Here is a 71,542-nt window from a genome sequence, read left to right as displayed (position 1 = left end):
GGGCACTGTGAGCGCACGACTCCGACGTGTGGCACTGGCCACATACGGGTCGAGCAGCTGACACAAATATGCCATGCCCTCCGCCGAGAATCTGGATCGTTCATACAGGTACTCATCAGGGAAAGCAAAGGGGTTTTGGCGGTCCCTGAATACGCGTTCTCTTCGGAGGGATCCTCTCACGATCCGCGCACCGAGCTCCACTGGATTCTCCTCGAAAGGGCATGCCATTTTCCAAGAGAGCTGATTGGTCAGTGGGCGGTGCTTTTATACCCGGCGATCTGTATCTCGAACATAACCTGCTCCGGAGCAGGTTAGCTGTTCAGCATAAGTTACCATGGCGATGTGCCCCGGTAAGAAGTGAACCACCGTCGTAGTCCTGAAAACCCAGGGTTAAACCTGAAGTTACCTCGCTAACCCCAAATCCCGCTTCGTAGTACAGGCCCCAGGTTTCCTCATCTCAGGCTTAACAAATTCAGAGTTTTCACAAAACCAGCTTCCTGGAATACCCCTCACGTGATCGCGCTGGACCAATAACAACGGCCCCTGATGTAAACACACTAAACAGACATGGCGGAAACTATGTCTGAGAACAGGAGCACGTCCAGTAGCTCGCGGAGACTGTCGAAGAAACCGAGGAAAACTATGAAAAAAGTCCTCCAAAACAGCCTTAAACAGTTAAGAAACGTTGTTATATGCATTTAAAATCTGTGAAAGGCGAAGCTGTGGCGGATTTCATCCGTCTCAGATGGATTACCTAAACAAGGACACTTGCAGCCTGGCTACCTTTGCATGGAACTGGTGTGGGTAATGAGATTGCTAAAAATTATAAACACTGCATAGATGTCGATTTTGCAGTGATTGCTGTAAGTCTGCAGACAGATTTACCATGTAGGTTGTACTTCTTCACAGGAGTTGGCAACAAAACGAGGATCATTGATGTAGCTAAAGTGTCATCAACTCTTGGCAACAGAGTGTGCTCAGCACTTATTGGAATTCATACTTTCTCTGGATGTGATTCTACTAGTGCCTTTTACGGCAAGGGTAAAAGAAAGACATTTACTCTTGCCTCTGACAAAGATGAGTACCTGACTGCCTTTGCAAATCTGGGGAGAAGCTTCAACATGGACCAGTCTACCTTTGCAGTTCTTTGCAAATATGTGTGCCACCTGTATGACCAGTCAGCAACAGCCAATGTGGATGAGGCACAATACAGAGTGTTTTGTATGGCATCATCAGCCTTGCCAGAAATGAGCCTCCCGCCCACAACAGATGCTCTCTATCAACACAGCCAAAGGGCAAATTACCAGCAATAATGAAATCTTCTCTCAAAGCCCAGATGTGTGCTCCTTCACCTGCTGGTAAGGGATGGCACCTTGAGAATGGAGACTTAACAGTGACCTGGATGACCAGGAATCCTGCCCCTGAGAGTGTACTGCAGGTAGTCCACTGCAGTTGCAAGAAAGACAAATGGAAACAAAAAGATGTTCCTGTAAGTCTGCACGGTTGTCTTGTACAGATTTATGTTGGTGCCAAAACAGTGGGAATGTTTGCAAAGAAAGAGGAAAGAATAACATGTGATGACAGCTTTCCAGATAGTGATATTGATGACTAAATACATGTGTAGTCCAAGTCTGGAAAGCTGTCATTATGGGTTATGGTGAAAATAAAATTTTACCGTTGTGCCTTTCAGTAAAATATACTGTATTTTATATTTGTGGCAGGGTGGAGGTGCAGCCACTCAGGTTGATTAGGGCACAGGTGTTCCCAATCAACCTCTCCACCCTGCCTGCCTTCATAAGGCGTGGCTGCACAGCAGCAAGAGGTCTCCCTGTGAACCTTCTGAAGGTGTTGGGGCACGTGTGTGGGTGAACTGAGAATAAAGAGTTCTGTACTGAAACCTCGTGTCCTCTCTGTCCTAGAAGAGATCATTGAAGAGATGCTCAGGGTTCTTGCTCCTTTTGACCAAGCTACAAGAGAACTGTCTGAGGAAAAAAGGGTCTCTGGGTCGAAGGTCATTCCCATGATGAGAATGCTCCACATTGAGCTTCAACGTCAGGCCACAACAGTGACAAAAACAGCTGCTCAGCAACTGGCTGAGAACCTGAGGAAGCGGCTAACTGACGCTATTTGCGGCATGGAATCTCTGTGTGATGACTCTGGCAACTCTGTTAGATCCCAGATTTAAAAAGAATGGATTTGTTAGTCAGCAAAAGGCAAGTGAAGCGACTGCAGTCAGAATGTGCTGAAGAATGAGGAGCCAAGAGCCTGACCCAAGAGAAGAGCCTAGCTCTACACATGGGTCAGAACCCAGTTCAGGTATGAAAATACATTTCTGTGGCACTTTGTGATACGATATATCATGTGATAATAAAGTAATGATTAACTATTTTTTTAGGGCACAATCTCTGGAAAACTCTAGATATGGAGGTTGCAGAGACCCAGAAGACGAGGAACGCAACAGCTGACTCCTTTATTGAAGTCCAACGCTACCTGGCAGAAATAAACACACCCAGAAACCAAGATCCTTCGCAATATTGGAAATGGAACCAGAAAATATACCCACACATTCATCAACTTGCACTTAAAACTCTCTGCTCACCATCATCGTCTGTACCATGCAAAAGAGTATTTTCCAAGGCTGGGGAGCTGGTGAAGGAGGAATCGCCTTGGAGCAAAGACACTCCAAAAACTTTTGTTTCTCAATAAAAAAAATCATGAACTAAATCACTTTTTTGTCTTTTATTTCATATGATTTAACAGTTAAGTTGACAAATGTGCACATAAGTTAAAAAATTGTAACTCTGAATTTTTACTCTAATTTGCTATATTTTACATACCAACTCAGTTTTAGCATTTACACGAACAAGGAATTTCTTTACCTGCAATGATTTTATAACTACTGCAGAGGTCACTATTGGGTGACCAACACAGTATCAATACAGTGCTGACACAGTTTGTTTAGTATGTCAATACACTCCTTGAGGTATCATCGTCCCATCACTAGCCGAGACAGAGCAGCGGCCGGAGCAGTGCTGCGTCACGGAGGAGGGGTGGTCCCGGCATCCGCACCCCGGCCGCGGATGCCGTCTGGCCCGAGGCCACCCTGGGCCCAGTCCCGAGAGCGGCCCCCTCGGCGGTCGGCCCGTCGCCGAGGGCGACCCCCCGACCGTTCCCGGTGGTCGGACAAACCAGGGGGGTATTCCAAGAAGGAGGTTTACTCGCTAAACTGGGTATGTTAACCCAGGGTAAATGGTAAACCTGGGATTTCCGTTCCAAAATGTTCAGGTTAAGTAAGTCAGGTTTTGTTCAGGTTTTGTTCAGATAACTCAGTTATGTTCCGGTATTTAAGCGCAAGTTCAGGAGCTGCTGCAACTTGTTACACATAGAAGCCCAAATCGTCCGTGTAATTCACCGTGAGAGCGTGATAAGACCACGATATGACATTTTATCTTTCCCCGATGAGTATTTGCGAGAGCGCTACCGTTTTTCAGCAGAATCCCTGATTTATTTGAGTAACCTTCTCCATCCATACACTGTAAACCCTAATAAGTTCACAGAACCCAAAATGTTTTTTGTAACTGATAACCCAAAAATATTGTAGTGATATTTTTAAATGTTTTAAGTTTATATAAAAAATTTACATAAACAAAAACACTTACAGTTGCCTTAAATTAAAAAGTAATATTCCACAACTTATAGTCTGTGGGAAATATACTCAAAATTCATTCTAAAATCAAATACTGATGCCAGCCCACTACACATATAATCAGCTAATAATATTAGAAAAAAATGAAAGCGTCACCACTGTTACAATTCAACCATTTTTAACGTTTAACGTTTGCAATGTAGGTTATACATTGCAAACGTTACCCATCGTGGGTCTGCCCTCTCTTCGCTGCAAACAATGTGCATCGCTCTCTGCTTTTTTGGATCTGGGAGTTTCTGTACAGTATTGGAGACGCTGAACACATTGGAAAAGCAACTGCCTGTCGTTCAGTGCGTAAAGTGTGCCTTGCGCTAAAGCGCTTCATGCACAACTTTATTCGTTTTCCTGGCCACAAACCTACGAGGGTCATTAACACCATGTCCTATGGACGCGAGCGTCCGACTATCGCGTCGCACTGCGTGGCATCGGACGCGCTCTGTCCACACTGAACGCGTTATCGGCCCCCCACGTTCTTTTGATTGACAGCTGAAACTCGCCTTTCAAAAGGCTGATTTATGGTTCCGCGTTACAGCAACACAGACCCTACGGCGTAGGGTACGCGGCGCACGCAGCGAAAGGTGTGCGTCACCGCGTAACTACGCCGTAGGCTACGCCGTCGATTTTACGCGGAACCATAAATCAGCCTTTTTTCACCGCACCACCCGCCCGTGCGCTCCTGAAAGAAACTCCTAAAATTACTCCTAAAAGAGTAAAGCGACAAGTAAAAGATGGGTGATTACTTGTAATCTTCCTACGTTTGTACTTTCTAAACAGAAAACAAGCTTATTATTCGGTGGAATAAGAGGGGAAAAAACCGAACAATTAATAACGGCGCGTGTGGTGACGCAATCAAACAGCGAACAGCGTGGAGTGAGGGGCGTGTGGTCTTAAATGCAGCAAACATGTCAGATCATTACTTGGATGTGGGGAATAAGCAGAGGACACGAGAAATGATCCAGGCTGAGTTGGATCTGGGAAACCGCTTGGTGATGGAGACGGTGACGGGACACAGCGCAGCAGATCGGGGAGAGAGCGCAGAGAAAAGGGCCCTCTTCTCTTTTTTCTGATTAAATGCATCCGAAATAGACAAACAAGCGATCTATGAGTAACTTCAATGAAAAATAAAACAGAGGGAATATGGATAAAAGGAGGTGTTCCAGCAGGATCTGGCACAAATTAAGCCCTAATAAGATTCTTATTATTAGGGCCTATATCTTATTATCTTATCAGAAGTTTCCAAACGTTATTGGATGGATCGATGGGACGCATGTGCCAATTACAGCACCATCCCAAAATGAGGCTGACTTTGTTAACAAGGGGGTATCCAAGAAGGAGGTTTAACAAACACTGAGTTAAAGTCTCATCTTGAGGTTATTTGAACCCATGACGACTAAACCCGCTCAGTTGGTTCCAACACACCGGTTATGAATTAACTCAACTAACCCCCGATTGGTTAACCCAGAGTTGTGCGCGTCCCCAGTGACCATATAAAGACATCTACAGAGGGTCGAAAATCGAGAAGCTGGCCCGTCGAAGAGCAACGTATTTTACTGAGCTTGAGCAGCAAGTCCTCCTCGAGGCGTACGAGGAGGAGAGGGCAGTGATAATGAAGAAAAGCAACACCAATTCATCTGCCAAAGCCCGTGATATGGCTTGGCAGAGAATTGCCGATCGCGTCAATGCGTAAGTTTAGGCCATTATGTGAATTTTATATTAAATTAAATCCTGTTTCCTAATTAATATGATGCTTTCTAATACAGACTACTTGTCACTGAATGATTTATTTATTAGATGCAACCCCGGTGGACAAAAAAGAACCTGGAAACAGGTGAAAATGAAGTACAAGAACATTGTCCAAATTGGTAAGTATTCTTTTCGGATACCATGTCTCCCATATGGGCCTTTTATTGTCATGCTCCAACAAGATGCATCTATTTTAAAGCTAATAAGAAGACTGCAGAGGAGGACGGGCGCAGGGGTAACTGAGCCCCTCACCCAGGCTGTCGAGGAGCTGGCAGTCTCTGTAAATCGGGGCCGGCTGATGATGGAGGGGATTCCTGGGGGGACGTCATCAGAGCCGGCCACCTCCCAGGAGGAGCACACCCCTCTTGTCCAATGTATTATTCCTAATTACGCTTAATAGTCAGCCCTTCATGTATCCAGTATGACATATTGCTGTTTCCTAGGCTTATTCAATATAAAATATTCAATTGGAATATTCGATTATTATCTTTTCAATTACCATATTGTATAAAAAAACCTCCTTGTGTGTTAAGTGTTGCTTTAACACGAAAATGACCAATTTGTCAACCTCTTAGTTCAAGGTGGAGTACTGCTGCTGGTGGAGCAGCTACCCATACATGCTGATACTGCTGCCGTAAGTCCTTATTTCAGTGTTTTAGGCTATTAATCAAGCCCACAGCCAGTAGCCGATTTTGTTTCCTATAGGAGGATGATGAACAAACACTGTCGGCCATAGAGGAGCCACCAACATTCTCTACAGAGGTAAAGCCTTTGCCGTGATCAATTTCAAATTATTCAACCTACAGTTCAGTCTTCACTTAAGTGAAATTAATATGTACTTCAGACTGCTAACGAGGCAGATGCTGAGGAGCCTGCTACAAGCTCCAATCAATACAGCAACGTAAGAAATAATCATAGTTTATGCATAAATGAGCCAAACTCCATCAAATGCTGAACATGGCTGCTTTGTTATCTTACATGTCGGCAAAGGAACTCTACAGGGTCCATCTGCAGCGCCAGATAGCCAAGGCTGATCTGGAGATGCAATATTTAGGACTTAAAATTGAGGTAGAGAAATGATGTGCAGAACAACCTGTCGTCAGTACGTACACATGCAGCGATTCAAGCTGGTTGCAGATCTTATCACATAATGACATGCAGAAGATTGGATCACTTGTCTGATTATACATGCTGTTCTGAGATCAGACTGAATCAGATTGAATAACCCACTGTAACCAGAGCATGGCTGACTCCGTGACGCTAGGTGGCGCTGTACCCTAGGTAACCATTTCAACAAAGAGCCACTTCCGGTTGACCTCCGCTTACCAACAACAAGAAAGAAAGATGGCGTCCGAGCACCTCGACGAGGCTACAGCAGCCTACATTTCCTGCATTATGTACCTTTTAGTGTTGATGATGAAAAGAACAACGGATCTTTTGACTGCAGTGACTGCAATGATGATAGAAGAACGACGCCGGCGGCGAGTAATACGTCAAGGGGCCATAGAGAGCGCGAACCTGTTGATGGACGCTGGAGCGTCCCTGCTTCTAAGGAGGTCTCAACGTTCATGCTGGATCCGGGTCAGGAGCAAAGATTGGTGGGAGCGAGTGGTGCTAAAGGAATTTAGAGACGAGGAGTGGAAAGAGAACTTTCGAATGACCCGCAGAACCTTCGACAAGTTATGTGGATTGATGTCACGCATTCTGAAACCCGAGGACGTGACCGTTCGGGCACCAGTGCCGCTTCAGATGAGGGTTGCGATTGTACTCTACAAGCTGGCCAGTTGTTCCGAGTACAGGGTTGTGGCAAACCAGTTCGGCGTGAGCAAGTCCACTGTGAAAAAGTTTGTGTACATTTTTTGCAAATGGATGGTGTCGTCAGTCCTCCAGAAAATTATCGTGGTTCCCACTGCAGAGGAAGCCAGCGCCATTGCACGCCGGTTCAAGCTAAAGTTCAACATCCCCCAGATAATCAGTTGTATCGACGGCACCCACATACCTGTTTTATCACCAAGTGAAGGCTACAAGGACTTTGTCAATCGAAAAGGATGGCCTTCCTATGTCCTTCCTATGTCCTTCCTATGTTCCTAAACCCCACCCGGGGGAAATTCTCGCGCATGCGCAGACTGCAATATCTATGTCCCCGTATACATGGCGTTAACAACCTGGTTGCGACTGGCTTATCTAGGTGCTCCAAACTGGTTGATGAATCCGGCTTGACCAGGTTGACTTGACCTGGTTGAGGTGTTCACATGCAGTTTAAAAGTCGGAACGATGTCTGCAACCAATCTGCAACCAGGTTGAATCGCTGCATGTGAACGTACTAGTGATTCCATTATTTTATCTTTAATACAATGTCTCTTTTTAGGAAATTAAGCAAAATGGGAAAATGAATTGAAAAAATAAAAAAGTCAACACTGTCAACTGTGTTTAACTGAAATGATTTAAACATATTTGGTCACAAACTCTATGACCATCCGCCATGTCATCTGCTCCTGAAATGGTTCCTCCGGTACCGGCTCCTCAACGACTGGAGTGAATTCATTGCGCAATGTGGCAAAATTGTGCAATATGGCACATGCGACAATGATATCACATGCCCTGTCTGGGCAGACCCTCAGCCTGCGCAAGCACTGGAACCGTTCTTTGAGAATCCCGAATGTCATCTCGATTTCTCCCCGGGTTCTGCTGTGAGCCACGTTGAACTGTGTTTGCGCTCCAGCATCCGGATCGGGGTACGGGGTAATCAGCGTGGGGAGGCGCGGATATCCTCTATCCCCCAGGAGATAGCCAGCAAATTCCCCTGCAATTGCACATAACACAAAGTTAGACACATGAATATTTGCAAAATTGATCAATATAATATTAGTAATATAACGCACTCTGTAGAAATTTGGTGCTCAAATTTGATTCCCTACATCCTGGCATCATGCACAGAGCCTGGCCATCTCGCCTCCACGTTTGATATTAGATTTCCAGCATCGCATCATCTGGCAATTGAAAAAATACGCTTTCAAACATTAAAAGAGCGCTCAAAAATAAAAGCAGCTTACGGTTCCATTATACCTACTTGGACATTGATGCTTATTTTTGTGACAAATTGACTTGAATGTTTTGTTTGAGATTTGCACAAATGTCAACCTCAGTGGAAAAGTCTGCCTGTTACTGTCTACATTGTATTAATTGCACAGTGTATTTTAATTTAATTGTTATGCAGGAAAGGGATATTTGTTTTATTTTATTCAAGAAGCATTTTTATTCTATATATATGCAGGCAGTTTATTTTTATTTCATTTGTTTTATACATGTTGATATTGTGCAGACCTCTGTTAATAAAAGGTACCTGTGTGACATTTGGCTAGAGACTTTAATTATTAAAACTTTTAAGGGTTTGCCTCAGAAAAAAATTAAGCTAACAGAGATGCTATGCTATAATGCTTTGGGGGAAACCCCAATTATGGCACAGAAAAAATATCGAGATATATCGAGTATTGCCATTTAGCTAGAAAATAGAGATATGACTTTTGTTCCATATCGCCCAGCCCTACCAGTAGGTAAACTACCTCTTTTGAAGTGAAATTGATTTATTTTTGTTATTGCACTATTCTGCACTTTTTGTTTTAGTTTACAATTTCATGTTTCTACATTTTGTGACACCAGTGCTGATAAGCTTTGTTTTGATCCAATGATGCAGTCAGTGAAAAAAAAAATATATGTCCATGTTGGAGAGAATGGACAATACATTTTTTTTTTTACTTAATTTACTTTACCTTTTTTTACTTAATTCATTGCCAAAATGTATCTGATCCGGAAAAAGTATCAGAAATGTATCGGGAGCCAAACAAAAGTGATCGGATCGGGAAAAATCGGGATCGGCAGAAACTCAAACTCAATGATCGGGAGCTAAAAAATGCTGATGGGGACAACCCTAATTATTTCACTTTAGTTTATAATTCATCTTCATTGTGGCATCATATAACACTGTTTTTAGTCATTTTTGTGCACTTTTCGGCTCATTTTATTTTTCTACATATTTAGGCAGAGAAGGTGGCATCCATATTGGATTACGTCAGGTTTGTTTACATCAGGGGCCGCTGTTATTGGTCCAGCGCGATCACGTGACGCAGCGCTCCTGTACACAGGCGCCGCTGGAAAAATAACGATTGTGAAAATACTCCCTAGAAATCCGAGTTCAACTTTTTATCCTATGCTTAACATAAATAATATATTTTTTTTTTTAAGTGAAAAGAATGTAGACCCCAGACGTGGGAGTAAGATGAAACGAAAAGGTGGGTGACCTGACGGCCTATATGTTGTTACAGAGCACAGAGAGCGTGCATGAGAAAGTCTGTAAACATTCAAAGTTCTTCTCCGTAATGCAGGTATGTGAGTTAAAGGAGCATGAGGCTCCTTTTAAGAAATTAGACTCTCTAGCGCCACCCTTCACCACGACGGCCGTCGGGGGTACTGCAGCCAACAGCGAAGCCGGTGTGAGTACCAGATTGTATCGGGCTGAAATATTTTCCCCGGAAGTGTGCATTTTTAACCCGCGATGGTATTTTTTTGCCATGTTAAGCTAGGAAGGTAGTTTTTTTCACCATGTCTTCACATTCAAAACGTCTTTTTTAGCAATTGCGGATTAATCAGTGAGCGCTTAGTTGACATTAGATTTTTTTAATTATATTTATATAATGTATTATGACTATTTTGCTTAGACATTTACAGATTCAACAATGAGAACATATAGAGACATACACTTCTGTAAAGTCAGAAGCAGCAGATCATAGTGGAGGTAAAAGGGAGAAGAAACATATACAAGGAATTATCAGAATTATCAGTGATCTTACTGACATAGGCTAAAAAAAATAGAGTTAAAATATTTATTAGGGACTATTTTCATTAGACAATTGGAGATTCATCAGTGAGCTGAGAACAATAATAGCCTACTATATACAGTATAGGGTAAACAATCTTTTGCTTGCTGCATAGCAGTAAGCAGTTAAATATTTTGATCTTAATAGACATTTTAAATTATCGATTTGCTTTATTACATTTATTAATCATCAGTTTTCAATAGACAATTGTGGATTTTTAAAAAATATTTAAATTTTTTTATATTTTTTGTATGCCTAATTGCCCTAACCAACCAACTGACTGACTGACTGACTGACTGACTAACTAACTAACCAACAGCCTCGAATGTCCAGGCTTTATCATCTAAAAATGAAAAACTACTGACAACTGACTGACTGAGTGACCGACTGACTGAGGCTAAGCTAACTAAACAAATAAAGGCTAAAGTACCCCAACCAACTAACCAATAAAATAACAATGGCTAAACTAACTAACTAACTAACTAATTAACTGAATAAAAACTCTACACTAACTAACTGACTGACTAATAACTAAATAAATGCTGCTGTAACTGCTGTTCACGACACGACCTTCTTTCAATGACTTCTCTCTCTCGGCTGCTGTAGTCACTCTGTTCCTGGTCTTTTCACGCAAACGGTCAAAAGCCAATCACAAGACGGAACGTCATCACGTACGGGAGACCTCCGATAAAAAAAAGCAGGTGGGAAAAAAAAGCACCCACACCGGCACGGGAGAACGGGGAGAACGTGCATGCAGCGCCATGTGACGTCACATCCGCAGCCCAGCGCGGGAAATTTGGGCCCGAATTGCAGCACATTTTGCAGCACACAGCCTGTTCAAGGCAACGGAGAGATACACTAGAGGGCTCATTCTTTTTGGTTTGGAACGCTTCATCTGACATTATTACTAGAAAACTTAAAACATATACAAGTTCTTTTCATAAATCCTGCCTCATGCTCCTTTAAGCTATAGTTAAAGTTATTTTGTACTTTTCTGATAGAAGTTTCTTTAAACTGATGTCAGTTGCACTTTATTTATTTTTGGTTATTTATTGGGCATAATAGCTCTTTGCTCGGTGACTTTAACCAGCAAGAGCACAGAGAGCGTGCATGAGAAAGTCTGTAAACATTCAATGTTCTTCTCCATATTGCAGCAAGGAGAATAAATTGAGCTGAGACCATTTCGGAGTGTGTCTGTTCCTACTGCAAAACAACGCAGAATTACATCCACTACACTCCCTCCAAATCTGCAAAGACAGGCTCCTGTTCCTGTTCTCATGTAGAGTCCCACAAGGATCTATTCTTGGCCCAATCCTCTTGTCATTGTATATGTTGCCACTTGGGTGAATTAGCAAGACATGATCTTTACTTTCACTGTCATGCTGATGTCCACATTTAAATGACAAAACTGAATGTATTGTGTTTGGGGATACTGTTGACGGCTGGCGTCGGCACCTTAACTTCAAAGATCAGTTCCCCCGTCAGAAATCTGGGACTGACCTTTGACAAACAAAACAATGTGGTGAGTTCTAGTTTTTTCCCACCAAAGTTTTTTTTTTTTTTTTTTTTTTTTAATTTAACCAGGAATAATCCCATTGAGATTAAAATCTCTTTTGCAAGGGCGTCCTGGCCAAGAAGGCAGCACAATAGGTCCACATCAGTTACACATTGAACAACATCAACAAAACAGACATAAAAAACAGCTAAAACAGTTTGGCAATCACACCACTACAGTATAATCACTCAATGTTCGATAAAAGAACATGTGCATTCAGTAGTCAGATAGACCTTGATCGTGGCTTTAAAATCTACCAAACTTGGGAGATGATCCAATTTAAAATGACTATGTAATTTATACCAGGACGAGGGTGCAAATGCTTTGAAGGCACTTTCCCCAAAAACAGTCCGCGTACGAGGAATAGTATACATTATCAATCTATTGTGCCTGAGACTACAGCTTTTGGTGTTGACTTTAGGAACCAAGAGAGAACACAAATACGGGGGCAAGTCACACAAGATGGCTTTATAAAGAAAACAATACCAGTGTTCCCATCTACGATTGTACAAAGAAGACCAGCCAACACTCTCATAAAGACTACAGTGATGAGTACGAAAACCTAAATCTGTTACAAATCTTAATGAACTAAATCTTAATCTTAAAGTTAAAATGTTTCCAAGTCGACATTAACACGAGAAGGCCGTCCATGCCCTAATTAGCTCACAGTTGGACTACTGCAACCCACTTTATATAGCAGTCTCTTAATTGCATTCAACTTGTGCAAAATGCTGCTGCCCGTCTCCCCAATCCAGCAGCACTTTATTTTGTCTCTGTTGACAATGCTCCCTGAAAATTAAAATAAAACCCAGAGTAACTAAAGTAGTTCTTTGTAATAAAGAAAAAAATATTATAATGACATGGGTAGTTTAAAGCAGCACACAGGAACACAACCACAACCACAGAGAAACACAACAGACTGAACAATGAACAGCAGAGAAGGGGGAGCCAGAACCAGAGCCGGAGCAGCAGATGTAGACGCAGAGGCTGACGAGACACAGGTGTCAGCAATCAGGAGATCAGAGGAAGAAACACCTGGACCAGAACACCAACAACACTTTCATATATACCAATTACTGGATTCATTACAAATCAACTGAAATATTGCAAGCCTTTTATTATTTTAATCTTGCTGATCATGGTTTACAGCTTAAGAAAACTCAAATATCCTATCTCAAAAAATATGAATATTCTGGGAATCTTAATCTTAAACTGTAAGCCATAATCAGCAATATTAAAATAATAAAAGGCTTGCAATATTTCAGTTGATTTGTAATGAATCCAGAATGTATGACATTTTTGTTTTTGTAATTGCATTACAGAAAATCACAATATTCAAATTTTCTGAGACAGTCCTGTATAGACATAAATAGTGTAACACTTGACGGAGAAAAGTATTTCCCTTCGAGGTACGATGGAGCCGCATGCGTTGATGTCTGCTATGCATGGTTGCACGTTGTGGTTTGGGCTACATAAACCGATTTTGTTTCAGCATGGTAACAAGCCTCTTCCAAATGAATGTGAACATTTGGCATGAATTCTGAACGATTGATATCTTTTATTTCGAACATAAGCATAAATTGATGATTGAGAAGATGCGTCTTGTCAGGCGTCATAGAATGTGTGACGTCAGAGAAGATGCCTCCGACGTGTCTCCGCTTTCAGTGTTGGGCAAGTCTTTTGACTTTCTAATCTTAAAACATTTTTATTTTTTGATAGTTTTTTTTCATTTTGATGTCTTTTATTTCGAAAATAAGCACACAAAAAAATAAAAACAGAAGAACAATAAATCAATAACATAAAAATTGTTTATTTTTGTACATTTAAAAGCAAAGTTAGCTGTGTGATTTAGCTGTTAGAACTCAACTCAACTTTATTCATAAAGCGCTTTAAAACAACCACAGCTGAAACAAAGTGCTGTACATAAGAGGGCAAACAAATCATCAGCAAAAGACAATGAAAACAAATAAATAAACAAGTAAAATAACAAATAAAGTTACATAAAACCACTAAAAACAGAGCGAGGTCTCATGCTGGGTTAAAAGCCAATGAGTAAAAGTGGGTTAGAAGGTTAACACGTGATTAAACGTGTCAATATGTTATACTGCGTGTCAATATGTTTTTTTTTTAAATATTTTTATCCCGATTTTTCCCCCATTATATTACCCAGTGCTCCTACCTAAGCGTCAGTCCTGGGCATTTCCATCCTCTACCAACCCCGGGAGTTCCTGCACTGAGCTCAGATCTCCTCCTTAACCTGAGGAGTGACCAGCAGCTTCTTTTCACCAGACAGGGTGGGGTTTCTCCGGCCAGGCGTAGCGCGTGGAAGGTGTGAAGTTAATCAATCTTTTGAACTAGTTTTTGTCCTTATAAACTATCACATGCTTTTGATATACTCAAGGTTTCAACTGTCCTGGGAACAGCTGAACCATTGTCAGTTGGACACATCTGTCCAAGACTTCCTGTTTTCAGGAAGGGGCCCCATTGACCCATCGACCTTTTGTGTTCTTTTAAAACTTTAAAACTTCTGCATACCAGCTAGTTCCTCTTTAGATTAGTTCCACTTTAACTGAAGATGTCTGTATCACAATCTTTGACCTCTTTAACTGAAGATGTCTGTTTCACAATGTGTGACCTTTCTAACCTCGATGTCTGGTATCTCCGTATGTATTTTCTTCCAATTGTCCATTGTCTACCCTATATGGCCATCTCCTGTCGCAGTTTCTCAATAAAAGCATTGTGCAAGGAGGAGGATCTTTGGGAAGCATTTACTGTCAGGGGCTCTGTCCCTGTCACTGTGCTGTCCCCCTCCTGCAGGAGCACATTTGAAAATCATTCTAACAGTCTCTGTGTCTTTCCTCGTTACGAATTTATGTTATGTTGATTTAGGGACTCCAACAAATGATCACGTTATTCCGGCCAGATCCCCCCCACCCCATCTGTTCCCCGGTTGGCCAGAGGGGGCATGTAGAGCCCAAGACTGCTGCATGTTTTTGCGAGGGTAGCTCACATTAGCTACCCAAGGGAACACGGGGAGAACATGCAAACTCCACACAGAAAGGCCCTTTCACCAAACCCACCCAGGGTGCTGAAGTCATGGGGGAACTTAAACAGTGTATATCCGGCTTCCGGCTTAGCTGTACATGGGGTGAGACGTGATTAGCGGAGCTCCTGCAGAGTTAATTTTAATTCAACATTTATAGGCACTTTTTGCATCACTCCCACGGCTTTGGTTTTAACTAAATTATTTTCAACGCGGTTACTTCGACAACTTACCACGGAAATGCCTCCAAAGTCCATCAAAGCGGGGAATAACCCTCCAGCTAACCCGCGGCCTGCTGCTCATGCTGTCTCCTCGCCCCGCGGTGATTCCCCTCCTCCGGAGAGCACCTGCGCTGCGCAGGTTCCAGCTGCGGAGTTCAGCCGGCTTAAAACCGAACTCCTCTCCGCTCTCCGCAATGATGTTGCAGCTATATTTCGGTCAGAGCTTCAGGCAGCACTTACCGAGAATTTAACGTCCATTAAGTCCGAGCTGCTTTCCCTTAAAGCTGATCTTTCTGGCAGTATTTCCTCCATGAAGGCGGACGTCGCGGGTCTCGCGACCACGGTCGCTGGGATGGAGCTGTCCGTCTCAAGCTGCTCAGACGACATTGTTGCTCTCCAGAAAAAAGTGGATCACTTGTCGAAAGAATATGTGAGGCTGGAGGACAGATGCGAGGATTTGGAGTCAAGGTCTCGTCGGCAGAACGTACGGATTATTGGCGTCCCGGAGGAGGATCCTGACTCTTCATCTGCAGCCGGTGTTTCCAGGCTATTGGCGGAAGCCTTCTCCCTCGACGCAGAGCCGGTGGTGGACAGAGCCCACCGCACCCTCATGCCGAGACCGAAGCCCGGGGAGCGGCCCCGCGCAATAGTGACAAGGCTCCATTATTACACCGACTGCGCTGACATCCTGAGAAAGGCGAGAGAGCGGCAGCAGATCAAAGTCCGGGGTATGAGCATCTCCGTGTTCCCGGACCACACAGCCAAGACAGCGCGGGCGCGCGCTGCCTTTAATGACGTGCGCCGTCAGCTGCGGGAGATTGAAGGAGTCCGGTATGGATTGCTGTATCCCGCCCGGCTGCGTGTAACCCATGATGGCCAGCAACGTGACTTCACGTCGCCAGATGAAGCCCTGGCATTCATCAGGAAAATAAAAAAAGTGACTACCAGCTAGTTTTCTGGGACGATTTATCCAGCTTGATGTCCGTGCGGGACTCTGGACCGGGGTGAGTGACTGAGTCAATTCAGAAAATGGGACTTTATGTCGTAATTTTTTATTTTTTATTTTTTATTTATTTATTAATTTTTTTTTCTTTTCTCTTCTAACTATCAATGGGAACAACACCGTTTTAAATTGATGGCCTAATCATTTCTCTGGTATGATGCCTTGATAAGAAAATATGCACGCACCCCTGTCTTTTCTTAAATTGTGTGCATGTGTGTGCGTGTCTGTTTGGGTGTGTGAGTGCATATATGTATATATTATTGTTCTATAGGCCAAAGATCTCCTTAATTTACGTTTGTTGTTACCCTGACAAGACAGCGATCGTCAGAATGCCTCAGATTGATGGTTTCATATGCCTCATATTTTATTTTATTTTTTTTTTAAGGTTTTAACTCTGCAGGAGCTAATTTCGTTTTTGTTTTTGTATTTAGCTTTATAGTCGAAAGCATCTCTTTTCGAGAATGGCTTCCTTTGAAGCCAGCACGGCTGTTTCCATCGTTTGGGGATGGGATCATCTAATGTGCGCTGGGTGGGTGGGCGGGGGTTATGGGATGTTGGCTTTTTGTCTCTGTAGGTATGTATATACTCCTGAGTTTTGTTTGTTTTGGTTTTCCCTTTTACCTCTTTTCCTTATATCTCCTCTGGTGGTGGGTGAGTCGGTCTTATTTTCTCTCAGAGAATGCCTATGAACGATCGTAATCTGCGCAAGCCTGATACTGGATCAAACATTACATTCACTAGCTGGAATGTGAAAGGTGTGAATAATCCAATTAAGCGATCAAAGATTTTTTCACATTTGAAACGCTTGGACACTGACATAGCTTTCCTTCAGGAAACTCATTTGCGAAATAAAGATCATTTCAGACTCAAACGAGCTTGGGTGGGTGATATTTTTCATTCAAATTTTGATTCTAGGTCTAGAGGAGTAGCAATTTTGATCAACAAAAGAGTCAATTTCTCCGTCTCCAGGACAATATCCGATAAGAATGGTAGATATCTTATTGTTGCGGGAACTCTATACTGTAACCCTGTATTGTTGGTGAATATATATGCCCCTAATTTTGATGACCCCAATTTTACGGATAGGCTGTTTGGCAACCTCCCTTTCTTAAATACGCATATTACAATACTGGGCGGTGATCTGAATTGTGTTATTAATCCTTCTTTGGACCGTTCGAATCCTCGTACTTTGACTCAATCCTCTATGTCAAAATCTATTACCGATTTTACAGTCAAGAACGGGCTTGTTGATCCGTGGAGGGTCTCACATCCTGGAGATAAGGAATTCTCTTTTTTTTCACAAGTACATCAGTCATATTCACGTATTGACTATTTTTTTGTTGATGGCTCTCTTCTCCCCAAAGTTACTTCTGTCGTATACCACCCAATTGTTATTTCGGATCACGCCCCTCTAACTTTGAATATAACATGGTCTGAGCGCCCCCGTTTTTCTTCTCCCTGGAGGTTTAATCCATTGCTTTTATCCGACGATGCATTTAATGTTTCTATATCTGCTTCAATAGATGATTTCATTGCATTAAACAAAACAGAATCTACCAGTTTTTCGCTAGTATGGGAATCACTCAAAGCATATTTGCGAGGACAGATTATCTCTTATTCAGCATACGCCAGTAAAATCCGCAGGGCTAAATTACAGGAGCTCACATCTAAAATTCAGGACACAGACAGACTAAACTCAGTTAACCCGAGTCCGAGTTTACTGAAACAACGGCTTGATTTGCAGTCAAAATTCGATCTTATAGCGACAGCCGATTCTGAACGGCTCCTATTACGCGCTCATGCCAACTATTATGAACACGGCGATAAACCAAGCAGGTTATTGGCTCACCAATTAAAAAGGCAAGCAACGTCGAGACTGATTCCCAGCATTAGAGATTCTAATGGCACACTTACCACCGATCCAATCGCCATCAACACAATTTTTAAATCATACTACTCCTCTCTCTATGAGTCAGAATCTCCACTTGACAGAGCAGAAATGACCTCCTTTCTTGATAATATCACTGTCCCTACTATTAATTTGGATGTGGCTAATGGCCTCGATGCTCCTTTCAGCTTGCAAGAAATTGCTGCCGCCATTGAAGCTACGCAAAGCAACAAGGCCCCTGGTCCCGATGGGTTCGGAGCTGAGTTTTTCAAAAAATTCAAAGACAAATTAGCCCCCCTTTTACTTTCAATGTACAATGAGTCCCTTGATCATGGCTCATTGCCTCCCTCTTTAATGCAGGCGTCTATTGCCCTCCTTTTGAAGAAGGACAAGGACCCTGAATCATGCACTTCTTATAGGCCCTTGTCTTTACTGAATGTAGATGTCAAAATTTTAGCCAAAGCACTAGCAATTCGTTTTGATAAGATCCTTCCTAGCATCATATCTGAGGAGCAGAATGGTTTCATCAAGGGACGCCAGCTCTTCTATAATGTTCGTACACTTCTTAATGTGATTCTCTCTAAAGATTCTTCTCCACTCCCTGAAGTTGTTATCGCAATTGATGCTGAGAAAGCTTTTGATCATGTCGAATTTAACTATCTTTTTGCAACACTTCATAAATTCGGATTTGGACACAGGTTTATATCGTGGATTAGACTTCTTTACACTTCCCCTCAGGCCAGCATTCACACCAATGACAGCTACTCCACTTATTTTACATTATCACGTGGCACGAGACAGGGCTGCCCTCTCTCCCCTTTGCTATTCGCTCTATCCGTCGAACCACTTTCAATTGCTTTAAGAACTCTTCCTCTATTTCGCGGAGTCTCTAGGTCCAATGTGGAACTTAAATTGTCACTTTATGCAGACGACCTCCTTTTATATTTATCTGACCCTTTAACCAGCATCGCACCAATATTATCTCTGTTGAAGAATTATGGATCCTTCTCCGGCTATAAGGTCAATCTTCACAAGTGTGAATGCTTCCCCATAAACTCCTCTGCTTTACAACTCAAACAATCTGATATCCCCTTTAAACTCAGCCCGTCAGGCTTTAGATACTTAGGGATTAATGTGACCCGCACTCTGCCCTCTCTTTTCACCGCTAATTTTTCCTCACTGGTAACTCGAGTGAAGGCGGACTTACAGAGGTGGAACTCCCTACCATTGTCACTGATAGGAAGAATTAACACAGTGAAAATGACTGTATTGCCTAAATTTCTTTTTTTGTTCCAATGCATTCCTTTATTTCTACCAAAATCTTTTTTTAAATCACTTGACCAAATTGTTTCCAACTTTTTATGGGCCGGTAAGACACCCAGAGTGAGGTATTCGCTTCTCCAAAAATTTAAATTTAATGGGGGTCTAGCACTACCAAACTTTATGCTTTACTATTGGTCAGCGCATATTCACAAACTAATTTATTGGCTTCAGTCTCCTGAGTTATTATGGTGCAGATTGGAGGCTCAGTCACTCTCTTCATCCTCTGTAACGGCCCTACTCTCCTCCTCTTTACCATTGAATCCCTCTAAGTTTACAAATAGCCCTGTGGTGCTTTCCTCCCTTAAGATTTGGTCACAGTTTAGGCGCCACTTTAAATTTGCTTCTCCATCCATATATACACCTGTTACTAATAATCATCTGTTCCCTCCATCACTAATAGACACCACTTTTATGATTTGGTACAACCGGGGCATTAAGCACTTCAGGGATCTATATAAGGATGGTATCTTTTCCACATTTTCAGATCTGAGGTCAAAGTTAAATTTGCCTGCCTCCCATTTGTTTCGCTACTTCCAGCTTCGACACTGCGCCTCTGCTCTGTTTCCATGCTTCCCTTCCCTTCCTGCTAACCAACCGTGGGATGATCTTCTAACAATGAAACTCAGTCAAAAGTCTCTGATATCTAAGATATATGCACTGTGTATGACATTTGATGATCATTCTGTAGATAAAGCTCGGGAGGGTTGGGGACGAGAGTTGGGCCTTGACTTCACAGGGGAGCTGTGGGATAAAGCTATCCGTAGCATACGATCTAGCACGCCTTGCGCTAGATTTGAACTTATTCAATTTAAGGTGCTGCATAGAGCCCACCTATCAAAATCCCGATTATCGGAAATATATCCGAATGTTGCAGACCTATGCGACAGATGCCAGGGTTCTCCATGCAATTTAAGTCATATGTTTTTCTCCTGTCCTAGGTTACAGAAATTTTGGAGTGATTATTCTGTGATCATGTCTAAAGTTCTGGGTAAAAAAGTTGTTATGGCCCCTCTCTTAGCAATATTCGGACTCACTGTTGACTCCTCACATATCAGCCCCACACAGTCAGAAGTATTGGCTTTCACATCCCTTTTAGCAAGATGTCGTATCTTACTTCTATGGAAATCCCCCAAGTCCCCGTCTATTTCTATTTGGCTTAGTGATGTTATGTTTTTTCTTAAATTGGAGAAGGTGAGATACTCTTTAAAAGGCAACGCAGCTAAATTCGTTCGCAAATGGCAATCTTTCATAGACCACTTTACCGCGTTGAAGACTCTACCCACCGACTGACCCCCCCCTCCCTTAATTTTCTTTTCATCTCCTTAATTTGTTTTTTTTTATGTTTTATTTATTTCCAGTTAATGGGATATCACTTATGGGCATCTACATTCACCACTGCATTTGTTTTTTGTATGCATTTTTGCTCATACATTACTTTCCTCCTTTGATCATTTCTTGCTCATCTGTTTATTTATTATTTAACGCTACAGAGACTCTGTTCCTTAGTTAGGTTTTGTGTGTTTTAAAAAAAAAAAAAAAAAGGAGACAATGTATAATGCGTGTGTTTGACTACAGATTTCCATGTTTTCATTGTATGTTGTTTCCTATAAAAAGATCAATAAAAAAAAAAAAAAAAAAAAACAGTGTATATCCATACATACTGTTTAATTTACCCATATCAACACTCACTGACCACTACATATAAAATACTGCTCTCCTGAGCTGGTGTGTTTTTATATTTAACTGGTAGAGTTAAGTCTGATTTCATTTACCCAAGCAAGTCTCTGTTTTACCTTTAATGGCTTTTTTTGGACTTGTTTTAAGGAAAACGTTTTTGAATGCACGCACACACACACACACACACACACACACACACACACACACACACACACACACACACACACACACACACACACACACACACACACACACACAGTGCATTACTCCGGTATTTCTGTAGCTGCAGAAATACCGGAGTAATGCACTGTTTAGTAACGGTAATTGCGATACTGAATTTAAAAAGTAATGCGTTAGAGTATTATTTCTCTCAAAACTAACTGCATTACTGTAATGCGTTACTAAATAACGCGTTAGTCCCAACACTGAAAACTACTGCATTGAAATTTGCTTTGCCTCCCTCTCGTCGAGATTTTCCATTCTATTTTAACTTTTTAACTTTTAATTTTAACCTCTGCTGGAGAAATAATGCATTACATTTGAATTGATCTGTACGGAGCCCCTCTGGTGACATTTGAAAAAAATAAAATAATACGTGGCCACGCATTAATAACTCGTGGCCACGAGATAATTAATGCGTGTCCACGAGTTATTAATACGGAGCCTGTGAAGGATCATGCAATATATTTTTAATGTTGACAGAATCGAGCGCACGTTTTATTAACTTGTTCGCGCGATTTAATAAAACGTGAGCACATTTAATTAACTTGTGTGCACGTTCTATTAACTCGTGTGCACATTTAATTAAATTGTGCTCACGAGTTATTAAATCATGAACACGATTTAATCAATCGTACACACGAGTTAATAAAACGTGTGCACATTTTTTTTACTAAATTGTGCGCACGATTTGGTTAAACAAGCTCTCGTTTTCCTTAATTGAGTCAAATTGAGTAAAATCAATGATGAGACCTAGATCATCATAATTCCGACGGCGGAGATTACTTGCTCTAAGCATTCTTTTTAAAGTGGCTAGACTGATCACTATACCATGTTGGGAGGCTGCCAGCATTTCTTTTTGCGCCATGCAACCCATGGTAAATTCTTAGGAGATCCATGTTTAAAGGATCTCAATGCCCTTATGGCTGATAAGGGAAGGATTACAGCACGATTGAATATAACATGCGCACGTTTATAAAATTTTGATCAAGGGTAAGTAAATCGTACTCATGATTTTATGATATATTGTGCGCACAATTTTCCAAAATTAGTCCTGGTCCAGGACCCGGGTCCCGCTGCTGCTTCACAAACACCAAGGTGCAACTTAACAATCATTTATTATGTTTCACTCCAACAAATTCATTAAAACGGTTCGTTACTGTTACACACAACTGAGACATGTGGACCAGGATTTCTGCATCATGGGGGTTACTAGGGGCCATTGGGGGTCATTGGGGGTCCTGGTGGTCCCCGGAGGTCCCCGGTGGTTCCTGGGGGTCGATTGGGGAGACTGGTGGTTCCTGGGGGTCTCTGGGGGTCTCCAAGGGTCCATGGGGGTCTCCGAGGGTCCCTGGTGGTTCCTGGGGGTCTCCAAGGGTCTCCAAGGGTCCATGGGGGTCTCCGAGGGTCCCTGGTGGTTCCTGGGGGTCCAGGTAGGTGCAGGTCCCCTCCACCAGGGGTTGCATGGCGTCTCCGAAGACCTCGATGGTTCTCTGGAAGACAGAAAGATGCAGGTTTAGAACTTGAACCACCGGGACCCTGGTCTGGGTTCAGGTTCCAGGTTCCTGGTTCAGGTTCCTGGTCCAGTTCCAGGTTCCTGTTCCAGTTCCTGGTCCTGGTTCTGGTTCTCACCTCCAGACCGGCCAGCGTCTCCTCTCTGGGGGTTCTGAAGAAAACCTCATAGAGTGTGTAGTTCTGGATCAGACTGGAGACACAACACATGGAGACACAGAGGAGGAGACAGAGATGAAGACACATCAGAGGACAGGTTCAGGGGACAGGTTCTCTGTCCTCTGTCCCCATGTGGACTGGTGTGGACAGGTATCACCTGGTTCTGATGTAGCCCATCAGGGCATCAGCCTCCTCGTGGTCCAGCAGAGCCTCGTCCTCTGATTGGACACCTGAGGAAACACCTGGACACGCTGGAGCCAGGACCTTGGACAGCTCCGTCAGGTTGTCCACCAGGTCCATCTGCGTCTCTGGAGACGGAGGACCAAATCAGAGAGATGGAGGACGAGATCAGAGAGACCCAGATCTCTGGGTAAAACTCTGTAACACAGAGGTTTCTAGTTCCCCAGGGATCCAGTTCCCGGTCCTGTTCCTGGTCCAGTTCCCAGTCCAGTTCCCGGTCCAATTCCTGGTCCAGTTCCTGGTCCAGTTCCTGGTCCAGTTCCCGGTCCAGTTCCCGGTCCAGTTCCTGGTCCAGTTCCCAGTCCAGTTCCTGGTCCAGTTCCCGGTCCAGTTCCCGGTCCAGTTCCCGGTCCTCACCCCTGATGTTGTCCAGCAGCATCTGCAGGACCCCCATGAGGAAGGAGGTCTGGATGGGGGTCCAGCCGGACTCTGAGGCCCAGCGGAGACCGTCCACGTAGAGGTCCAGCAGGACCGCCTCCCTCAGGCAGGTCTGGGGGTTCTGGAGGTCCAGGACCTGCTGCAGCTCCCTGCAGACACAACAGGTTCCCAGAACTGGATGTTAAGAGTGTTTTCTGTTGTTTTAAAGCGACACTACGTAACTTTTCCACCTTAATCTAATATTTCATCATCATCATTGTGATGGAACATCAACTTCCAACAGGTTTAATGAACCTCTGTCATGGTCTGAGGGGTCTGTATCGCCTTCACTGGCACGATGTAACTCTGAGGGGCATGGTAGGAACCCTGCCACACTAAAAAACTACAAATCGTTACGACTTTGACTGCTTTACGGCATACGTCACTTCCCCCTCCTTCCCGATTCGCAGTCGAGACGAAAATGGGCGGGGCTTGTAGCGCAGAGCTCCGCAGAAGCTGGTAACCCGTTGCTGTGTTGTAGCTGCAGCAGCTCCACACAACAGACGTGGGGAAAAGATCCTAATGGTTTAACTTTTCCACGGTTTCCTGCTCGGAGGCAGAACCACGGAGGCCAAGTATCTGATATAACAGAGTAAAAGAGTGAAAGAGTCGTCGGCTCGCTTGGATCGTGGCTGAAACGACCAAACACCGGCTTCCACACAGTAAAGCCTGAATTATGGTTCTGCGTTAAATCGACGCACACCTACGGCGTAGGGTACGTGGCGACACGCAACGTACGGTGCGTGTCGCCGCGTACCCTACGCCGTAGGCCCTGCGTCGATTTAACGCAGAACCATAAATCAGCCTTAAACCACAAACACTCAAGCAGACCGGGTCGGATCAAAACACAGGTTTTATTCCCCACTTCTCCAGCTAAACGCAGTTGCTGGCCAGCTCTCTGCGGTGCAATTAACCTCAATCTTCAGATAAAACTAGTTTGTTGAGGAAAAGATACTTTATTTGTAGCTGCAGAGGAAAAAAATAATCTCATGAGGAAAACAAAATTAATCATGCCTCGGAGCCTCTTCAACATAATAAAGCAGTCAAAAAAAAGAAAAGAGAAGTAAGAGGGATACAAAACATGTACTGTATGTTGTACTATTATACAAATTTATTGAAACACATGGCTCTTCAGTAGGGATTTCATATGGATCCAGACCGTTAATAATCATTATTTTCTCCATATACCGCTCCCTGGCTTCCTTGTGTAAGGTATCCCGGTAAATTCCAGTTCCTTTCCAGCAGTTTAACATCTTTTTTTTTGCGTTCCGTCTGTTCACTTGGTGAAACAGAAAAGCGTCCTGTCTTCTATCAAAACAAATGCAGCGACGGGACAGGAGTTTTCCGGCAGTACGCGCTGGTGCTCATGGGAAACGTAGTGTTCTTTCTGGTAAAGCACTACCGCTTTTGTCCAAAAGATGCCGACAAACTCAGAAAAGCTGAAAGTTACGTTGTGCTGCTTTAAGTCTCTGTTGTTTTAGTTCCCTGTTGTTTTAATTCCCTGTTGGTTTAGTTCCCTGTTGGTTTAGTTCCCTGTTGTTTTAATTCCCTGTTGGTTTAGTTCTCTGTTGGTTTAGTTCCCTGTCGGTTTAGTTCCTTGGTGGTTTAGTTCTCTGTTGGTTTAGTTCCCTGTTGTTTAGTTCCCTGTTGTTTTAATTCCCTGTTGGTTTAGTTCCCTGTTGGTTTAGTTCCCTGGTGGTTTAGTTCCCTGTTGGTTTAGTTCCCTGTTGGTTTAGTTCTCTGTTGGTTTAGTTCCCTGGTGGTTTAGTTCCCTGTTGGTTTAGTTCCCTGTTGGTTTAGTTCCCTGTTGTTTTAATTCCCTGTTGGTTTAGTTCCCTGTTGGTTTAGTTCCCTGGTGGTTTAGTTCCCTGTTGGTTTAGTTCCCTGTTGGTTTAGTTCTCTGTTGGTTTAGTTCCCTGGTGGTTTAGTTCCCTGTTGGTTTAGTTCCCTGTTGGTTTAGTTCCCTGTTGGTTTAGTTCTCTGTTGGTTTAGTTCCCTGTTGGTTTAGTTCCCTGTTGGTTTAGTTCCCTGGTGGTTTAGTTCCCTGGCGGTTTAGTTCCCTGTTGGTTTAGTTCCCTGTTGGTTTAGTTCCCTGTTGGTTTAGTTCCCTGGTGGTTTTGTTCTATGTTGGTTTAGTTCCCTGTTGGTTTAGTTCTCTGTTGGTTTAGTTCCCTGTTGGTTTTGTTCTATGTTGGTTTAGTTCCCTGTTGGTTTAGTTCTCTGTTGGTTTAGTTCCCTGTTGGTTTAGTTCTATGTTGGTTTAGTTCCCTGTTGGTTTAGTTCCCTGGTGGTTTTGTTCTATGTTGGTTTAGTTCCCTGTTGGTTTAGTTCTCTGTTGGTTTAGTTCCCTGTTGGTTTAGTTCTCTGTTGGTTTAGTTCTCTGTTGGTTTAGTTCCCTGTTGTTTAGTTCCCTGTTGTTTTAATTCCCTGTTGGTTTAGTTCCCTGTTGGTTTAGTTCCCTGTTGGTTTAGTTCCCTGTTGGTTTAGTTCTCTGTTGGTTTAGTTCCCTGGTGGTTTAGTTCCCTGTTGGTTTAGTTCCCTGTTGGTTTAGTTCCCTGTTGGTTTAGTTCTCTGTTGGTTTAGTTCCCTGTTGGTTTAGTTCCCTGTTGGTTTAGTTCCCTGGTGGTTTAGTTCCCTGTTGGTTTAGTTCCCTGTTGGTTTAGTTCCCTGTTGGTTTAGTTCCCTGGTGGTTTTGTTCTATGTTGGTTTAGTTCCCTGTTGGTTTAGTTCTCTGTTGGTTTAGTTCCCTGTTGGTTTAGTTCTATGTTGGTTTAGTTCCCTGTTGGTTTAGTTCCCTGGTGGTTTTGTTCTATGTTGGTTTAGTTCCCTGTTGGTTTAGTTCTCTGTTGGTTTAGTTCCCTGTTGGTTTCGTTCCCTGGTGGTTTAGTTCCCTGTTGGTTTAGTTCTCTGTTGGTTTAGTTCTCTGTTGGTTTAGTTCTCTGTTGGTTTAGTTCCCTGTTGGTTTAGTTCTCTGTTGGTTTAGTTCTCTGTTGGTTTAGTTCCCTGTTGGTTTAGTTTTCTGTTGGTTTAGTTCTCTGTTGGTTTAGTTCCCTGGTGGTTTAGTTCCCTGTTGGTTTAGTTCCCTGTTGGTTTAGTTCTCTGTTGGTTTAGTTCCCTGTTGGTTTAGTTCCTTGTTGGTTTAGTTCCCTGGTGGTTTAGTTCCCTGGTGGTTTAGTTCCCTGTTGGTTTAGTTCCCTGTTGGTTTAGTTCCCTGTTGGTTTAGTTCTCTGTTGGTTTAGTTCCCTGTTGGTTTAGTTCCCTGGTGGTTTTCTTCTATGTTGGTTTAGTTCCCTGTTGTTTTAGTTTCCTGGTGGTTTAGTTCTCTGTTGGTTTAGTTCCCTGTTGGTTTAGTTCCCTGTTGGTTTAGTTCCCTGGTGGTTTAGTTCTCTGTTGGTTTAGTTCCCTGTTGTTTTAGTTTCCTGGTGGTTTAGTTCTCAGTTGGTTTAGTTCCCTGTTGGTTTAGTTATCTGTTGGTTTAGTTCCCTGTTGGTTTAGTTCCCTGTTGGTTTAGTTTCCTGGTGGTTTAGTTCCCTGTTGGTTTAGTTCCCTGTTGGTTTAGTTATCTGTTGGTTTAGTTCCCTGTTGGTTTAGTTCCCTGTTGTTTTAATTCCCTGTTGGTTTAGTTCCCTGTTGGTTTAGTTCCCTGGTGGTTTAGTTCCCTGTTGGTTTAGTTCCCTGTTGGTTTAGTTCCCTGTTAGTTTAGTTCCCTGGTGGTTTAGTTCCCTGGTGGTTTAGTTCCCTGTTGGTTTAGTTCCCTGTTGGTTTAGTTCCCTGTTGGTTTAGTTCCCTGGTGGTTTAGTTCCCTGTTGGTTTAGTTCCCTGTTGGTTTAGTTCCCTGTTGGTTTAGTTCCCTGGTGGTTTTGTTCTATGTTGGTTTAGTTCCCTGTTGGTTTAGTTCTCTGTTGGTTTAGTTCCCTGTTGGTTTAGTTCTATGTTGGTTTAGTTCCCTGTTGGTTTAGTTCCCTGGTGGTTTTGTTCTATGTTGGTTTAGTTCCCTGTTGGTTTAGTTCCCTGTTGGTTTAGTTCCCTGGTGGTTTAGTTCCCTGTTGGTTTAGTTCTCTGTTGGTTTAGTTCCCTGTTGGTTTAGTTCTCTGTTGGTTTAGTTCCCTGTTGGTTTAGTTTTCTGTTGGTTTAGTTCTCTGTTGGTTTAGTTCCCTGTTGGTTTAGTTCCCTGTTGGTTTAGTTCCTTGTTGGTTTAGTTATCTGTTGGTTTAGTTCCCTGTTGGTTTAGTTCCCTGTTGGTTTAGTTCCTTGTTGGTTTAGTTCTCTGTTGGTTTAGTTCCCTGTTGGTTTAGTTCCCTGTTGGTTTAGTTCCCTGGTGGTTTAGTTCCCTGTTGGTTTAGTTCCCTGTTGGTTTAGTTCCCTGTTGGTTTAGTTCTCTGTTGGTTTAGTTCCCTGGTGGTTTAGTTCCCTGTTGGTTTAGTTCCCTGTTGGTTTAATTATCTGTTGGTTTAGTTCCCTGTTGGTTTAGTTCCTTGTTGGTTTAGTTCCCTGGTGGTTTAGTTCCCTGTTGGTTTAGTTCCCTGTTGGTTTAGTTCCCTGGTGGTTTTCTTCTATGTTGGTTTAGTTCCCTGTTGTTTTAGTTTCCTGGTGGTTTAGTTCTCTGTTGGTTTAGTTCCCTGTTGGTTTAGTTCTCTGTTGGTTTAGTTCCCTGTTGTTTTAGTTTCCTGGTGGTTTAGTTCTCTGTTGGTTTAGTTCCCTGTTGGTTTAGTTCCCTGTTGGTTTAGTTATCTGTTGGTTTAGTTCCCTGTTGGTTTAGTTCCCTGTTGGTTTAGTTTCCTGGTGGTTTAGTTCTCTGTTGGTTTAGTTCTGTTAGTTTAGTTCCTTGTTGGTTTAGTTCCCTGTTGGTTTAGTTCCTTGTTGGTTTAGTTCTCTGTTGGTTTAGTTCCCTGTTGTTTTAGTTTCCTGGTGGTTTAGTTCTCTGTTGGTTTAGTTCCCTGTTGGTTTAGTTATCTGTTGGTTTAGTTCCCTGTTGGTTTAGTTTCCTGGTGGTTTAGTTCCCTGTTGGTTTAGTTATCTGTTGGTTTAGTTCCCTGTTGGTTTAGTTCCCTGTTGGTTTAGTTCTCTGTTGGTTTAGTTCCCTGTTGGTTTAGTTCTGTTGGTTTAGTTCCCTGTTGGTTTAGTTCCCTGTTGGTTTAGTTCCCTGGTGGTTTAGTTCCTTGTTGGTTTATTTCCCTGTTGGTTTAGTTCCTTGTTGGTTTAGTTCTCTGTTGGTTTAGTTCCCTGTTGGTTTAGTTCCTTGTTGGTTTAGTTCTCTGTTGGTTTAGTTCCCTGTTGGTTTAGTTCCCTGTTGGTTTAGTTCCCTGGTGGTTTAGTTTCCTGTTGGTTTAGTTCCCTGTTGGTTTAGTTCCCTGTTGGTTTAGTTCTCTGTTGGTTTAGTTCCCTGGTGGTTTAGTTCCCTGTTGGTTTAGTTCCCTGTTGGTTTAGTTCCCTGTTGGTTTAGTTCCCTGTTGGTTTAGTTCCCTGGTGGTTTAGTTCCCTGTTGGTTTAGTTCCCTGTTGGTTTAGTTCCCTGTTGGTTTAGTTCTCTGTTGGTTTAGTTCCCTGGTGGTTTAGTTCCCTGTTGGTTTAGTTCCCTGTTGGTTTAATTCTCTGTTGGTTTAGTTCCCTGTTGGTTTAGTTCCTTGTTGGTTTAGTTCCCTGGTGGTTTCGTTCCCTGTTGGTTTAGTTTTCTGTTGGTTTAGTTCTCTGTTGGTTTAGTTCCCTGTTGGTTTAGTTCCCTGTTGGTTTAGTTCCTTGTTGGTTTAGTTATCTGTTGGTTTAGTTCCCTGTTGGTTTAGTTCCCTGTTGGTTTAGTTCCTTGTTGGTTTAGTTCTCTGTTGGTTTAGTTCCCTGTTGGTTTAGTTCCCTGTTGGTTTAGTTCCCTGGTGGTTTAGTTCCCTGTTGGTTTAGTTCCCTGTTGGTTTAGTTCCCTGTTGGTTTAGTTCTCTGTTGGTTTAGTTCCCTGGTGGTTTAGTTCCCTGTTGGTTTAGTTCCCTGTTGGTTTAATTCTCTGTTGGTTTAGTTCCCTGTTGGTTTAGTTCCTTGTTGGTTTAGTTCCCTGGTGGTTTAGTTCCCTGTTGGTTTAGTTCCCTGTTGGTTTAGTTCCCTGGTGGTTTTCTTCTATGTTGGTTTAGTTCCCTGTTGTTTTAGTTTCCTGGTGGTTTAGTTCTCTGTTGGTTTTAGTTTAGTTTAGTTTAGTTTAGTTCACCGTGGCCACCGTGGTTACCATGGTCACCGTGGTTACCATGTTACCGTGGCCACCGTGGTTACCATGGTCACCGTGGTTACCATGGTTACTGTGGCCACCATGGTCACCGTGGCCACCGTGGTTACCATGGTCACCGTGGCCACCGTGGTTACCGTGGTTACCATGGTCACCGTGGCCACCGTGGTTACCATGGTCACCGTGGCCACCGTGGTTACCGTGGTTACCGTGGCCACCGTGGTTACCGTGGTCACTGTGGTTACCATGGTTACCGTGGCCACCGCGGTCTCCGTGGTCACCGTGGTTACCATGGTTACTGTGGCCACCATGGTCACCGTGGCCACTGTGGTTACCATGGTCACCGTGGCCACCGTGGTTACCGTGGTTACCATGGTCACCGTGGTTACCGTGGTCTCCGTGGTTACCGTGGCCACCGTGGTTACCGTGGTCACCGTGGTTACCGTGGTCACCGTGGTCACCGTGGTTACCGTGGTCACCGTGGTTACCGTGGTCACTGTGGTTACCATGGTTACCGTGGCCACCGTGGTCTCCGTGGTCACCGTGGTTACCATGGTTACTGTGGCCACCATGGTCACCGTGGCCACTGTGGTTACCATGGTCACCGTGGCCACCGTGGTTACCGTGGTTACCATGGTCACCGTGGTTACCGTGGTCTCCGTGGTTACCGTGGCCACCGTGGTTACCGTGGTCACCGTGGTTACCGTGGTCACCGTGGTCACCGTGGTTACCGTGGTCACCGTGGTTACCGTGGTCACTGTGGTCACCGTGGTTACCGTGGTTACCGTGGTCACCGTGGTCACCGTGGCCACCGTGGTTACCGTGGTCTCCGTGGTCACCGTGGTCACCGTGGTTACCGTGGTCTCCGTGGTTACCGTGGTCACCGTGGTTACCGTGGTCACCGTGGCCACCGTGGTCGCCGTGGCCACCGTGGTCACCGTGGCCACCGTGGTAACCGTGGCCACGGTGGTTACCATGGTCACCGTGGCCACCGTGGTCACCGTGGTCACCGTGGTTACCGTGGTTACCGTGGTCACCGTGGCCACCGTGGTTACCGTGGTTACGTACTGGTGAAGCTGGTCCTGGTTCTGCTGCAGGTCCTGTATCTGTTGGTGGGACAGAATCCCCCACTGGAGGAACCGGGAATCCTGATTCTGGAGGGAATAAAGATAAACCTCTAAAATAAATAAATAAACCTCTATAATTAATAAAAAAAACAACGTTTTTAGTGCAATAACAAAAGTGCAAAGAGAAAGTCTGTAGAAAACTTATTTAAACATATTTGTGCCTCAAAGGTCATGACTGCAGCTACAGTTGAAGTAAAACAGAAATAATAATTTATGAGGTTGTTTGTTGTTGTTTACCTTCTGCTCTCTTTCTCGACGCGCAGCCATGTTGTTGACGCTGGTTGTCATGGAAACCAGAACAGAACAGAACCCGGAAGTTGTGACGGGGATGATTAACCAAAACAACCTGCTGAGATGAACTTTATTGTTTTACGAGTAAAGTTGGATTCACTATCACTGCGTCCGAAATGCCGTAATAAACAGTATAAACTCAAAAAGTATACTTTAGTTCTTCACTTTTGAGTCAATATCAGTAGTAGCAGGATAGCAGGACGTACTACTCAGAGCGCTACGTCACTTCCTGCCGTTGGGAGGTCGTTACCATGGTAACCGCTCCGCTCCTTCCCGTTTATCCTGGCCCAAACAAGATGGCATTATATAATATTATTATATACGATTATAAATTAATATTATATAATAATATTATACTTTTTTTAAACAAAACTTTATTGAAAATATACAAACTCTCAAAGAGGTTAATGGACAAATATCAATTTAAATGCAATATGAAAAGAAAGGAAAATAAAAATAAAAATAAAAAATGGGGATTATTGTAAGGAATACAAAAAACGAAAAACAAGGCGCTCTAAGAATTAAAAGGTGCAAATGAATAACAAAATAAATTAAGCATTTAAATTCACATAATGGAGCATTAAAAAGGAGACGAATCATTAAATTAGAATTTTAAAAAAATGAGCAATGTCTAGACTTATTTTACTTGCATTTTTGTTTTCTACTCTTTTGAGACATGTGGAAAAAATCTTAAAATCGTTAATAAAACCCCGGAAGGAAGGAAGGTTTACAATTTCTCCATTTGGCACAATAATAATATTATACTTATTAAATAAACGTATCTGCGCAGCACTTAGCAACCAAACACCGCTGCATTGCACTGTGGGAAGTTTCTGCTTAGCTAGCTTAGCTAGCTCCATCAATCCATACTAATAAATTTCTCCAGAATGAGTATGAATAGTACATACTATTGAGTACGTACTAATGTTTCGGATGCACTAAAAAATCTCACGTACTGTTTTTGCTGCTCATTAGGGAGGAAGTATGGAGTTTCAGACGCAGCTTTTGTCTTGTAGAAAAGAGAGACTTTAAAAACACTTGCGGCTGTAAATAAATGATTGTGATATATTATTATCTATGTCTAACCCTTCAAGCTCTTTTCCTGCAATATTTCACAGGACTTTCATCAGTAAATTTTTATATCTGTTCCAAAAGGGAGGCTTTTGAACCTCCTACAACAATTTATGTTGAGGTTTTTAGGAGTCCAGTTCTCCAAGGAAAAAAAATATGAAAGTAAGTAGGCTAAATAAGTAAGTTTTATCTAGCTTCTTTCACAAACAACGGAATGTCACAAGTTGCTTCACAAAAAAACAAAACACTATCAATAACAACATGAATAAAACACTACAATAAAAGTAGAAATACGGTAAAATCAAGACAATACGGATAAAAGCTCCTAGAACCTGCATTAACTGGATTTATCTTTGGTCCAGACACCTGATTGGCTGGTTGTACCAGCAGGTCTCCAGCAGGGGGAGCTGCAGGCAAACTTCAACAGTCCTGCTGGTCCAATCCTGGTACAAATCAGACAAATTACTTACAAATTCAGCAGTATCTAGTTGTCATGGATGGAGATCCAGATATGGAGACGTTAGGAAGTCTTTCAGAAAGGATTGAACTGCTAAACTACATTGTAGACGGAGCTCTGTCTGACAGAGCAGTTTTTACTTCTTCCTACTCCTTTTCCAGCATGGTAATTATGATGGATGCATGTTTTTATTTATATTTTTGTCTTTTTTTTATTCCATCCATCCATCCATTATCTATACCCGCTTTATCCCTTGCGGGGTCACGGGGGTCTGCTGGAGCCTATCCCAGCTCATTTTAGGTGAGAGGCAGGGGTTACACCCTGGACAGGTCACCAGTCCATCACTTTTTTTTATTATTTACATTAATTTATTGTTGATTATTATTGTTTTGTTTTGTTTTCACTACTGTTCCATGTTCGAAATTCAATTCAATTCAATTCAATTCAATTCAATTCAATTCAATTCAATTCAATACCATCAGAAGACTCATAAACGGGGTCACAGACTGTTAAATAATGGATCTCTGAAAAAGTATAAGATCGAATAATGTTTCCATCAGGAGACCATAACTGGTCTTTGAACCAGTAAATGTGTAAATATGTTTAATGGCGTTTGACTGGATTCTGGATGCTGCCCCTAGTGGTTCGTAGAAGAACTACAACGTTTCTGAGAACCAGGTTCAACTCTCTTGGTTGGACAAGTTTCATTTCTGGTTTTATCACTGTATTTTATAAAATCCTCTTTATGTCAAGCAACTATCATGAAAAAAATCATCACTTCTCATCACAACTTCAGTATTTTCATTTTTCTCATCATATAAGGACCTCCCTGTTGGGGGGCTCCCTCTCTCCGGGCCCGTCTCCGGTCCCCCCCTCCCTATTGGGGGGTTCCCTCTCTCCTGGCCCGTCTCCGGTCCCCCCCGCTGCCTCCGCGGCGGGGCGCCCCTCTGGTCTTGGAGGGCCGCTTTCGTGGGGGCGGGTGCTCCTGCCCGCGTCGGCGGCCGGGGCGGCTCTGTCTCTCCGGGCAGGCTGGCCCCCTGCCGGGTGGGGGTCGTTGGCCTGGAGGGTGAGGGCCTCCTGGCCACGTATCCGGCCTGGACCGGGTGGCCGGGGATTGCCTGGGTCGCGGTCCGATTAATATTAATCTATTGTGTTGACTAGTGACGCGCATCCGACCACGTGTGCCAACCGTGCCTCAACCCGCGGACCAAAATCTTCCTCCTCTCAGAAGAAACTAGTACCGTTTTGGTCCCGATCACGGGACTCTTGCAGGGTTTTGAGCTCTGAACTTTTACTTATGTAAGGCTGGTGTAGAGTTAAGCCTTACCTTATTAAATTAAACCTTTTTGGGGTTGTGAGTAGGATAAACACGGGGACAACTTCTGCTGAGTTCCAGTGTACTTTAATGTCCCTCAACAGTGTAGGATTTTAGAACATCAACACAGCACCTAATGCCGTACTGTGGCGTATCACTCCGCCCAATCTAAAACAGACTAATCACTACAGATAAACTGACTAGTGTCATTATAGTCCCTGATTTACATCAGAATATAAAGAATATATTTATAAAATAATGAACCCCCAATTACCAAAATAACCTTCTTAACTAAAATAAATCTCTTCTTACACTTATAAGATGAGCATGAATCAATCTTTTTATGATGTAAAATTGTATGTATTTATTTACTTTTATTTATTAATTTAATTTTATTTGTTAAATTTCTGGAAAAGAAAAAAAGTAAAATCATACATGAGAGAAACTATTCAGTTTGTGGCAAAAATATTTTTATTGTATGAAACTGAAGATGCATAATGCAAACCTGACATTTACTTTTAGTTCAGTTTGTGGAAAATGGTTGGCCTGGCTTTCTCTTTAAAACTTAAACAGTTATAAAGCATTACAAACTGTAACAATAGGGCAAACGCACAGCATTGTTTTGTATTTTGTGTATTTCAAATAAAAGACCATTTTTTCCAGTCATATGTTCCTCGTGCAAGGTTGTTAAAAAAATACTGCTATAATATCGTATCGTATCGTTATCGTGACCTCAATATCGTGTATCGTACCCTATCGTGAGATTAGTGTATCGTTACACCCCTACTTGTAACATAAAATAAACAAACATAAATATCCACCTGCTATTTCCTACCTGCCCGAACGCACGGTCAAAAAAACTTCAGCCTCCGCAGCCGCCTGTGTGTGATTACACCCGTATTAAATCTGTGTGTGATTACACCCGTATTAAATCTGTGTGTGATTACATCCTGATTAAATCTGCGTGTGATTACATCCTGATTAAATCTGTGTGTGATTACATCCTGATTAAATAGAACGAGCTCAATTGATGGTATGACTGCTGCTCCCCCTAGTGGACGGAAGGCTGACCAAACACAAAAGATAAACACATTTGGTAGAACAACACCAATGTCTCTTACAACAATAGTTATCAAGACATTTTTGAACAATCCTTGACAGACGGCTTTTCAGTCACATTTATCAAGTTAGCACTTAGATGGTTACATGTTTAAATATTCCTTCACTGGTGTCCATCTTTGCAGGGACAAGTCTGTTCTCATCTGCAGCTTAGTTGTCATGTTCTACATAACATATATTTGTTTCAGTCTCATCTTCCAGTTCTGTGTCTTCTTCCAATTTACAGTTACAGTCTTTCTTGCGATCATCAAAAATACACGTAGTATATCTCTTGTCCCTGCTTGTTACATTGTCTGGGAAAACTCCCAGTACAAATAGCACGGGGTCCATAGGGATTACAGTGTTCAGTATCTTTTCAATCTCCTCCTTCACAACTATGTCTGACATCCTTTCAACACGAGGCAGAATCACACGGACAACAAATGGCCGGTTATTCACACCAGGCACTCATGTTGAAACTCCTAAATGATGAGTTTGGAAAGTCTGTGTGAAGAGATGAGCGTTATGGAGCAGTTTGGTCCAGCTGAGGTCCTTCTGTGTTTCTGCTTCGGTCCATCTTCATCTGGTGATACGTACTTCACTTCACACTTCAGCAGGAATCTGATATACCTGGATTCCTGCAGGTGTTACGAGGCTGATGTAGCTTCATGTTCCTGCACGCAGCCGTCGAGGCTGGACTACATCAGGTAGGAGGAGGTGGGGCTAGCTGGGCTGCTCTGAAAACTCTGCAGTCTGGATCTGCTGAAGCTGAAGCTGCTGGAGCAGCAGAAACTCCTCACAAACTCCTCACAAACTCCTCACAAACTCCTCACAAACTCTTCAGAAACTCTTCAGAACCTCTCAGAAACTCCTCAGAAACTCTTCAGAAACTCCTCAGAAACTCCTCAGAAACTCCTCAGAAGCTACTCAGAAACTCCTCAGAAAATCCTCAGAACCTCTCAGAAATTCCTCAGAAACTCCTCAGAAACTCCTCAGAAACTCTTCAGAAACTCCTCAGAAACTCTTCAGAAACTCCTCAGAAACTCCTCAGAAATTCCTCAGAAACTCCCCAGAAACTCCTCAGTCAGCCACCATGTTCTTCAGGGTGATCTTCTCCGTGGTCACCAGGCTCCTCTTCCTCCTGGTCTCTTTCATCGGAGTGATTCGGGTGGTGAAGGTGAAGAACGACGGCCGGTTCTGGTTCCTCCTCTTCCTCCTGCTGCCGCTGGTTCTGGAGATGATCGTGTCTCTGAGGACGAAGAGGAGATGTGGATGCAGATGGTAGACGAATGTCTTTAACCTCAAACGGATTCATCTGGAATCAAACCGGCGGTTTAATGCACCTGTTTTTACAGGTTTTCTCCAGCTATATTTATGTTCCTGATCAGCTTCATCCCAACCATCTGGATCCTGGAGCTTCATCACCAGGAGAACCAGTCAACCGAAGCTAAGGTGCTGGTGGTTCTGACGGGTTTCCTCATGCTTTACGCTGATGATGCTCAACTCTCCTGCTTTACGTTGATGACGGTCAACTCTTCTGTTTTACACTGATGACGCTCAACTCTTCTGCTTTACGCTGATGACGCTCAACTCTCCTGTTTTACGCCGATGACGCTCAATTCTTCTGTTTCACGCTGATGACGCTCAAGTCTCCTGCTTTACGCTGATGACGCTCAACTCTTCTACTTTACGCTGATGACGCTCAACTCTTCTGCTTTACGCTGATGACGCTCAACTCTTCTACTTTACGCTGATGACGCTCAACTCTTCTGCTTTACGCTGACGACGCTCAACTCTTCTGCTTTACGCTGATGACGCTCAACTCTTCTGCTTTACGCTGATGACGCTCAACTCTTCTGCTTTACGCTGATGACGCTCAACTCTTCTGCTTTACGCTGACGACGCGCAACTCTTCTGCTTTACGCTGATGACGCTCAACTCTTCTGCTTTACGCTGACGACGCTCAACTCTTCTGCTTTACGCTGATGACGCTCAACTCTCCTGTTTTACGCTGATGACGCTCAACTCTCCTGTTTTACGCTGATGACGCTCAACTCTTGTTTTACGTTGATGACGCTCAACTCTTCTGCTTTACGCTGATGACGCTCAACTCTCCTGTTTTACGTTGATGACGCTCAACTCTCCTGTTTTACGCTGATGACGCTCAACACTTCTGCTTTACGCTGATGACGCTCAACACTTCTGCTTTACGCTGATGACGCTCAACTCTTCTGCTTTACGCTAATGACGCTCAACTCTCCTGTTTTACGCTGATGACGCTCAACACTTCTGCTTTACGCTGATGACGCTCAACACTTCTGCTTTACGCTGATGACGCTCAACTCTTCTGCTTTACGCTAATGACGCTCAACTCTCCTGTTTTACGCTGATGACGCTCAACTCTTCTGCTTTACGTTGATGACGCTCAACTCTTGTTTTACGTTGATGACGCTCAACTCTTCTGCTTTACGCTGATGACGCTCAACTCTCCTGTTTTACGCTGATGACGCTCAACTCTCCTGTTTTACACTGATGACGCTCAACACTTCTGCTTTACGCTGATGACGCTCAACTCTTCTGCTTTACGCTGATGACGCTCAACTCTCCTGTTTTACACTGATGACGCTCAACTCCTCTGCTTTACGCTGATGACGCTCAAGTCTGCTGTTTTACGCTGATGGCTCTCAACTCTCCTGTTTTACGTTGATGACGCTCAACTCTCCTGTTTTACGCTGATGACGCTCAACTCTTGTTTTACGCTGATGACGCTCAACTCTTCTGCTTTACGCTGATGGCGCTCAACTCTCCTGTTTTACGTTGATGACCCTCAACTCTCCTGTTTTACGCTGATGACGCTCAACTCTTGTTTTACGCTGATGACGCTCAACTCTCCTGTTTTACGCTGATGGCGCTCAACTCTCCTGTTTTACACTGATGACGCTCAACTCTTCTGCTTTACGCTGATGACGCTCAAGTCTGCTGTTTTACGCTGATGGCGCTCAACTCTCCTGTTTTACGTTGATGACGCTCAACTCTCCTGTTTTACGCTGATGACGCTCAACTCTTGTTTTACGCTGATGACGCTCAACTCTTCTGCTTTACGCTGATGACGCTCAACTCTTGTTTTACGCTGATGACGCTCAACTCTTCTGCTTTACGCTGATGACGCTCAACTCTTGTTTTAAACTGATGACGCTCAACTCTTCTGCTTTACGCTGATGATGCTCAACTCTTCTGCTTTACGCTGATGACGCTCAACTCTCCTGTTTTACGCTGATGACGCTCAACTCTCCTGCTTTACGCTGATGACGCTCAACTCTTCTGCTTTACGCTGATGACGCTCAACTCTTGTTTTACGCTGATGACGCTCAACTCTTCTGCTTTACGCTGATGACGCTCAACTCTTGTTTCACGCTGATGACGCTCAACTCTTCTGCTTTACGCTGATGACGCTCAACTCTTGTTTCACGCTGATGACGCTCAACTCTTCTGTTTCACGCTGATGACGCTCAACTCTTCTGCTTCACGCTGATGACGCTCAACTCTTCTGTTTCATGCTGATGACGCTCAACTCTGCTGCTTTACGCTGATGACGCTCAACTCTCCTGTTTCACGCTGAAAACGCTCAACTCTTCTGCTTTACGCTGATGACGCTCAACTCTTGTTTCACGCTGATGATGCCCAACTCTTCTGTTTCACGCTGATGACGCTCAACTCCTGTTTTACACTGATGACGCTCAACTCTCCTGCTTTACAATGATGACGCTCAACTCTCCTGTTTTACGCTGATGACGCTCAACTCTTCTGCTTTACGCTGATGACGCTCAACTCTTTTTTTAAACTGATGACGCTCAACTCTTCTGCTTTACGCTGATGACGCTCAACTCTTCTGCTTTACGCTGATGACGCTCAAGTCTGCTGTTTTACGCTGATGGCGCTCAACTCTCCTGTTTTACGTTGATGACGCTCAACTCTCCTGTTTTACGCTGATGACGCTCAACTCTTGTTTTACGCTGATGACGCTCAACTCTTCTGCTTTACGCTGATGACGCTCAACTCTTGTTTTACGCTGATGACGCTCAACTCTTCTGCTTTACGCTGATGACGCTCAACTCTTGTTTTAAACTGATGACGCTCAACTCTTCTGCTTTACGCTGATGATGCTCAACTCTTCTGCTTTACGCTGATGACGCTCAACTCTCCTGTTTTACGCTGATGACGCTCAACTCTCCTGCTTTACGCTGATGACGCTCAACTCTTCTGCTTTACGCTGATGACGCTCAACTCTTGTTTTACGCTGATGACGCTCAACTCTTCTGCTTTACGCTGATGACGCTCAACTCTTGTTTCACGCTGATGACGCTCAACTCTTCTGCTTTACGCTGATGACGCTCAACTCTTGTTTCACGCTGATGACGCTCAACTCTTCTGTTTCACGCTGATGACGCTCAACTCTTCTGCTTCACGCTGATGACGCTCAACTCTTCTGTTTCATGCTGATGACGCTCAACTCTGCTGCTTTACGCTGATGACGCTCAACTCTCCTGTTTCACGCTGAAAACGCTCAACTCTTCTGCTTTACGCTGATGACGCTCAACTCTTGTTTCACGCTGATGATGCCCAACTCTTCTGTTTCACGCTGATGACGCTCAACTCCTGTTTTACACTGATGACGCTCAACTCTCCTGCTTTACAATGATGACGCTCAACTCTCCTGTTTTACGCTGATGACGCTCAACTCTTCTGCTTTACGCTGATGACGCTCAACTCTTTTTTTAAACTGATGACGCTCAACTCTTCTGCTTTACGCTGATGGCGCTCAACTCTTGTTTCATGCTGATGACCCTCAACTCTTCTGCTTTATGCTGATGACGCTCAACTCTTGTTTCACGCTGATGACGCTCAACTCTTCTGCTTTACGCTGATGACGCTCAACTCTTCTGGTTTACGCTGCCGCTCAACCCGTCTGTTTTACGCTGATGACGCTCAACTCTCCTGCTTTACGCTGATGACGCTCAACTCTTGTTTCATGCTGATGACGCTTTAACTCTTCTGCTTTATGCTGATGACGCTCAACTCTTGTTTCACGCTGATGACACTCAACTCGTCTGTTTCACAATGATGACGCTCAACTCTCCTGATTTACGCTGATGACGCTCAACTCTTGTTTCATGCTGATGACGCTCAACCCGTCTGTTTTACGCTGATGACGCTCAACTCTACTGCTTTACGCTGATGACGCTCAACTCTTGTTTCACGCTGATGATGCCCAACTCTTCTGTTTCACGCTGATTACGCTCAACTCCTGTTTTACACTGATGACGCTCAACTCTCCTGCTTTACAATGATGACGCTCAACTCTCCTGTTTTACGCTGATGACGCTCAACTCTTCTGCTTTACGCTGATGACGCTCAACTCTTTTTTTAAACTGATGACGCTCAACTCTTCTGCTTTACGCTGATGGCGCTCAACTCTTGTTTCATGCTGATGACCCTCAACTCTTCTGCTTTATGCTGATGACGCTCAACTCTTGTTTCACGCTGATGACGCTCAACTCTTCTGCTTTACGCTGATGACGCTCAACTCTTCTGGTTTACGCTGCCGCTCAACCCGTCTGTTTTACGCTGATGACGCTCAACTCTCCTGCTTTACGCTGATGACGCTCAACTCTTGTTTCATGCTGATGACGCTTTAACTCTTCTGCTTTATGCTGATGACGCTCAACTCTTGTTTCACGCTGATGACACTCAACTCGTCTGTTTCACAATGATGACGCTCAACTCTCCTGCTTTACGCTGATGACGCTCAACTCTTGTTTCATGCTGATGACGCTCAACCCGTCTGTTTTACGCTGATGACGCTCAACTCTACTGCTTTACGCTGATGACGCTCAACTCTTGTTTCATGCTGATGACGCTCAACTCTTCTGCTTTATGCTGATGACGCTCAACTCTTGTTTCATGCTGATGACGCTCAACTCTCCTGCTTTACGCTGATGACGCTCAACTCTTGTTTCATGCTGATGACGCTCAACTCTTCTGCTTTACGCTGATGACGCTCAACTCTTCTGGTTTACGCTGCCGCTCAACCCGTCTGTTTTACGCTGATGACGCTCAACTCTCCTGCTTTACGCTGATGACGCTCAACTCTTGTTTCATGCTGATGACGCTTTAACTCTTCTGCTTTATGCTGATGACGCTCAACTCTTGTTTCACGCTGATGACACTCAACTCGTCTGTTTCACAATGATGACGCTCAACTCTCCTGATTTACGCTGATGACGCTCAACTCTTGTTTCATGCTGATGACGCTCAACCCGTCTGTTTTACGCTGATGACGCTCAACTCTACTGCTTTACGCTGATGACGCTCAACTCTTGTTTCACGCTGATGATGCCCAACTCTTCTGTTTCACGCTGATTACGCTCAACTCCTGTTTTACACTGATGACGCTCAACTCTCCTGCTTTACAATGATGACGCTCAACTCTCCTGTTTTACGCTGATGACGCTCAACTCTTCTGCTTTACGCTGATGACGCTCAACTCTTTTTTTAAACTGATGACGCTCAACTCTTCTGCTTTACGCTGATGGCGCTCAACTCTTGTTTCATGCTGATGACCCTCAACTCTTCTGCTTTATGCTGATGACGCTCAACTCTTGTTTCACGCTGATGACGCTCAACTCTTCTGCTTTACGCTGATGACGCTCAACTCTTCTGGTTTACGCTGCCGCTCAACCCGTCTGTTTTACGCTGATGACGCTCAACTCTCCTGCTTTACGCTGATGACGCTCAACTCTTGTTTCATGCTGATGACGCTTTAACTCTTCTGCTTTATGCTGATGACGCTCAACTCTTGTTTCACGCTGATGACACTCAACTCGTCTGTTTCACAATGATGACGCTCAACTCTCCTGCTTTACGCTGATGACGCTCAACTCTTGTTTCATGCTGATGACGCTCAACCCGTCTGTTTTACGCTGATGACGCTCAACTCTACTGCTTTACGCTGATGACGCTCAACTCTTGTTTCATGCTGATGACGCTCAACTCTTCTGCTTTATGCTGATGACGCTCAACTCTTGTTTCATGCTGATGACGCTCAACTCTCCTGCTTTACGCTGATGACGCTCAACTCTTGTTTCATGCTGATGACGCTCAACTCTTCTGCTTTACACTGATGACGCTCAACTCTTCTGCTTTACGCTGATGACGCTCAACTCTTGCTTTACGCTGATGACGCTCAACTCTTCTGCTTTACGCTGATGACGCTCAACTCTTTTTTTAAACTGATGACGCTCAACTCTTCTGCTTTACGCTGATGACGCTCAACTCTTGTTTCATGCTGATGACGCTCAACTCGTCTGTTTCACGCTGATGACGCTCAACTCGTCTGTTTCACGCTGATGACGCTCAACTCTCCTGCTTTACGCTGATGACGCTCAACTCTTGTTTCACGCTGATGACGCTCAACTCTCCTGTTTTACGTTGATGACGCTCAACTCTCCTGTTTTACGCTGATGACGCTCAGCTCTTGTTTTACGCTGATGACGCTCAACTCTTCTGCTTTACGCTGATGACGCTCAACTCTTGTTTTACGCTGATGACACTCAACTCTTCTGCTTTACGCTGATGACGCTCAACTCTTGTTTCATGCTGATGACGCTCAAGTCTTCTGCTTTACGCTGATGACGCTCAACTCTCCTGTTTTACGTTGATGACGCTCAACTCTCCTGTTTTACGCTGATGGCGCTCAACTCTCCTGTTTTACGTTGATGACGCTCAACTCTCCTGTTTTACGCTGATGATGCTCAACTCTTGTTTTACGCTGATGACGCTCAACTCTTCTGCTTTACGCTGATGACGCTCAACTCTTGTTTTACGCTGATGACGCTCAACTCTTCTGCTTTACGCTGATGACGCTCAACTCTTGTTTAAACTGATGACGCTCAACTCTTCTGCTTTACGCTGATGACGCTCAACTCTTCTGCTTTACGCTGATGACGCTCAACTCTCCTGTTTTATGCTGATGACGCTCAACTCTCCTGCTTTACGCTGATGACGCTCAACTCTTCTGCTTTACGCTGATGACGCTCAACTCTTGTTTCACGCTGATGACGCTCAACTCTTCTGTTTCACGCTGATGACGCTCAACTCTTCTGCTTCACGCTGATGACGCTCAACTCTTCTGTTTCATGCTGATGACGCTCAACTCTGCTGCTTTACGCTGATGACGCTCAACTCTCCTGTTTCACGCTGAAAACGCTCAACTCTTCTGCTTTACGCTGATGACGCTCAACTCTTGTTTCACGCTGATGATGCCCAACTCTTCTGTTTCACGCTGATGACGCTCAACTCCTGTTTTACACTGATGACGCTCAACTCTCCTGCTTTACAATGATGACGCTCAACTCTCCTGTTTTACGCTGATGACGCTCAACTCTTCTGCTTTACGCTGATGACGCTCAACTCTTTTTTTAAACTGATGACGCTCAACTCTTCTGCTTTACGCTGATGGCGCTCAACTCTTGTTTCATGCTGATGACCCTCAACTCTTCTGCTTTATGCTGATGACGCTCAACTCTTGTTTCACGCTGATGACGCTCAACTCTTCTGCTTTACGCTGATGACGCTCAACTCTTCTGGTTTACGCTGCCGCTCAACCCGTCTGTTTTACGCTGATGACGCTCAACTCTCCTGCTTTACGCTGATGACGCTCAACTCTTGTTTCATGCTGATGACGCTTTAACTCTTCTGCTTTATGCTGATGACGCTCAACTCTTGTTTCACGCTGATGACACTCAACTCGTCTGTTTCACAATGATGACGCTCAACTCTCCTGATTTACGCTGATGACGCTCAACTCTTGTTTCATGCTGATGACGCTCAACCCGTCTGTTTTACGCTGATGACGCTCAACTCTACTGCTTTACGCTGATGACGCTCAACTCTTGTTTCACGCTGATGATGCCCAACTCTTCTGTTTCACGCTGATTACGCTCAACTCCTGTTTTACACTGATGACGCTCAACTCTCCTGCTTTACAATGATGACGCTCAACTCTCCTGTTTTACGCTGATGACGCTCAACTCTTCTGCTTTACGCTGATGACGCTCAACTCTTTTTTTAAACTGATGACGCTCAACTCTTCTGCTTTACGCTGATGGCGCTCAACTCTTGTTTCATGCTGATGACCCTCAACTCTTCTGCTTTATGCTGATGACGCTCAACTCTTGTTTCACGCTGATGACGCTCAACTCTTCTGCTTTACGCTGATGACGCTCAACTCTTCTGGTTTACGCTGCCGCTCAACCCGTCTGTTTTACGCTGATGACGCTCAACTCTCCTGCTTTACGCTGATGACGCTCAACTCTTGTTTCATGCTGATGACGCTTTAACTCTTCTGCTTTATGCTGATGACGCTCAACTCTTGTTTCACGCTGATGACACTCAACTCGTCTGTTTCACAATGATGACGCTCAACTCTCCTGCTTTACGCTGATGACGCTCAACTCTTGTTTCATGCTGATGACGCTCAACCCGTCTGTTTTACGCTGATGACGCTCAACTCTACTGCTTTACGCTGATGACGCTCAACTCTTGTTTCATGCTGATGACGCTCAACTCTTCTGCTTTATGCTGATGACGCTCAACTCTTGTTTCATGCTGATGACGCTCAACTCTCCTGCTTTACGCTGATGACGCTCAACTCTTGTTTCATGCTGATGACGCTCAACTCTTCTGCTTTACGCTGATGACGCTCAACTCTTCTGGTTTACGCTGCCGCTCAACCCGTCTGTTTTACGCTGATGACGCTCAACTCTCCTGCTTTACGCTGATGACGCTCAACTCTTGTTTCATGCTGATGACGCTTTAACTCTTCTGCTTTATGCTGATGACGCTCAACTCTTGTTTCACGCTGATGACACTCAACTCGTCTGTTTCACAATGATGACGCTCAACTCTCCTGATTTACGCTGATGACGCTCAACTCTTGTTTCATGCTGATGACGCTCAACCCGTCTGTTTTACGCTGATGACGCTCAACTCTACTGCTTTACGCTGATGACGCTCAACTCTTGTTTCACGCTGATGATGCCCAACTCTTCTGTTTCACGCTGATTACGCTCAACTCCTGTTTTACACTGATGACGCTCAACTCTCCTGCTTTACAATGATGACGCTCAACTCTCCTGTTTTACGCTGATGACGCTCAACTCTTCTGCTTTACGCTGATGACGCTCAACTCTTTTTTTAAACTGATGACGCTCAACTCTTCTGCTTTACGCTGATGGCGCTCAACTCTTGTTTCATGCTGATGACCCTCAACTCTTCTGCTTTATGCTGATGACGCTCAACTCTTGTTTCACGCTGATGACGCTCAACTCTTCTGCTTTACGCTGATGACGCTCAACTCTTCTGGTTTACGCTGCCGCTCAACCCGTCTGTTTTACGCTGATGACGCTCAACTCTCCTGCTTTACGCTGATGACGCTCAACTCTTGTTTCATGCTGATGACGCTTTAACTCTTCTGCTTTATGCTGATGACGCTCAACTCTTGTTTCACGCTGATGACACTCAACTCGTCTGTTTCACAATGATGACGCTCAACTCTCCTGCTTTACGCTGATGACGCTCAACTCTTGTTTCATGCTGATGACGCTCAACCCGTCTGTTTTACGCTGATGACGCTCAACTCTACTGCTTTACGCTGATGACGCTCAACTCTTGTTTCATGCTGATGACGCTCAACTCTTCTGCTTTATGCTGATGACGCTCAACTCTTGTTTCATGCTGATGACGCTCAACTCTCCTGCTTTACGCTGATGACGCTCAACTCTTGTTTCATGCTGATGACGCTCAACTCTTCTGCTTTACACTGATGACGCTCAACTCTTCTGCTTTACGCTGATGACGCTCAACTCTTGCTTTACGCTGATGACGCTCAACTCTTCTGCTTTACGCTGATGACGCTCAACTCTTTTTTTAAACTGATGACGCTCAACTCTTCTGCTTTACGCTGATGACGCTCAACTCTTGTTTCATGCTGATGACGCTCAACTCGTCTGTTTCACGCTGATGACGCTCAACTCGTCTGTTTCACGCTGATGACGCTCAACTCTCCTGCTTTACGCTGATGACGCTCAACTCTTGTTTCACGCTGATGACGCTCAACTCTCCTGTTTTACGTTGATGACGCTCAACTCTCCTGTTTTACGCTGATGACGCTCAGCTCTTGTTTTACGCTGATGACGCTCAACTCTTCTGCTTTACGCTGATGACGCTCAACTCTTGTTTTACGCTGATGACACTCAACTCTTCTGCTTTACGCTGATGACGCTCAACTCTTGTTTCATGCTGATGACGCTCAAGTCTTCTGCTTTACGCTGATGACGCTCAACTCTCCTGTTTTACGTTGATGACGCTCAACTCTCCTGTTTTACGCTGATGGCGCTCAACTCTCCTGTTTTACGTTGATGACGCTCAACTCTCCTGTTTTACGCTGATGATGCTCAACTCTTGTTTTACGCTGATGACGCTCAACTCTTCTGCTTTACGCTGATGACGCTCAACTCTTGTTTTACGCTGATGACGCTCAACTCTTCTGCTTTACGCTGATGACGCTCAACTCTTGTTTAAACTGATGACGCTCAACTCTTCTGCTTTACGCTGATGACGCTCAACTCTTCTGCTTTACGCTGATGACGCTCAACTCTCCTGTTTTATGCTGATGACGCTCAACTCTCCTGCTTTACGCTGATGACGCTCAACTCTTCTGCTTTACGCTGATGACGCTCAACTCTTGTCTTACGCTGATGACGCTCAACTCTTCTGCTTTACGCTGATGACGCTCAACTCTTGTTTCACGCTGATGACGCTCAACTCTTCTGCTTTACGCTGATGACGCTCAACTCTCCTGTTTTACACTGATGACGCTCAACTCTTCTGCTTTACGCTGATGACGCTCAACTCTTCTGCTTCACGCTGATGAGGCTCAACTCTGCTGCTTTACGCTGATGACGCCCAACTCTTGTTTCACGCTGATGAGGCTCAACTCTCCTGTTTTACACTGATGACGCTCAACTCTTCTGCTTTACGCTGATGATGCTCAACTCTTGTTTTACGCTGATGACGCTCAACTCTTCTGCTTCATGCTGATGACGCTCAACTCTTCTGTTTCATGCTGATGACGCTCAACTCTTCTGTTTCATGCTGATGACGCTCAACTCTGCTGCTTTACGCTGATGACGCTCAACTCTCCTGTTTCACGCTGAAAACGCTCAACTCTTCTGCTTTACGCTGATGACGCTCAACTCTTGTTTCACGCTGATGACGCTCAACTCTTCTGTTTCACGCTGATGACGCTCAACTCCTGTTTTACACTGATGACGCTCAACTCTCCTGCTTTACAATGATGACGCTCAACTCTCCTGTTTTACGCTGATGACGCTCAACTCTTCTGCTTTACGCTGATGACGCTCAACTCTCCTGCTTTACGCGGATGATGCTCAACTCTCCTGCTTCACGCTGATGACGCTCAACTCTTGTTTCATGCTGATGACGCCCAACTCTTCTGCTTTATGCTGATGACGCTCAACTCTTGTTTCACGCTGATGACGCTCAACTCTTCTGGTTTACGCTGCCGCTCAACCCGTCTGTTTTACGCTGATGACGCTCAACTCTCCTGCTTTACGCTGATGACGCTCAACTCTTGTTTCATGCTGATGACGCTTTAACTCTTCTGCTTTATGCTGATGACGCTCAACTCTACTGCTTTACGCTGATGACGCTCAACTCTTGTTTCATGCTGATGACGCTTTAACTCTTCTACTTTACGCTGATGACGCTCAACCCGTCTGTTTTACGCTGATGACGCTCAACTCTACTGCTTTACGCTGATGACGCTCAACTCTTGTTTCATGCTGATGACGCTCAACTCTCCTGCTTTACGCTGATGACGCTCAACTCTTGTTTCATGCTGATGACGCTCAACTCTTCTGCTTTACACTGATGACGCTCAACTCTTCTGCTTTACGCTGATGACGCTCAACTCTTGTTTCACGCTGATGACGCTCAACTCTTCTGTTTCACGCTGATGACGCTAAATTCTCCTGCTTTACATTGATGACACTCAACTCTTCTGTTTCAGTGTAACAAGCTAAACTCTTCTGTTTCAGTGTAACAAGCTAAACTCTTCTGTTTCAGTGTAACAAGCTAAACTCTTCTGTTTCAGTGTAACAAGCTAAACTCTTCTGTTTCAGTGTAACAAGCTAAACTCCACTGAAAGCTACGGAAACGTCTTGAAACAGCTGATCAACTCGACCTTAGATAACCGGATCCTCAAGGTAGGAACCAAGAACCCTCTTCAAACTGCTTTTTCTTCATGTCATGTCGACAGGATCTGCAGAAAAGTGACCGTAATCCGTTATTTCGGTTGGATATCAGGTTCTCTGATATTATTGGACCAGTCTTTTCTTGAATAAAACAAGAACAACAAGAGGAGGCAAACTGCTGTTGGATTTATTCTTGGCTCTGCTTCAATAAATATCCTATAACAAATATTAGAAAACAGTGAATAAAACTGAAACTCCTGGTTGGCCAACTGAGCCGTGACTCAAATCAAGGAGCATTTTTTTTTATTTAATGAAAAAATTGTGCAGTTTAAACCTCAGATGGTGTAGAAATAAGGTCAATGGTCAAATGTATTTACATACTGTAACACATTTGAAAACATCAAGATTTAGTTTAGATTAATTTTATTTCAGTCATATATACCTTTCAAGGCAACAAGGAAGAGACAGTTTTTTTTACAATTTGACTGAAAAAGGCTCAGGCAGAAGCAGAGCTTATTAATGCTAACGCCTACTACACAACTTAAGCTACGCAATACAGGTGTAGAAAAAAAGAGCCAAAAACTAACAAAAAAACAAACATATAATATATATTATACTGTACATACACTTGCGTACAAGATTGACCAAAGTGGGTTACAATTAAACAGAAATCATTAAACAGAAATCAAAAACAGGAAGATATAATAAAAGCATTTAAGAAACAATAAAATAGCAGTGTAGTCTTTACTCTGAGCTGAATGTTTCAGTGTTTTTAACATGGAACTGAACATAAAGTCTCAGCAGTTTGAACAAGAAAAGGCCAAAGCTTCGGGGGCTAAAGCTGCATCACCTCTATGTTTGAATCGTGAAACTAAGACGTAGTCGAAACATCAGAAACATGTAATGAAGCTGAGGAGACTCATCCGATGACCTCATCAGTCAGTAAATACAGAAACACCGTTAACTTCAACCTGGCAAGGTTTCTGTCGTCCTTCATCCTTAGTTTAAGAACCAAATCCAGTAAAGTCGGGCCATACTGGTGCTTTACCTGCTCATTAAAGGGAAAGTTAGTTTTTTTACAACCTGGACCTTATTTCTGGCATTTTTTATGGTCATATACTCACCCAGATAAGTTTGGTGTTATTTGGAGTCCTTCGGAAGATATTAGGGGTTTTTTTGCGAGCCGCTTCTCCATATAACGGTAGTGAACGGGGCACCGCGGGACACAGACGATGCAGCGTCTAAATAACACATGATTGCCGCGAAACTCGTTAATTTCTTTTATGAATCACTAGATCTGCTTCTGCGCGTCTTCCAGGACCTGTTGTCTACATCCGGGGCTGTGTGTGTAACAAATAAATTAGTTTGTAAACAAGACCTCTGAACTCATGACGTCATCTCTGTGCGCGCATCCCAGACACAGCTCTGTGTACAGAAACCTCACGCTACTGTTAGTTTACTGTTAGTTATTTGAAACATGTCTGAATATTTGTCAAATTCTGAATATGATGGACGTCCTTACCGTTTTGAGCCAGAGTATACGGCTGAAGAGCTCACTGAACGGAGGACAGAGTGCGCGCACAGAGATGACGTCATGAGGTCAGAGGTCTTGTTTACAAACTGATTTATTTGTTACACACACAGCCCCGGATGTAGACAACAGGTCCTGGAAGCAGATCTAGTGATTCATAAAAGAAATGAACGAGTTTCGCGGCAATCATGTGTTATTTAGACGCTGCATCGTCTGTGTCCCGCTGTGCCCCGTTCACTACCGTTATATGGAGAAGCGGCTCGCAAAAAACCCCCTAATATCTTCCGAAGGACTCCAAATGACACCAAACTTGCCTGGGTGAGTATACGACCATAAAAAATGCCAGAAATAAGGTCCAGGTTGTAAAAAACCGAACTTTCCCTTTAAGGTAGATCAGTATAATATGAATAATAATAATGAATATTGATAACTTGATAATACTGGAGGAGTTGGAGCCGGCGTCTGCCAGTCAGAGGGTTGATGTTTCAGTTCTTGGTCCTCGGCTCTGATATTATATTCTATCAAAGAGTGCTGTATGGTGGTGTAACAGGGTGTAAAAGTGCATTTATAAGTCAAGGGGACTGGTAAAGCGCGGTGTAAATACAATCCATTGAAGCTGGTAACATGATGTTGTTGGAGGTTGGAGCCTGATAAACATGTCGCTCCGGCGTGTCGCTACTCGCCTCAACAGAGACTTCTTTGTTTTTTAATCCGGGTTCCTGATGTGGAAAAACATGTTCTTTAATGTGTTGGAATAACTGGACTGAAACTGAGTGTCTAAGTTATCAGGAATCAGAGAGATGATCCAGATTCAGTAGATTTAAGTTAACAGTTGCATGTAAACGGGTCCGAACATACATGAGGGTCTGGATGCAGGATGATGATGAAACAGAGGAAGCATCAATGTTTTTGAGGAGGAGTATTCATTCTAGTAAACATTGTTGAGCTTCTCACTGTTAATGTTTGTCTGGGCAGAGAACCAGTCTTTATTTTGCCAACATTCATCAACGATGACGTGTTGTTTCACCTCAAACCCGCTGCACTTTCACTTTACTGATAATTAAACTCCACCCTAAAAAAAAAACAACCGTAAAAACCTGGTCCTCCACTTCCTCACTGGAGCCGTTTTCCTCCTTTTCTGTAGAAAAATCTCTATTAACTCCTTTGTTTTCTGTGTGTCGGATTCAGATTTTCTCATGGATAAAGTTTAAACCTGGACTGAAATGTTTGCGGCTTCGTCTCCCCTGATGATCACGTTGACGGGGAAATGTGTTTCAGCCAGGTCCATTTCTAGCCTATTTATGGGCTGTTTTTTTATTTCTACACAATTGTTCAGAAATGATGACTGTTTACTTCAGAGGAGGAAGAAGAGGAAAGTTATTTGGGTTCAGAGCTGTAAGGGTCCCTAGCCTGAAACCTGAAGGAAAGGGCTCTGATGAGTTTGTTTTAGCCTCTTTATGAAACTGTAACTGAAACTGTAATTGTAAGAAACACTACAGGATCAGAAGATACAGCTAGTTCAGGGTTGCGACTTTATTTGATAGCTGCAGTGAAAGACAGACACGTAGGAAGTGGAGGCAAAATATGGCGCCACTGGAAATGAACCCGCGTCGCTGTACAGGAGAAGGTTTACATATGTCGCCTCCTCAACCCGTTGAGCTATACGGGCACTAGCACTCATGTTTGTGATGGAAATGAAATGAAATGAAAAAAATCCATTCTCAAAACGGCAGGGAAAACATGCACGGCCAAACGAACGGCTTAACTCATCAAAGCCTGAGGAGTCACCTGGAAGAGGTTGTGGTTGGTCTCCTTCTACCCCCCAGGACCCCCTGACCTCGGTGTGTCCCAACGACTGGATCCTGGCCCTGCACCAGGTCCTGATCGTCCTGCTGATCGTGGGGAAGTGGCTGCTGCCAGCCGGAGGAAACCTGACCAGAGACCAGCTGTCCCAACTGCTGCTCATCTTCGTAGGAACCGGAGCCGACATCCTGGAGTTCACCACGGAAACGCTGACCGACATTGGGTGAGTAGAATCCTGGAGTTGACCACGGAAACCCTGACTAATATCGGGTGAGTAGATTCCTGGAGTTCACCATCGGTGAGTAGATTCCTGGAGTTCACCATCGGGTGAGTAGATCCCTGGAGTTCACCACCGAGACGCTAACCGACATCGGGTGAGTAGATTCCTGGAGTTGACCACGGAAACCCTGACCAATATCGGGTGAGTAGATTCCTGGAGTTCACCATCGGTGAGTAGATTCCTGGAGTTCACCATCGGTGAGTAGATTCCTGGAGTTCACCATCGGGTGAGTAGATCCCTGGAGTTCACCACCGAGACGCTAACCGACATCGGGTGAGTAGATTCCTGGAGTTGACCACGGAAACCCTGACCAATATCGGGTGAGTAGATTCCTGGAGTTCACCACGGAAACGCTGTCCGACATCGGGTGAGTAGATTCCTGGAGTTCACCACCGAGACATCGGGTGAGTAGATTCCTGGAGTTCACCACCGAGACATCAGGTGAGTAGATTCCTGGAGTTCACCATCGGGTGAGTAGATTCCTGGAGTTCACCATCGGGTAAGTAGATTCCTGGAGTTCACCACCGAGACATCAGGTGAGTAGATTCCTGGAGTTCACCATCAGGTGAGTAGATTCCTGGAGTTCACCATCAGGTGAGTAGATTCCTGGAGTTCACCATCAGGTGAGTAGATTCCTGGAGTTCACCACCGAGACGCTGACCGACATCGGGTGAGTAGAGGAAACCAGGACGGGGCGATGTAGAGCCTGTTCATTGATCAATACATGTGATCTGTGTGTGTCCAGGGAGAGCAGTCCAGTGATGGTCTACATCATCCTGGTGGTCTGGACCTGGAGCATGCTGCAGTTCCCGCTAAATCTCTCAGGTGACCTCCCTGTATTTCTGTACTAAAACAACATAATCAGGTCATGTGGGTCTAAACTTCAGGCAAATACACCTTCAGATGTAGAATAAAGCCATTATCTGAGAAAAATGAAGCTAAAAAGAACCAATCATTGTGCTAATTTGCTAATGCTAATCCTAGTGTGAGCATTAGGTAAACTCAAAAACTGAAAGGAGAAGAGTGAAGCAACAGGATGGAAAAACAGACCAGCAATGAGGAACAGAAAGGCCGGAGAAGATGTATTCATAGGGCTGACGAGACACAGGTGCCAACAATCAGGAACTCTCTCCTGCGGCGTGCCTCAAGGTTCTATTCTTGGTCCAATTCTTTTCTCTTTATACACGTTACCACTTGGGTCTATTATATTATTTCACTGTTACGCAGATGATCTGCAAATCTATCTGCCATTGAAGCCCAGAGATACTGATGCACAAAGTTCCCTGCTAGCATGTATTGCTAACATCCAGCAGCGGTCGGCTCAGAACTTCCTGCACTGAAACCAGGACAAGACAGAGAGCATTGTGTTTGGGGAAACTGAGACGACTAGCTGGTGCCTCATCCTCGTCTTTCAGTCCGGATGTCAGAAATCTTGGGGTGATTTTTGATAATTTGACAGACAAGTTGATGACGTCGTTAGGACAAGTTTTTATCAGTTACGCCTCCAGGCCAAAGGGAAATCTTTTTAAAATCCTCATGACCTGGAGAAAGCTGTTCCCGCTCTGATCAGCTCCAGATCAGACTATTGTAATGCTCTATATGTTGGCGTCTCCAAGTCCTCTATTAGCCTTCAGCTAGTGCAGAATGCATCTGCCCATCTTTTAACTAACACTAAAAGACAGGAGCATATCACTCCGGTCCTCTATTCACTCCATCGTCTTCCTGTCCATTTTAGAATTGATTTTAAACTCTTAATGTTTGTTTTTAAAGCCCTCGACGGCCTTGCCCCCCCACCCTTTTTATCTGAGCTTTTAACGGTGCGTGAGCCTGGCAGAATGAGATACTCAAACCAACTTTTGTTGGAGGAGCCCAGGTTAAAGTTCAAGCGTATAACCCAAGCCTTTTTGACTGCTTATTCTGTAAAGCCCTTTGGCTTAACTAGAGATGGCTGCAAAGGGCTATATTAATAAAGTACATTTACATTTACAGGCCAAGGAAACAAACAAAACACAAGACCTTCACAATAAAGCAGGAAGTGAAGTTAACAGTGAAGTTATTTTAATCTCATTGATCAATAACGGGGCAGCAGGATGTTTCTGCTGCAACCACCTGAAACCGCCTCCTTTGTCGACAGTGATGGACGGTTCCACAGGCGACTTGTCCGATCCCACCTCCCACCTATCCTTCCACCGGTCCGACCTCTGGAGCTCGGTAGAGAGTTTGTTTATCCAGGACGGACCGTTCCTGGTGGTCCGGCTCACCGTCATGACGTGCTTCAGCGTGGTGCATCAGATGCTCATCTTCTTCACCATCAAGAACGCTCTGGTCGTCGTGCTGAACATCTACCGACTCTTCATCCTCTTCTGTGACGGGAAACCCCCACCCCAGCCCCAAGACCAAGACCTAACCCTAACCCCAATACCTAACCCTAACACCAACCCTCCTGAACATCTACTGACTCTTCATTCTCTTCTGTGACGGGAAACCCCAATCCCAAGACCAAGACCTGACCCTAACCCCAATACCTAACCCCAACACCTAACCCTAACCCCTGACCCTCCCGAACATCTACCGACTCTTCATCTTCTTCTGTGACGGGAAACCCCCACCCCAGCCCCAAGACCAAGACCTGACCCTAACCCCAATACCTAACCCCAACACCTAACCCTAACCCCTGACCCTCCCGAACATCTACCGACTCTTCATCCTCTTCTGTGACGGGAAACCCCAACCCCAAGACCAAGACCTGACCCTAACCCCAATACCTAACCCCAATACCTAACCCCAACACCTAACCCTAACCCCTGACCCTCCCGAACATCTACCGACTCCTCATCCGCTTCTGTGACGGGAAACCCCAACCCCAAGACCAAGACCTAACTCTAACTCTAACCCTGACCTCTGACCCCTGACCCCTGACCCCTAACACCTAACCCTCCTGAAAATCTACCGACTCTTCATCCTCTTCTGTGATCGGAAACCCCAAGACCAAGACCTAACCCTGACCTCTGACCCCTAACCCCTAACACCTAACCCCTGACCCTAACCTTTAACCCCAACCCCAAGACCTAACCCTAATACCTAACCCCAACAACTAACACTAACCCCTGACCCTCCTGAATATCTACCGACTCTTCATCCTCTTCTGTGACGGGAAACCCCAACACCAACCCCAACCGAAAGACCAAGACCTGACCCTTACCTCTGACCCCTGACCCCTGACCCCTAACACCTAACCCCTGACCCTAACCTTTAGCCCCAACCCCAAGACCTAACCCTAACCCTAATACCTAACCCCAACAACTAACACTAACCCCTAACCCTCCTGAACATCTACCGCCTATTTATCCTCTTCTGTGACGGGAAACCCCCACCCCAAGACCAAGACCTAACTCTAACTCTGACCTCTGACCCCTGACCCCTGACCCCTAACACCTAACCCTCCTGAAAATCTACCGACTCTTCATCCTCTTCTGTGATCGGAAACCCCAAGACCAAGACCTAACCCTGACCTCTGACCCCTAACCCCTAACACCTAACCCCTGACCCTAACCTTTAACCCCAACCCCAAGACCTAACCCTAACCCTAATACCTAACCCCAACAACGAACACTAACCCCTGACCCTCCTGAATATCTACCGACTCTTCATCCTCTTCTGTGACGGGAAACCCCAACCCCAACACCAACCCCAACCGAAAGACCAAGACCAAGACCTGACCCTTACCTCTGACCCCTGACCCCTGACCCCTAACACCTAACCCCTGACCCTAACCTTTAACCCCAACCCCAAGACCTAACCCTAACCCTAATACCTAACCTCAACAACTAACACTAACCCCTAACCCTCCTGAACATCTACCGCCTATTTATCCTCTTCTGTGACGGGAAACCCCCACCCCAGCCCCAAGACCTAACCCCAATACCTAACCCTAACACCTAACCCTCCTGAACATCTACCCACTCTTCATCCTCTTCTGTGATCGGAAAACCCCAACCCCAAGACCAAGACCGAGACCTAACCCTAACCTCTGACCCCTAACCTCTAACCCTAACCACAAGACCTAACCCTAACCATAACGCTCTGGTCGTCCTGCTGAACATCTACCGACTGTTCATCCTCTTCTGTGACGGGAAACCCCAACCTCAAGACCAAGACCTGACCCTGAACTTTGACCCCTAACCCCTGACCCTAACCTCAACACCTAACCTCTGACCCCAAGACCTAACCCTAACCCTGCTCAACATCTACCGACTGTTCATCCTCTTCTGTGACGGGACGTCCTGAAAGACTAGCAATGCCCTGATACCATTTTCTTCACACCGAGTACAAGTACGAATATTTTAATTTGTGTACTTGCCGATACCGAGTACCGATACTGTCAGGGTTTGACATTTCCCGTTTTATTTTGAAGCCCATGTCTTTGTGATTAAGTTCTTGTCTGACCTTCCTGTTTCCATCTGCACCTGTGTCTCGTTATCCTTTGTGTATATCTAGTCTTGTCTTTCCCCTGTTCCTTGCTGGTCCATATTGTTTCCTCCCTCCATGTTTTCCCCGTCAAGTTTTGCCGTAGTTTTTGATTTTTGTTCACGGTCTGATTTTGTATACTGCTCAGCAGCGTTTTTGTTTTTGTTTAGGTGAATAAATCAGTTTTTTGGAACTCCTGCCCCCTGCATCTTGGTCCTACTACAACCTCCCTGACAGAATGGACCAGCCAGCATGGACCCAGCGGGAGAAAGTTTAGCCTTTTGGTAATATGTGTACAGAACTCTTGGTCCCGGACGCATCAGTTCCTGTTCCGGCGGTGGTCCCGGACACATCAGTTCCTGTTCCGGCGGTGCTCCCGGACACATCAGTTCTTGTTCCAGTGGTGGTCCCGGACGCATCAGTTCTTGTTCCAGTGGTGGTCCCGGACACATCAGTTCTTGTTCTTACCTGAAATGCCAGGTATGATGTACTGTATAGTATACACATAGCATCATTTAATGTACCAAGCACATGTTCTTGGATTTTGTTTTAAAACTCAGTTTCTCTGTTCCTTAAATTCATGTTATTTGAAAAATATGTGAATCACAGATGGGGAGACAGACAGTGCAGCTGGTGACACAGAACCTGTTGCAGTGCCACATGTGCTCCAGTGGATGACCGGGCAATCCCACATCCCCATCCTCCCTGGTGAAAAGAGACATTTCAAAATAACATGCAACTTTGACCATGAATGCAGGGAAGGCTTGGAGACCACTGGGTTTGTTACCCAATAGTGAGTGTATGCACTCAGACTGTGACTTTTCCAGTACAGCATCTTAGAAGAATCCTGAGTGAAGCAGTGCCATATGGTGGTGGATTCCACAGAGTTTAACAGCTCTAGCTTTACTCAAAACAAGAAGTTATTAATGTCAATGGTTGTTCGATCTGAAAACAGACAAGTTAAGTTTTTTTCATTCATTGGTTTAATTTTTTCAATACCTCATACAGGATTTTTTACATGCATTTGTTCGAAAAGCTTCAGAATGTCTGTAAAACAAGGTTCCTGTAACCAGATAATGTGTCTATTCATGTTCTAATGTCAAACACCTTGTGCAAAAAGTGTGTGTACAAGTCACGACCGTGTGACTGAGAATGTCCCAGAGGATCAATAGTTCTCTGGGCATGCGGTTTCAGGAACCACAACTGCTCCATTAGAGTCCCCTTGCAGTACGACACTCTCCCAGTCAATGTCTGGGTTTTGAAGTTCCTACAGATCCAGAAAGACCAAAAAACTATGTCAAGACTATTATAAAGATATTGCACTCCTTTGTGTATTGTTTATAAAAATAAACAACTGTTCCATTTATTTATTTATTTAACCTTTGTTTAACCAGGAAGTCCCATTGAGATACGAGATCTCTTTTGCAAGGGAGACCTGGCCAAGACAACAGCAGCAATAAAATACACAATACAAAATACATCACTCAAAAACCACATCAAACAGTATATCCATTCTACAGATAACAACTACATTCTTCAAGTAAATTGTTTCTTAACAAAGATTTAAATTCGCCAAGTGAAACCAGGGTGTTTAAGTGGGTCAGGTCTTGTAAACCATTCCATGCCGATGGAGCAAAGTGAGAAAATGCAGTCTTACCTAATTCAGTGATCAGAGCTCTGGGAGTTTTTAAAAGTAGTCATCTAGTGGATCTGGTATAGAGGGTTTTCACCGACGTCACGAAATGGGCGGTACCGCGACCCGGCAGCCATAGCGGCGGGATTATTTGTAGGCAGAGTGGAGGCTGTGGAGGGCTGGAGGTTGAACAACAACAACAAAGCGGCTAACATGTAAAATTTGACCATGTCAAAACCACGGAAAACCTCGGCAAAACGTGGGGAAGATACCAGATACCGGGAAGGACTTGGTCCTCCAGAAAGGGCGAGGTATAAAGAGAAATTAAACCTTTTAGGTGGCCATGATCCGTACGAGCTGGAGCAAACAACGTGGACCACGGATGACCCGACTATTCTGCCAACGATTAAATATCCTGACATCGTGAATTACCTAATTTTTTCCCCAAGCCCATACACAGCTGAGGATCTAAAAGCCTACAAAGGTTTGGAAGCATAACCAGATGGTGTGCGGATGGGTGAGAGAGCTGATGTATCAACAACTCCATGAACGGTGCATTGTGAAAGCTAAGGTAACGTCGTTAATAGATCAACTTATCTTTTGCATCTAGAATTATATAATCTATAATTACACATTTTTTTAAAACCAGGCTCTGACAGTGTTTGGTTCCATTTGTACACTGTCAGGGTTTTTGATATGATACTGTGAAGCCCCACAATTAGAGGTGCAAGAACAACCCCAAAAAAATAAAACAGATTTTAAAAAGGCTTTCAAGCCAAGCCAAATGGGTAATCATAAGTGTGATATTTCACCACTAATTGTAAATTGTAAAAAAACAACAAGCGCAGTGCAGCAAGCCACAGACGTCTCCTTTCTTCTGATAAGTTTCGGCAAGTATCTCCCTGATTTGTGATAACTTTTGGAAGTCTGTAAAACTCCAGGTGTTTTTCTCGGTCAGACCGATTTGTACAACCGTACACACGGCAATAATTGACCATTTTCCACGCGGATTGTGATTACGGTTTATGAAGGAGCAGAAATGTGCAGTCTCTCATACGCTCTGGCTTTGTTTTGGTCTGGGGGGGTGGGGGGTATATCTCCGTAATGGCGACTCGCGTTTGGTGACGTCACGTGAAAGCCCTGTATTGTAGCTGCTAGAGGCTCGACAAATGAGACTACAAAGGTAAGGAGGAAGCTTACCCAAGATGGTTTTATATATGAAGATATACATGTGTGTTTTCCTCCTTAAATAGAGGGAGGTCCATCCTACCATTTGGTAAAGTACATTGGTAATGAAGCACAGGGAAGCATGGTAAACACTGTCTAGCTTCTTTAGCAAGGAGGAGGCAGCATGCATATATATTATGTCACCATAGTCAATAATGCTTAAAAATGTAGCTTGAATAAGTTTCTTTCTAGCCTCAGTAGTAAAACATTGTTTGTTGCGAAATAAAAAACCCAACTTTAATTTAAGTTTCCTTGTGAGGTTTTCAATGAGGTGAGGTTTTCAATGTGTACTCTAGAGATGACAGCTTTTTTTTTTTTTTTTCCATAAAAGTGTATCTGTTTTTACTCATTATAGAAATTAAAACTACTGATTATTGAACTGTTGCTAAGGATGTTGAACATGTCATGTTCCTCTCACTCACTGCAACCAACAAAGGCATTATGGTTTGTTAGTGAAAATGATCTGCATCATCTACTCAAATGACAAGATCATTAGACATCATAACCATGTTGTCAGGAAATATATTTGCCAGTGTGTTCCACAGTCCAATTGCTTCTGCTAAGTCTGTCAGAAAATGAGATTGGTATCAGCTTACCACATACTTTTTATTAAATATTTTTTTGGCGTGTTTTATGTCCTTTTATAATGATGTACCTCAAGTCTTTCCCCTTCGTCTAGATCTTGTAGATGTCCCATACACCACAGCTGTTCGGGAGTGAGTCCTCCTTCTGTCCGCAGAGAAGGATTATTCCATCCTCTGATGAAGGTGTTAGTTAGTTAGTTAATTCGATTACTTTGGTGCATTTGTCAATCAAAACATGCACCACAGTAAAGCTGGATATATAAATAAATGAACCAAAAAAGGTGTAGACTGAAGCCGTAGCTTATATAATGCCTAGCCTTTTTTACAATGCATCACATCACAACAAATCAAAATAAAAAGTATTACAGAGATTAATTACAACAAAAGCATGTGATATAGAGGATTTACAGGAGAAGCTGCTCTTGGTCATAGTTTATATTTATCAATTGCCCTAAGTTTAAACATGTTTTTTGAATTTGCGGATAGAACTACACATTTTTAGCTCATCACAGAGACTATTCCACAAGTTTACTCCTCTAAAACACATCTACTTCTAAAGTTTGTCCTTACCTTTATTTTTTAAACATACAAGTTCCCCTGAGTTCATAGCGACTTTCTCTGGGTGAAAACATTTCCTGAATGCAGTAAGGAAGTAGGTTGTTGTATGCCTTATACATTATAAGAGAAGTCCTTAGCTCAACTAGATCTACACATTTTAAGGTATTTAGTTTAATGAAGAGTGGGTTCGTTGGGTCGCAGTATTTTAAATTATTTACAATTCTTATGGCTCTCTTTTGTAATTTAATGATTGGATCAATGTTTGTTATGTAAGTATTTCCCCATACCTCCACACAGTAAGTAATGTATGGAACAATGAGAGAACAGTACAGTATGTAAGTGGATTTCTGATTTAAAGTTCTTTTGTCTTGTATAGGATTGCAATGGTTTTGGAAAATTTAGATTTAATATTGTTTATATGTGTTTTCCAATCAAGTTTATCATCAATTATCACGCCCAAGAATTTTGTTTCACATACTCGTTCAATTTCGACATCATTCATTTTGAGCTTAACTTTACAATTTACTTTTCGGTTACCAAAGATTATACATTTTGTTTTACTTAAATTCAGTGATAATTTATTGATATCAAACCAACTTTTAAGAACTTTCAACTCTTTTTCCCCTGCACTCAAAAGCTGTTCCAAATGTTTACCAGAGCAATTTATACTGGTATCGTCTGCAAACAACACGAATTTCAACAGTTTCGACACATTACAAATATCATTAATGTACAAAATAAACAGTATGGGACCCAGCACAGATCCTTGTGGAACACCATATGTAACTTTTAATTAATTAGAATTGTCATTGTTCAGATGTACATATTGGAATCTGTCTTCAAGGTGTCAAGATCAGGCCGGAGTCGAGGGACAAAGATGTCGTGCACACCAAAGAGGTGTAGCACATCAGCGATATCAGCAGACCATCTTCCTCCAGAGAGTGAAGGACATCATGGTACTTGCTAGTGACTGGCCTTCACTACATTCTGCACCCCTAAAAATATTAACTTTCATATCCAGCAGCAACAAGTTTTTATCAACATGCTTTACCTCCAAAAACCTTTTATATAATTCTAAGTGAAAATAAAACGATTAAATATATACACAGGTGTCAAGTAACGAAGTACAAATACTTCGTTACCTTACTTTAGTAGAAATTTTGGTTATCTATACTTCACTGGAGTGATTATTTTACAGACGACTTTTTACTTTTACTCCTTACATTTTCACGCAATTATCTGTACTTTTTACTCCTTACATTTTAAAAACAGCCTCGTTACTCTATTTCATTTCGGCCTTTAAAAAAAACTATCCAGTTAAATTGCTCCATCCGGATAGAGTGAATTTGGTTGTGGTTGTTTCAGATGTTCTTGTCCAGTTTTGTTCTTACATCCGTTCCCTCAGATTCCTGCAACTAAACTTGGATGTACATTCCAATAAAGGTTAGGATAAATGATAACATGCCTCTGAACTTTGACTTTTTGCACCATTACAATACTTATAGGCAACTAGTCATCATATCTGCTGCTCTCTGAAACACATGTCAATGCTCAATAGTACACATATATGCTTCTTTAATATATTTGCATTATACTAAGATTCATTCATTTTCAATGGCTTTTGTCCTTAATGGCTTTTTCCCCCTTACATTACTTTTACTTTTATACTTTAAGTAGTTTTGAAACCAGTACTTTTATACTTTTACTTGAGTAAAAAACTTGAGTTGATACTTCAACTTCTACAGGAGTATTTTTAAACTCTAGTATGTCTAGTAGGTCACATGTTTCTGCTGGAGCTTCTCTTTCTCCACAGTCAGAGTCTCTGGATCTCAAAGCTTCCAATCAGTTTTTCAACTTTTAAATCAACCTGATTCAGAAAAACATCCACGTATTAATATTATTATTGCCATTTTAACTGAAACAAGTCTTCTAAACATCAGTGTGATCCTGGTCTGGGGAAGTTCTAGAAACCTGGGAACACAGGAGTGACGACCCGAGCTGACTTCACAGGATTGTCTCAGAAAATTAGAATATTGTGATAAAGTTCTTTATTTTCTGTAATGCAATTAAAAAAACAAGAATGTCGTACATTCTGGATTCATTACAAATCAACTGAAATATTGCAAGCCTTTTATTATTTTAATATTGCTGATTATGGCTTACAGTTTAAGATTAAGATTCACAGAATATTCTAATGTTTTTAGATAGGATATTTGAGTTTTCATAAGCTGTAAGCCATGATCAGCAATATTAAAATAATAAAAGGCTTGCAATATTTCAGTTGATTTGTAATGAATCCAGAATGGATGACATTTTTGTTTTTGTAATTACATTACAGAAAATCACAATGTTCTAATTTTCTGAGACAGTCCTGTACATCCCCAGAGGTCCAGATGAGCTTCTGTCTCCATCATGATTCATTTTTATTGCTGCTTCTGTTCACCTGTACATTGAAACTCAAAGTTTACTTGAGTCTGGCCAGAAGAACAAGTGCAGTAAAATCAGTAAAGACACATTTAAATCCAGAAATATGATCTGTTGTGAACATGAACTCTGTACTTTAGAATGTTTCAGGATGAAAACTGCATCCGTTTTACTTTAATTTTAAAGAGCATATTGCAGGTTAGGGTTTTTTCAAAAATGATACCTGACCTTATGTGAAAATGACTATGTGAGAAGTTAATGTAGGATTTAATATGTTTTACAAGACATAAAGGCACGTATTCAGAGGAAAAAGTGGCTGATTTTAGCAAAGCTCCTAAAACCGCTTTTTTTTCGAACACCGCGTCATATGACGTAGCAGGAGGGAGACGTCTCCACAGCTGGCGTTGAAAGCGCTGTAGGAAACAGTCATTTCAATACAAGAACCTCAATAAAGTGGCAGCTGGCTGGAGGGAGATCGCCAGGGAGCTGGAAGGTCCTGATAAGATATAATAATAAGAATCTTATTAGGGCTTAATTTGGTGCCAGATCCTGCTGGAACAAGATCCGGTACCTAGGATCCGGCACCTCCTTTTATCCATATTCCCTCGATGTTTTATTTCTCATTGAAGTTACTCATAGATCGCCTGTTTGTCTATTTCGGATGCATTTAATCAGAAAAAAGAGAAGAGGGCCCTTTTCTCTGCTCTCTCCCCGATCTGCTGCGCTGTGCCTCCCGTGACGTCTCCATCACCAAGCGGTTTCCCAAATCCAACTCAGCCTGGATCATTTCTCGTATCCTCTGCTTTTTCCCCACATCCCAGTAATGATCTGACAAGCTGACATGTTTGCTGCATTTAACACCACGCCCCCTCACTCACGGTATTCGCTGTTTGATTTCGCCATCACACGTCGTTATTAATTGTTCGGTTTTTTCCCCACTTATTCCACCAAATAATAAGCTTGTTTTCTGTTTAGAAAGTACAAACTTAGACAGATTACAAGTACTCACCCATCTTTTAGGAGTAATTTTCTGAGTTTCTTTCAGGAGCGCACGGGCGGGTGCTGCGGTGAATAAAGGCTGATTTATGGTTCCGCGTAAAATCTGCGTAGGTTACGCGGCGCACGCAGCGTTCGATGCGTGCGCCGCGTAACCTACGCCGTAGGGTCTGCGTTGGTGTAACGCGGAACCATAAATCAGCCTTTTAAAAAGCGAGTTTCAGCTGTCAATCAAAAGAACGTAGGGGGCCTAACGGGTTCGTAATTATAAGGCTGTGGCCCGTCATATTGGTGTGAGTACACATTCACAACCTCTTCAGTGTCACAACTAACATTAAGATCCATTATTTTTCCTATTGTTGAATTCACCGCACTCCCCGGTGCTACGTCACTTCCGGTTCAGCTTTTTCAGATGCGGAAGTAAAATACTCTCACAAAAACAACTCTGGAGGTCACTGTAGTATATATTTATGCGTATTTCAATGAAAATTCAGTTCCTACATTATTTTCCTACACATTGATTCACAGGGGTCTCCAACCTGCAATATGATCTTTAAATTCATGTTTTCTCCCTCAGATCTGAGTCAAATCCTGGAATGAAGACTGAAGAAAACACTTTGTTTGAACATCAGAAGTTTTATTTCTTACTAAATATTCAGATTGTTAAACATGAAACATCAACAACATGTGATGTGCAGATCTAGTCTGGTCCTGCATCTGCAGCGATGACTACCGGCCCCAACACACTAGTTTACACCAACTAGAGGCTTCACTGAACCGTTTGCTGCGTTGCTGCTGTCACTAACATTTCTGAAATCATTTACTTTGTGCTCGAGTCTTAAAGATGTTTTCATCTTTAGAAAACAAGAACCTTTGGTTTGCTAATGAACGAGGAAACGAGTGTGAATGCAGACATGATATCAGAGATGAAGACGGTCTGGTGGGTCGTCTGTTGGAGTCCATGAAGTGGAAGAAAAGAAATACAACATCCGATAAAAACATATCAAAACTAATAGTTAACAACAATTCCAACACAGGCTTATTTCTGTGTTTTTATACTGAAATAGAAGATGTTAATATGATTAATATTTCCCAGGTGAAACTAAAAAAGAACAACTTCCACCTCCAAAAGAGGAAATAACAACAAAACATCAACTTATAGAACAAAACCGTCCCTCTATCCATCAGAGTTTGAGACGATCGTCTCCGAGAAGAAAAGAAAATCAATAAAAACATGAAGAAAAAATCATCTATTTGAGTTTACAGAACTCAGCTGAGGCTCCATCCTTGTTACCAACCGAAAGTCCAACGTAGAGCGGCTGAGTGAAGGAGGTCTGGACTCTGTGGAGGAGGGTCATGGTGTCAGAGACGCTGTAGAAGGACAGAACTCCTGCTCCGTGATCCAGGTAAACTCCTATCCTGGAGCTCTGAGGATGTGAGATGGAGGTTCTGATGCTGTTGTGCCACAATCCAGAAACTTTTGAGCCACAAAATAGTCCCCAAGATTTGTCATTTGCTCCAAATCCACTTGCCGTCCAGCGCTTTATTCTGCTGATAATCTTGTATGAAACTGCTATCAAAACTTCATCTCCTTTCTTCTCCACCTCCCAGTAATGACGTCCAGTCAGACTCTCTCTACTCAGGACCAGATGATGTTTAGTGAATCTGTCTGGATGATCAGAATAAGGCTGATCTTTGTCCGTTAAAGTCGCCTTTCTGTTCTCCTCTGACAGTATCAGCCGTGTGTTTACTGTGTTTGGATCCAGAGTGATTTCACATGAATATTTCAAGAATCCAGCTCTGCTTGTTGGTTCCGATTGTGACAGTAAAACATCCACCTCAGTGTCGGGCAGTGAGACGTGTGTCCACCTGTTTCTCAGGATGTCCTGTAGTTCACCTCTGACCTCTGACACAGCTGCTGCCACATCCTGAAAGTACCTGAGACTGAGAGGACGGATGCTGATGCTGGAGGAGTGTGTGAGAGGACGGATCCTGAAGCTGGAGGTGTGTGTGAGAGGACGGATGCTGGTGCTGGAGGAGTGTGTGAGAGGACGGATGCTGGTGCTGGAGGAGTGTATGGACCAAAAGACTGGTGACAGTGAGGGGGAGTTGCGGATGAAGTAGTTGTGGTCCTCGGTATCTAAGAGCTCCTTCTTCTCAGCGTCTCTCCTCTTCAGTTCACCGATCTCCTGCTGCAGCTTCTCCTCCAGCTCTCTGATTGGACTCACTTCAGTTTCCTGCTGGGATCTGATCTGCTGCTTCACCTCAGAGCTTCTTTTCTGGAGGAGAGAGATCAGCTCAGTGAAGATCTCCTCACTGTCCTCCACTGTTTTATCAGCAGACTGATTGATGGCCTCCGCCTCCTGCTGAAGCATCTTCACATCTTGCTCTCTGCCCCGGATCTCATGCTGGATTTGTTGTCGTCTCCCCTCCATCTCTCTCTGCCTCTCCGTCCTTTCTGCTGCAGATGTGACTGTGTCGTGGCCTTTATGTTCCTCCACAGAGCAGAGATAACAGATACACTTCTCATCAGTACGACAGAACATCTTCATCACCTCATCATGCCGGGGGCAGATGTTGTCCTGCAGGTTCTTGGAGGGATCCACTAGCTTGTGTTTCTTGAATGGAGCTGCATCATGGTGAGGTTGAAGGTGTTTCTGGCAGTAAGAGGCCAGACAGGCCAAACAGGACTTGACAGCTTTCCGTTTTCTTCCAGAGCAGAAATCACAGGCCACATCTTCAGGTCCAGCATAGCAGTGATCAGCAGGAGCAGCTTGGAGTCCCGTCTTCTTCATCTCCTCCACTAAAGCTGCTAACATGGTGTTTTTCACCAGCTCAGGTCTCGGTATAAACGTCTCTCTACACTGAGGACAGCTGGGGATTTTATTCTCTCCTTCATCCCAGTAGGTTTTAATACAGTTCATACAGTAACTATGTCCACATGGAATAGCCACCGGATGCTTTAAAAGATCCAAACAGATCGAACAAGAAAAGGTTTCTTGGTCCAGCTGAACTGTCTGCGCCATTTCTCCTCTCTATAACTGAGACTGAAGTTTGTACTTCCTCAAACCTGGAACTAGTCTCAGCTCTGATCTACAAATCCCGTGTCTGTGCAGAGTAGGAGGCTGTCAGCTCTCAGTGTTCAGCTCAGGGTTGTTGTGACCCGTCTTCAGCTGCAGATCTGCAGGGGTGGAAACAAGGAAACACTGGTCAGACTGGATCTGAGAGCAGGACTTGATTTGATTTGATTCATTTTATTTTAGTACATGTATATAAAAAAAAAAAACAAGACTTCATGAGAAATTTAAGAAAACAAAACAAAGAATTTCATCCTTTAACACTTAAAACCTTAATTTACATGTGCCAAAAAAAAGGGGTAGGAAGAAGTGTAAACTTATTTAGTCTTACCCCCATTCACTGATCATTAACCCGTATTTATAAATATTCACACACTGTTCTCACACTGTTAAATAACAGTATTATTATTATTATTATTATTATTATTATATACTGTGATTATACTCACACACATTCTTATACATACACGTAATTGAATATTTCTATATATTTGTACACACATGCCCATATAAATATACTTATTTACACTATACTGTATCTGCTTACACACATAATCACACCACACACACATATATATATATATATATATATATATATATATATATATATATATATATACACACACACACACACACACACACATATAATTTGCTGCCCATTTCTGTACATAAATATAAACACATCTACCCATTCACCCATTACCCAGGAAGAAGAGGCATCATCAGCACAAACTGGATTTCACCCTTTTATATCAGACATAGTTCAGAAGTAAATGTCTTTTTACCCCAACTCGTATTTTACCAAAAATAATAATTAAAAAAAATGTAATTTGTAATTGTATTGTAATTTAATTGTTTCTTTTTAGATTAATGAATTATTTTATACTTTATAATTCTTACAAATGTCACGTAAACTTAATTTACAGATGAAACCAGATGAACTGTGAGATTTTCAAACTGGATTTAAGTTAAATCCAGTTTGAAAATCTCAGTTTATTTAACTTGAAAGGGTTAAATTTTAACCCTTTCAAGTTAAATTTCACGTGGAAAAAGAGACTTCATGCAAGAAAAGGTTTCTTTACCCAGCTAAACTCCTTTCTGCGCCATTTCAGACCTCCAAATATCGAGCCCGTGAGATGATAAACAGCCACAGTTCCAAGGATTTACAACTTTTGACTCTGAAATGTCTACTTTGCGTATTTATGTTCGTCCTAGCATCGGATGCTAAAGCTAACAACAAACACGTGCGCTTCATGAAACCCGGAAGTATTCGAAACTTTATTTAAACAAACGGCAGAACACAGCGAACAAAATAATGACGTAACAGAAGAACGGGCCGTTTTGTTGGTGGAGTCTGTTAAAATGTATAATTAAAAAAAAATGTGCATCCTTTTTGGCGATTTAAGAAAAAAATAAAAAAATAAAATCGGGATAGAAATAAAAAAAAAAAACGTTGGTTCATTTTTGTTAAATATACTTAAACGGTATCGTTTCATCCCGCTCCCGCCTTTGGAGACTACACAATCTATAAATTATCGAAAAGATTGATTCATGCTCACCTTATAAGTAGAAGTTCGGAGCTCACCCCGCACGAGTCCCTTGATCGAAAACCGCAAAAAGGCACTAGTTTCTTCTGAGTGGAGTAAAAACTTCGTCCGCGGGTAGAGGCGCGGTCGTCACGTGATCCCGCTGCACCAATAGGATGCGCGTTGCTAGTAAACACAACGGCAAGATGGCGGCGACCGTGTTGTCTTCCGGTTAATGGCATGATGATGAAAATAAACCCCAAAAGTCGTTAGAAATGATCAGAAATGGCCGGAAACCGTGCTAAATACACTACCAATTCCAGGCAGGGGGGAGTAAAGACGTTTAAATGTCGATTTCATCTGCCATTTAAATCGAGGGACACCAGCGAGTCAATCTATGCCCAGAGTAGCGGTGGGTTGCTGATTTTGCTTATACACAGAAAGTAAATGCATGGTTTCTTGTGTTCTTGATCAATATAGGTGCCGTAAAATAGTAACGTTATAAGTCATTAATGATGCAAATTACCGCATGTTACATGTCGGTTTGTGTTGTCGTTAGATAACACACAAAGTTAACTTTCTCCAATGGCGGTTAGCATCAACACCTTAAGTTCTCAGGGATTGTTAACTTTTTTTAAACGTGTCAGGACTACTTGGCACATTTTTATTTTTCCACCTCTGTTGTATACTACAGTATATAAACACAACGACTAGTAACTGAAATGACTGAGAAATAGCACGCTGCTGTACCATCAGTACTTTTGTTTTTGATACTTGAGTATATTTTGCTTCTAACATAACATACTAAATTACTTAACTGTCTTGTTATAGCAACTGTCACTTAAGTACGTTTTTGAATGCTGAACATTAACCCGCAGTGCAGCATTTTCTTGGTCATTATTAATTCTACAGAGGTAGGCCCTCATTTACACTACCTGGTGCAAGTGGCCATTTTACCTGTAAGCAAAGACAATCTAAGTTTGCAGGCAGTTTAATTTGAATTGAAGTTCATGTACTATCACTCAAACACATGATGCATTTTATATCCTTTTTAGATGCATCATTCAATCATCACGTGTGATGGAAAGCCTGCAGTGGAACGCTGCACAACATGTTGCAGACAGTTCCACTGTCCCCTTTGCCCCAAAGGCATGTTCAAGCCAAGCCAACCAGCCAGACTTCAGCGACATTTGGAAGTCCATTTTAAAAATGCTATTGCATTTCAAGATAATGCCATTGTATTTTAGATTAAAGATACACACACACACACACACACACACACACACACACACACACACACACACACACACACACACACACACACACACACACACACACACACACACGTACATGTGGACGTGTGTGTGCGTTCATGTGACTTTTTTGTCATTGTCTAATATAAACATTTTCTACTTACTCTTAGATAAGAAGATCTGCCGCTGCAATTTGAACTGCAGGAATGGGGGACATTATCATTGTCCTTTTTGTGACAAAACTGTTGTTAGAAGGACAGACATGCAAGCACACTTAAAGTCTTGTCCCATACAACCATCTTCCACCTCAGCAGCTGCCCAGTCCAAACAGAGTCAGGATTCATCCTTGCCCTCCCTACAACCAAGTTCGTCTGCTGCATCCATTCCTCTGCTTCCACCAACCATAATATCCCCATCTCCAGACCTTCTTGTGCAACAGGATACAATTGCATGTACTATTCCCTCTGCCCAATCAATTCAAACATCTACCATCCACTCCTCAGCAGACACACATATGACATCGTCTTCTCCTTTGGTTTCCTCTTCTGTGGTACATACTACCCAAGAGACTCAAGGTCCAAAATCCAAACTGAAACAGGTCCAATGTCCCCTCTGTTCAGTTACTTGTTTGAAGAGAAACTTGGCCAAACACATCCAGAGGAAGCACCCCAAGAAACTGAAGGATGTAACAGAAAGTGATAATTTAAAGAGTGTCTGTGTGGATACCAAAAATGGGATCTCTGCAGTCCAAAAAGGAGGGCATGGCTTTTCAATCCCCATACACGTACAGAACAAAACCTGGGGTCGAGTACACAAGGTTCAGTGTGAGTTGGAAGAATGCAGGCAGTATTCCAAAATGGCATCACGAAGTGGATTCATTTTTACACACTGTGAACACATCCGCTCTTTGCAATACTGTACAGACATAGCCACTGAAGAATGCCTTAGAGAAGATATTTTATCAGAAATAGTGCACTTAAAATTTTTTGGAGACCCAAAAAAGTCAACCTGTATTAAAAGGCAAGAAAATGCACAGGCAGCACATGTCCCTCTCTGTGTTGAGGTGTCATTTGAGGAAAGCTCAAAGCACTTTTGTTTTTCAGTCCATGAGCCAACTTTACACTATTACAGTCGCCTTGGGAGGATATTTGTAACATACAATTCATCAGCAAACACATGGCATTGCCCTTGTGCCAAACCAAGGATGTCATGTGTCCACAAAAATATAAGCAAATGGCATTTATTTCAAACCAACCCAGATGTGTTCAGAACAGAGGAAACCAGCACCAGTACACCAAAAAAGCACCCAGATACTGTCTATCCACCATCAGCAGAAGTCTTCAAACGACTTGTAGAGTATATATATGGACATAAAAAACTTCCAGCTAACCTGCCAGATGACGTTATAAAACCAAAAGCACTCACAGACTATGTCACAGAGTTGCAGCCAGCAGAGACAGTTTGTGCACTCTGTCCAGGACCTGTAAATCTTGAAGAGTCATCAAGGATCTCTAGAAAGGCCAGGATAATCACCATGAATGGTGTAATTGAAAGTAAGTAATTTGTGTTTTGTCTGCTATTATGGTAGTTTGCAGAGTAACACAGTGTTAATGATGTATTCATGATTTATTTACACCAGGTGTATCGACCTATTTCCGGCGATGTCCAGTGTGTGACATGACTTATAGGTACCAGGAATGGCAAGA

The 71,542-nt window shown here is 43.3% G+C and overlaps 4 protein-coding genes and 1 pseudogene across 9 annotated transcripts in view; 2 read left to right on the top strand and 3 right to left on the bottom strand.

Moving 5' to 3' along the window:
• The window catches only part of LOC133452272 (putative nuclease HARBI1), a 1,880-nt pseudogene extending 1,652 nt beyond the window's left edge, over nt 1-228 (bottom strand).
• A 22,153-nt stretch (nt 229-22,381) lies between these two features.
• Nucleotides 22,382-31,321, bottom strand: cabcoco1 (ciliary associated calcium binding coiled-coil 1). 2 transcript variants are annotated; one of them, XM_061731348.1, is made up of 4 exons: nt 31,149-31,321; nt 30,853-30,938; nt 22,885-22,957; nt 22,382-22,745 (listed from the first exon to the last, which is right to left on the bottom strand). In XM_061731348.1, the coding sequence occupies exons 1-4, from the start codon at nt 31,197-31,199 to the stop codon at nt 22,482-22,484; spliced, it is 474 nt and encodes a 157-aa protein (XP_061587332.1). In that variant the 5' UTR covers nt 31,200-31,321; the 3' UTR covers nt 22,382-22,481. The 2 variants fall into 2 exon arrangements, with proteins under 2 accessions (XP_061587332.1, XP_061587331.1); XM_061731347.1 differs by lacking the exons at nt 30,853-30,938; nt 31,149-31,321 and adding an exon at nt 23,081-23,226.
• Nucleotides 31,322-36,236: 4,915 nt separating this feature from the next.
• Nucleotides 36,237-54,569, top strand: LOC133452270 (transmembrane protein 26-like). Its single transcript, XM_061731492.1, has 6 exons — nt 36,237-36,424; nt 36,499-36,595; nt 48,406-48,489; nt 51,835-52,034; nt 52,837-52,916; nt 54,226-54,569. Exons 1-6 carry the CDS (start codon nt 36,237-36,239, stop codon nt 54,567-54,569), a joined length of 993 nt encoding a protein of 330 aa, XP_061587476.1.
• Nucleotides 54,570-64,630: 10,061 nt separating this feature from the next.
• Nucleotides 64,631-68,686, bottom strand: LOC133452131 (tripartite motif-containing protein 16-like). 2 transcript variants are annotated; one of them, XM_061731346.1, is made up of 2 exons: nt 68,617-68,686; nt 64,631-67,161 (listed from the first exon to the last, which is right to left on the bottom strand). In XM_061731346.1, exon 2 carries the CDS (start codon nt 67,004-67,006, stop codon nt 65,231-65,233), a length of 1,776 nt encoding a protein of 591 aa, XP_061587330.1. In that variant the 5' UTR covers nt 67,007-67,161; nt 68,617-68,686; the 3' UTR covers nt 64,631-65,230. The 2 variants fall into 2 exon arrangements, with proteins under 2 accessions (XP_061587330.1, XP_061587329.1); XM_061731345.1 differs by lacking the exon at nt 68,617-68,686 and adding an exon at nt 68,140-68,294.
• A 1,324-nt stretch (nt 68,687-70,010) lies between these two features.
• The window catches only part of LOC133453133 (uncharacterized), a 4,434-nt gene continuing 2,902 nt past the window's right edge, over nt 70,011-71,542 (top strand). For 2 of the 4 annotated variants that reach the window (XR_009783291.1, XR_009783292.1), the window contains exons 1-2: nt 70,011-71,389; nt 71,476-71,542. The exon at nt 71,476-71,542 is cut by the window's right edge and continues 162 nt beyond it. The gene's annotated coding sequence lies outside the window, so the exon portion shown is untranslated. The other 2 variants (XR_009783293.1, XM_061733015.1) reach the window with 2 other exon arrangements.

This window comes from Cololabis saira, chromosome 10, assembly GCF_033807715.1.
Source record: "Cololabis saira isolate AMF1-May2022 chromosome 10, fColSai1.1, whole genome shotgun sequence".
Taxonomy (NCBI): Eukaryota; Metazoa; Chordata; class Actinopteri; order Beloniformes; family Belonidae; genus Cololabis; species Cololabis saira.
The sequence above is the reverse complement of the archived record's forward strand: the minus strand, read 5'-3'. Positions and strand labels throughout refer to the sequence as shown.

Bases quoted from the DNA above. Each gene is read 5' to 3' on its own strand.
- cabcoco1 (XM_061731347.1), bottom strand. From the start codon at position 23,223: ATGGACCTGGTGGACAACCTGACGGAGCTGTCCAAGGTCCTGGCTCCA. The intron at 22,958-23,080 runs GTGATACCTGTC...TTGTGTCTCCAG, and splicing joins ATGGGCTACATCAGAACCAG to TCTGATCCAGAACTACACAC. The intron at 22,746-22,884 runs GTGAGAACCAGA...TCTGTCTTCCAG, and splicing joins AGACGCTGGCCGGTCTGGAG to AGAACCATCGAGGTCTTCGG.
- LOC133452270 (XM_061731492.1), top strand. From the start codon at position 36,237: ATGTTCTTCAGGGTGATCTTCTCCGTGGTCACCAGGCTCCTCTTCCTC. The intron at 36,425-36,498 runs GTAGACGAATGT...CTGTTTTTACAG, and splicing joins AGGAGATGTGGATGCAGATG to GTTTTCTCCAGCTATATTTA. The intron at 52,035-52,836 runs GTGAGTAGAATC...GTGTGTGTCCAG, and splicing joins GAAACGCTGACCGACATTGG to GGAGAGCAGTCCAGTGATGG.
- LOC133452131 (XM_061731346.1), bottom strand. From the start codon at position 67,006: ATGGCGCAGACAGTTCAGCTGGACCAAGAAACCTTTTCTTGTTCGATC.